The 71,655-nt window shown below is 44.3% G+C and overlaps 2 protein-coding genes across 12 annotated transcripts; one reads left to right on the plus strand and one right to left on the minus strand.

Annotated features, from left to right (window-relative positions):
- The first annotated feature begins 31,769 nt into the window (after positions 1-31,769).
- GTF3A (general transcription factor IIIA) lies at positions 31,770-42,891 on the plus strand. Its single transcript, XM_003818359.6, is given in 10 exon segments — positions 31,770-31,892; positions 31,894-32,160; positions 34,309-34,409; positions 37,073-37,169; positions 37,742-37,830; positions 39,946-40,019; positions 41,360-41,440; positions 42,029-42,258; positions 42,357-42,416; positions 42,636-42,891. Coding segments are annotated over 10 exon segments (1,272 nt in total). The 5' UTR covers positions 31,770-31,784; the 3' UTR covers positions 42,801-42,891.
- Positions 42,846-57,828, minus strand: MTIF3 (mitochondrial translational initiation factor 3). 11 transcript variants are annotated; one of them, XM_014347406.4, is made up of 6 exons: positions 57,741-57,821; positions 52,292-52,360; positions 48,225-48,285; positions 47,199-47,659; positions 44,331-44,488; positions 42,846-43,096 (listed from the first exon to the last, which is right to left on the minus strand). In XM_014347406.4, exons 4-6 carry the CDS (start codon positions 47,656-47,658, stop codon positions 42,878-42,880), a joined length of 837 nt encoding a protein of 278 aa, XP_014202892.3. In that variant the 5' UTR covers position 47,659; positions 48,225-48,285; positions 52,292-52,360; positions 57,741-57,821; the 3' UTR covers positions 42,846-42,877. The 11 variants fall into 11 exon arrangements, with proteins under 11 accessions (XP_014202892.3, XP_054953143.2, XP_063451994.1 ...); XM_055097168.2 differs by lacking the exon at positions 48,225-48,285 and adding an exon at positions 48,806-49,112 and having other exon boundaries at positions 57,741-57,818; XM_063595924.1 differs by lacking the exon at positions 57,741-57,821 and adding an exon at positions 57,358-57,490.
- Between the last annotated feature and the right edge of the window lie 13,827 nt (positions 57,829-71,655).

The following is a 71,655-nucleotide window of genomic DNA, read 5'->3' on the forward strand; positions in this document are numbered from 1 at the left end:
AGGAAGGAAGCATCCCCTTTTCAAAAAGAACCTAACCTGATTCTCACACCTTAATACAAAAATTAACTTTAAATGGGTCACATACTGAAATGTAAAATGTAGAACCATGAAATTTTTAGAATGGCTAAAATTAAAAACAGTGACAAAGTCAGACATGGTAGCTCATACCTGTAATCCCAGAACTGTGGGAGGCTGAGACAGGAGGATAGCTTTAGTCTAGGAGTTTGAGACCAGCCTGGGCAACACAGTGAGACCCTATCTCTAAAAAAAAAAAAAGTACAAAAATTAGCTGGACATAGTGGCAAGTGCCTATAGTCCCAGCTACTCAGGAGGCTGAGGTTGGAGAACTGCTTGAGCCCAGGAGTTCGAGGCTGCAGTAAGCTGTGATTTCACCATTGCACTCCAGCCTGGGCAACAAGTGAGACTCTGTCTCAAAAAATTAACTGACTAACTAAATGAATGAATAAACGTGACAGCACCAAATGCTGGCAAACATGCAGAGGAGCTGGATCACTTACACACTGCTGAGGGCATGTAAAATGACGCCACTAATGTAGAAAACATTTTGGCAGTTTCTTTAAAAACTAAACATGCAATTACTACATGATCCAGCAATTGCACTCCTGGACATTTATCCCGGAACAATGAAGATTTATGTCCACAGAAAAACTGATACACAAATGTTTATAGCAGCTTTATTCATAATAACAAAAATTTGCAACCAACATCGATGCCCTTCAGTGGGTGAATGTGTGAGTTGTGGAACATCTAGACCATGGAATAATACTCAACAACAAGAAGGAATAGACAGTGAACACACACAACAATGTGCACGAGTTTCCTGGGAATTGTGCTGAATGAAAGAAGCCAATCTCAGAAGGTTACATACTGTAGTATTCCACTCACATTACGTTCTTGAAATGGCCGAATTATAGAAATGGAGAACAGATAGATTAGTGGTTGCCAGAACTTAAGGAGTGGTGGAGACTGGTGGGAAGTGGTATTAATAAAAAGGGCCGTTTTTGGTAAATGACTTAGCTTGCCTATTTGTCATTTTCCCGACTTCACCGGATTTCTACAGTTTATTCTTTGAACATCGTGTGTCTTTGATCAAAGGTTAATTTAAGGCTTTGGTCTTAGAAGTCCTGATGAGCAGATTGAGGAAAACCCCTATCGTCGTCCAAAGGTTCAGGTCAGCCATAGTCTTCACAGTTAAGGTCTAGAGCAATGAGCAATATCTACATGTGAACATTTTCATGTGTTTCTTTGTCTTTAATTAATTAATTAATTTTTTTTTTTAGAAATGAGGTCTTGGTATGTTTCTCAGGCTGATGTCTTTCTAATGCAGGAGTTCTGATTTTTTTGGTCTTTGGGCCTCTTTACACGGCCAAAGAGCTTTTATTTGCATGGGTTATACATCTACCCCTATTTACCATGAACAGAGAAATGTAAAAATACTGATTTGAGGCTGGCAGGGTGGCTCACACCTGTAATCCCAGCACTTTTGGAGGCCGAGGTGGGTGGATCACTTGAGGTCAGGAGTTCGAGACCAGCCTGGGCAACATAGCGAAACCCCATCTCTATTAAAAATACAAAAATTAGCTGGGCATGGTGGCACACGTCTGTAATCCCAGCTACTCGGGAGGCTAAGGCACAAAAATTGCTTGAACCCTGGAGGCGGAGGCTGCAGTGAGCCAAGATTGTGCTACTCCACTCCAGCCTGGATGACAGTGAGAAAAAAAAAAATACTGATTTGTTAATTCACTTAAAATAACAGTAGTAAATCCTTTACATGTCAACGTACATATTCTTATAAAAAATAATTATAGTTTTCAAAACAAAACATTAAGTGGAAAGAGTAGCATTGCTTTTCATTTTTGCAAATCTCTTTAATGTCTTGCTTTGTAGTTTGCAAATCCCTTTAACAGCTGGTTCTCACATCTGTTTCCATCTGTTGTAATAGGCTGTTGAGTTGCAGGATATTAGGAACACCCAGCATCACTAGATATGCTGTTGGGAAAGGGAGAAGCCTGGGGACCTCTGAAAGTGTCTTGGGTCACCCCAGGGATCCTTGGACCACACTTTGAGAATGGCTGATCTAGGGGATTTCCTCAGGTTTGGTTTGATCTTTCCTCTAGGTTGCAGTAGATATGCAAAGCTGGACTTTTTTATTGGAGTCTTTGGGCAACGTGGTCTTTTTAGAAAATTTGGGGAATAGTCAACTGAAAATAGGATAATGAGGGAAGACAGCGTCTCCAGAAGGCTTTTTTTGGGAGGAGGCGGTGAAGTCTGTTTTTTTCTTATAAACAAGACTCTGAAGACAAGGTCTGCATGTGCTCAGGAGGCTCCAGCATTTGGCGGGACCGAACAATGCTTCGAAACTAGCCCGGCCGCAGAGGACGCCCAGGTGATCCAGTCCTGGGAAAACGGGGCGTTTTAAGCAGCTGTGTAAAAGTAGCGTCTATCATGGCTTTCCTTTTAACGAGATTAGTCTTGCTTTTCCCCTCCTCTTTATTTCACTGTCTGGGGGCCACCTCTTGGCTCTCATGGTAATGTGATTAGCTGGCCTGTGGCCCACACCGAGACCACTGTCACAAAGATCTCTGCTTACTTGAGTGCACCTCTCCCCTGAATGCAACATCTTGTGTTTATAGTCACAGGGGGTATTGTTAACTCTGGGATTCAAATAGAATGGGATATTTATGACACCCTCCTACCTCCCCCACCACCATAAAAGTTGATTCAGGGAGACATTTAGGGAAGAAATAGACAGAAGACAGATGTGTTGCCTTCCCCAGATGCTGAGGAGCCTCAATTGTTCTGCTTATGTAATGACTTTTTATGGCTGCTTGCAAATGCCTCTTTTGACTTTTAAAAAGGTGCCAAAGTCAAATATAGGTAGTTACTGAGAACGTTTTAGAAATCTCACCGGACACTCCAGCTGGCTCAAAACTCTCCATCAGAGGATATATAATAAGCATACATCCCTTTCCCACTTCATGGATATAACTGTGGTTTCCTCCTGTTTGTATTTAAGACTGCATGTGTAGCTACAAAAAAGCAATAGTGTCTTACTTGGACAATGAACATTTTCCAATAAATCCTTAATGGTTCAATAATTGTTTTAAAGGCAATTTATATAATTACAGCAAGAAGAAAATGAAGTTAATGGAGATTGCGGACCTCCACTTCTTTTCTTTTAATGCAAATCAATACATCCAGTTATCTCTGAAGGACAAATTTGATTTCAGTGATTTTGATAATTTAGGTTAAATCGAATAGGAAAATGTCCAGGACAGTGAGAGTTTTCCTGTCCACAATGCTGTATTTTCATCAGCTTTTGGCCTCTCACTTTAGAGACGTTCTGCTTAAACACTCTCACGCTAGATGTGATCCCAGCACACGGGTCAGCATTGTGCACCTCAGCCTTGACTTGGGAGGGATGTGTAGGAGGGTACTGGGTGCTCCACAGACCTGCGTCCACTGTTACTTCTCTCCTTCAGAGCCTGCAGCTGAGAAGCAAATCCGCAACTGATAGACAAATGGCAAGACAGGGCAGAGTGCTGGAGTACATGCTTCCCAAGAACAGAACTCACTCTTTGCCTATGAGCCTAGTGCAAATGTCTTCTCACCTTTGAACAGTAATGGTAAATGTTTAACAACTAGCTCTTTGGGGAGAAAAAGAATAAGGCCTGCTTTGTTGTGTTTGCCATTCCTGTGGTGTAAACACTCCCCCGTGGCTGATTCCAAGCCACCACGGTGACGTTGCTGAACCTGGGGTTGGGAAGAGAGGTGGGCACTGGCTTCAGCACGCCTCTGCATGCACTTCCGCTTTTTTCTGCTTAAATTATTGGTTAGATGCCCATACGCTCATCCTTTCAGGGAGACTGTAAGCATGGTGAAGGCAAAGGGAGTGTGCTATAGTCCCTGCATCATTCACAGTGCCAGGCACAGTGCCCCACAATACAAAGTCCTCCATAAATTGTCACTCAATTGCATCACTACACTACTTGTATTGTTGCAATTGTTGGTATTGTTAGTTAATATTTATTGACTAAAATTTATTCTTGTTTTTTCTTTTTTTTTGAGACAGAGCTTCACTCTGTCACCCAGGCTGGAGTGCAGTGGTGCCATCTTGGCTCACTGCAAGCTCTGCCTCCTGGGTTCACACCATTCTCCTGCCTCAGCCTCCCAAGTAGCTGGGACTACAGGCGCCCGCCACCACGCCTGGCTAATTTTTTGTATTTTTGATAGAGATGGGGTTTCACCGTGTTAGCCAGGATGGTCTCGATCTTCCAACCTCATGATCCGCCCGCCTCGGCCTCCCAAAGTGCTGGGATTACAGGCATGAGCCACCGTGCCCGGCCTTTTTTTTTTTTTTTTTTTTTTTTGAGGCAAGAATCTTACTCTATTGCCCAGACTGGAGTGCAGAGTGCAATCTCTGCTCACTGCAACCTCTGCCGCCTGGGTTCAAGCAATTCTCATGCCTCAGCCACCTGAGTAGCTGGGATTATACGTACACGCCATCATGACAGGCTCATTTTTTTGTATTTTTAATAGAGACGGAGTTTCGCCATGTTGGCCAGGCTGTTGTTGAATTCCTGACCTCAAGCGATCTGCCGGCCTTGACCTACCAAAGTTTTGGGATTACAGGCTTGAGCCACTGCACCCGGGCTAACATTTATTCTTATAAGAGCTTCACTTGCATTATTTCATTTGGTGATGACAAACATAAGCATGTATTGGAGAGAATATGTTGGTTGAAAGAACTGAAGAGTTGCTATCAGAGTTGTCCTCATTCGGTGTCTGGAAACCGGGAAAGAATGTTTATTTATGTTCTCACCTCGTCTCCTCTTGCTCTTCCCTGCTTCCCAGAGCAGTTCTTCCTCCCTGTCCTCTTTCCTCTTCCCACCCATTGCTTGTCTTCTCTCTTTTTAATTTTTGTGTATATATAAATATTTGCAAATAATTCTCAATCATTAGAGTGAAAACATTTTTCTTTATTCCACTTACAATGATCAACGTCATCCTCTTGCAAAAACAAATCTTTTGTGTGTTTCCCTTATCAAGTAGTTAGGGGAATCCAAATATCTTCTCAAATCAAATCTTATAACCCTCCTGGCCTTGAAGCCCCAGAACGCCAGACAAAGGATGAGCCAGAAAGGGCAGATGACAGGACCACGTTTCTTTCAGGCCTTTGCCAACCTGCGAAGGTTCTCTGGACAGTGCTCTGAAGGGGATTTGAAGGTTCAGCGACCCAGGAGCCCAGAGACTTGAGGTATCATTTCAGCTGAACTACAGAATTACTTAACTTTGGGGAAATCATTTCCCCCATATTCATTCAACATTGGAAAAACTTCCATGTTCTAATTTATGTATCAATCACTTGGGAATAACAACACGTTTTCTTATAGGTCTTTTTTCTTATGTCAGTTTCAAATATATGAGTTTGTGCTTTAAAAGCATGAGGTACGGCATATGCCCATGTACACAGAATGTGAGAGCCTCGGATATTGTACACACATTGAAATGAAGTATTATTCTTTGCACTTTAGACAAGAAAGTCTGAAGTATATGGCTGATACAGACATATAGGTATTTTACCATACTGATCCAAACTTGTAAAATACTTCTCATTAGCATCGAGAGTATTTTATTGAATATCCAGTTTTCATTTTTGTTGTGTGCTGGGCCCAGCAGTAAAGGCGACGTTTTGTCTTTGAGTATAGTGGGGAGCCATGTGACCAAAAAGTGGAAACACATTTGGCTGAACCTATGACTCATGTCCTAGGAGATGCTGTCAGTGCCAGCTCCTGTAGGTGACATCTCAGCTACATTGCCCCACATTTCTGGATTGGGCAAATGTGACAGAAATGTCCAGTTTCTGTTAAAGTTTTTTCCTGTGCTTTTATTAATTTAGGCTGGTGTTGCTATAACATATAACTTTATCCTCAGATATTGAAATTTGGCCAAAATATAGATGGGACTATTTAAACAAGATTTTTATTTCAACTATTTTAGTCACTTGCCCATATGTATTTTTGGCATACATTCAGAGAATCATTTTCCACTTTAGGTTAAGCACTACTTAGTCAATAACTTGTTGAATGAATGATATTGTAGATTCACAGGTAGTCTCCTCAAAATGCTGCTACGAGAGCTGTCATTTTATTCAGGAAGGGGGTCCAGGAAGGGGTCACGTCTCATCCTCCTCATCCACTAGTCTCAGGACTTCCAGTTTTTAAGACAAATGTACTCATTGTGGCCCAACAGGAGACACCTGCCTAAGCTTGTAAAAGAGTCTTGTTCAAACAACCAGTTTTATATTCTTAGCTCATTGGAGAACTCTGCCACCACCTGGGCTGGTGCAGGGATGAAGGACTGAAGCATATTCCAGATAAAGTATGTTCACCTGTCTTGTCTTTCTGGGCTCACAGCCTCCCCAGAAACAGGGGAGAAGTGACTGTTCTGTTAGGATACCCATAAAACACACATGGGTAGGGAGGTGCCGAGGAAGCAGACCCCAGAAAGCAGGATTCAGTGAGCCACTGGGAGGTGTAGGCAAATCTCAAAACCCATCAGTCCGTTGCTCCCTGCACCCTGGTCACTACCAAAATGAGTCAAGTTGAGAGCTAGGTTTACTAGAAACAAAGGAACATTTAAAACTCATCAATGAAGCCCAGCCGGCAAGAAATGCAGAAGCATTTCAAAAACCAAAATGCATTTCCTGTTAAAAGACCTTTTCCTTAAAGCAGTTGTGTCAAGGCACCATCTGGGCACAAAGACACGAGTCTATTTGGAAGTACACAAAGGCTATCAGTGTCGACGTTATTCAGACTGTGAGTGACAGTTCCATTCCTGCCAATGCTGTCTTCATTCTTCCTTCTCCAGGTAGGTCCCTCTTGGAAACAAAACTGGTGGATCTCAAAAGGTTGCCATTTCCCCTGACTTAAAGAAAGGAAGTTAGGCCTCTGCCCACTTTGTTCAGGCTTCTTAAGTCGAGAATTGTTTGTTGGTTTGTTGTTGTTCAACTTATTATTAAATATTATTGAATAGATGGTGCTTATTTAAATATATTTTTCTGTAGCATTTTCCAAAGGGCAAATTTTAGCACTCAAAACTTCAAGATGGCTTCCAAATTTATACATGCATTTTTATCCCAAGAGATCCCAGATGAGAGCTCCTCTGAGAAAAGAATATTTTCAAAGTCTTTATTTCCTTACTGAAATAACCTGGGGTAGGAATTGGAACCTGGAACAGGTCAGAAACAGCCCTTAATGGAAGCAGGGCAAGGAAACAGGGCCCGTCCACCTCCAGCACCCTCACTCATTCCAACAAAAAAGTGGAAGCAAAAGATGGAGGGAATGTTTTTGTCTTATTTCTAAATGAATGGATCCTTTTTGAAAGAAATTCAGATCCGCTGTCATTAAAAATCAGGTAACATGGGCCAGGCACAGTGGCTCATGCTTGTAATCCCAGCATTTTGGGAGGCTGAGGCAGGTGGATCACCTGAGGTCAGGAGTTCGGGACCAGCCTGGCCAATATGGTGAAACCCCGACTCTACTAAAAATACAAAACTTACCCAGGTGTTGAGAGGTGAAGATAGCTGGACTTCCTGGGTTGAGTGGGGACTTGGAGAACTTTTCCGTCTTACAAGAGGGTTGTAAAATGCACCAATCAGCATAGGCAGGATTGTAAAACACACTAATCACTGCTCTGTAGCTAGCTAGAGGTTTGTAAAATGCACCAATCAGTGCTCTGTAAAAATGCACCAATCAGTGCTCTTTGGCTAGCTAGAGGTTTGTAAAATAAACCAATCAACACTCTGTAAAATGGACCAATCAGTGCTCTGTAAAATGGACCAATCAGCAGGATGTGGGCAGGGACAAATAAGGGCATAAAAGTTAGCCACTCCCCTCCCCAGCCAGCCGCGGCAATCCACTCGGGTCCCTTTTGATGCTTTGGAAGGTTTGTTCTTTGGCTTTTCACAATAAATCTTGCTGCTGCTCACTCTTTGGGTCCCTGCCACCTTTAAGATCTGTAACACTCGCTGCGTCCGCAGCTTCATTCTTGAAGTCAGCAATACCAGGAACCCACCAAAAGGAAGAAACTCCAACTCTGGACACAATGTGGTGGTGGATACCTGTAATTCCAGCTACCGGGGAGGCAGGAGAATTGCTTGAACCCAGGAGGCGGAGGTTGCAGTGAGCCAAGATCAAGCCACTGCACTCCAGCCTGGACGACAGAGCGAGACCCTGTCTCAAAAAAAAAAAAAAGCATGAAAAAAAAAAACGTTAAAAATCCACATTTGGCCAATAAAAGGACTAATACAGTTACTGGCATGGAGGAAAAAAGCATTTTTAGTCATTGGATCGGTATCATGAAATGTATAAATCATGTATACATGTCCTTGGAAATGTCCTTTGGTATTGGAATTTGAGTTTTATGATCTGCTTATAACTAAAGTTTCTGGTTAAGTTTTCAAGGGAGAGAAAATGAAGCGCTTTCAAAGCCAACACCTTGTTTCTCAGGACATAGCCCAGGGCAGAGTTTTATGACTGCACCAGGCTTTTAGTCACTGGCTGGCACTTTCTTCCTAATTCTCAAAATGCTTCCAGCACTTCCTCTTTATGGTGGGGCTGGGCTTCCGGCACCTCCAGAAGTGCAGACTTGCCCAGCCCATCTTGGCTGTAGACAGACTGCTTAGCCACAGCTCGGCCCAGAGCGGGACACCCTCAGTGACTGTGCCAAGGGGAGTAGGAATGGGAAACAAGGAAAAACCAGGCTTTCCTAAACCACTGCTGCACTCAATGGTGTGCCGAGGCTGGCTGGCATAGGCTGGCAAACATCTTCACGAATCTAAATATTATATTTAGTAACTTCCCAGTTATTAAACATAGCCACTGTTGATAATTAGGTTTTATAAAGGTACACTGAAATAAGGTATATAAAAAACAAAGGTAAAATGCTCAAAGCTCATTACTTCCTAATTTGTTTTTTGCTGCATTGTATTACAATTTCTTGAGGTTACTTAGGCTACTGAAGGTGTATGGTAGGAATACTATAGAAAGGTGTATTACTGTGACTCTTTCCCCAACTCTAAGGTCAGTGATGCCTGTCAGTAGACTGAAATCAGCCATGGTGGGAATGTTTACCAGAACAAAGGCAAACACCGCAAGCCAGGGCTTGATGGTTTAGTTGATTGCCTGGACTTAAGAAAGTGATGGAGAAAATGTTAATGATGCAGATTAAACTTAAAACTGTAATGTGCATAGCCATTACATTGCAGATTGCTTAAACATTGAAAATACTTTCTTCTAGCTATATATATAGCTATATATATATATAGAAAGAAAATTCTTTCTTTCTATACTATCTGATTTGGCAAAACAGTCACATCATTGATAAAGGACTGAAATTTTGACATAGTCTTTGTTATTTCACACTTTTTTTTTTTTGAGACGGAGTTTTGCTCTTGTTGGCCACGCTGTAGTGCAATGGCACGATGTCAGCTCACTGCAACCTCGGCCTCCCAGGTTCAAATAATTCTCCTGCCTTAGCCTCCCAAGTAGCTGGGATTACAGTTGCCCACCACCACACCTGGCTAATTTTTGTATTTTTAGTAGAGTCGGGGTTTCACCATGTTGGCCAGGCTGGTCTCAAACTCCTGACTTCAAGTTATCCACCCTCTTCGGTCTCCCAAAGTGCTGAGATTACAGGCGCGAGCCACCACGCCTGGCATTTTTTTTTTTTTTTTAGACTAGTCAAGTGCAGGAGTGAGAAGGAGGAAAGTGTAGAATAAAGAGTTGGATCTGTAACTATGAACTATCAGTTGAGATAACTCACCACCTTTCGACCACCCACTTTTGTCTTACTCTTAAACAAAATGACAACTAACATTTATGTTGGAACCGCACTTGTTCATCAATTGCAACTACAGTTTGGCTATGGATACAAGATTCAACAAAAATCAACTGAAAGCATTTAGTGAGAGTCGGTTATATGGGATTTGTGATTAAGAGTATTGTATATTTAATTGTTTATTTATTTATAAGTTGCACATCACACATCTATATCAACATTTATAATAAACATATATTAAACACGCACACACACAGACACGCTTTTTACCCCTGAAAGCTGGCTGCAAACATCTCTACTAGCACACCACTGCATACACTGGTGTAATGTAATTCCAGACTTCTAGGACTGGAGCCTGCAAAACTTTTTTGACAGCACCCTACTTTGACAAGCCAGAAATCTCATGGCCTACCTCCCTCATTCACTTTCCATATGGCGTAGGAAAAGGGATGCCCACATACATCTGGCAGAATCACATACATTTTTCATTTAGCAATAGCGGCATGCGTGGTTCATATTTGAACCTAGTGTGTTTATGTGTTCAAGTGTAGTTACCAGAACAGCATAGGCAGATGCTAGAATATACCATCACACACTAACCAGACAACACACAGCGAACTAAGTTGGCAATAAAGACACAAAACCAACTGTAAGTTATAATTCAAAAGCAAGAAAAGCAGCACTTACAAAGCATGACAACCTCAAGACAGCACTAACAGCAAATTGTTCCTCTTCCAAACTGCAGGAATTCCAACTATGCTGCATATGTGGGCCACAGAGCTAAGCCGTGCACAGCAGCCAGATCTCTGGGAAGGAACTGAAGTTAAACCCTTGGTAAATGCTAGTTCTGTGCTAGTTTTAGTGTGTGAATAATAAGCTGTACCGACTCCTAATGACTCACTTCTTAGGTCACAAATACTTAGGCTTATATAAAAATGAAAGTGTCTGGAACTGCCTGTCATTGACACAATAGGCATGCAAAAAGAACCTGAGTGATCTGCTTAGCAGGAGGCAGGCTGGGCATTGGGTTAGCAGTACTGGCTCTAGAGAATTCTACCGCATCACTGATATCTTACACAGAACAGCTCTCTTCCTGGCTTGGGTTTCACTAAGGCCATTTCTAATCACCACCAAGTTTGATTTCAACTTTGGAGTCAATGCAATCCTTGTGCTAAATGAGATCCTTGCTGGTAGTTACTGGCACTGTCTGGCATATTTGTGGAAGCATTAACTCCTTGAGGTAGTCAATTAGTTGCTGCTGGAGCTAAGTCCACGACAGAATTTCTGCAGTCAGCTCTAGGGAGGCCCACCTCCTGCCACACTGCTCTCCAGGCACATGGAAGGGTTTCCCTCACCACCAGTTTACTCCTGGGGCCTAGCTCGGTCTCAGGCAGGAGAGTACTCAGGAAGACAGCCATATATCACTCCACTCGAGGCTGCCTCTGGTCTGGAAATTGTGGGTCTGCTTCACCGTGTGCTGTAAAGAGCTTATCTTTCTGTTTATTTGTTTCTCCAGATCGAAACAGCATTGGCAGAGGGACAGAGCCAGCACCGGGACTGACCAGGAGTTGTTCCTCCTTCGCCTCATTTTAGAGTTGATTTGGGGGTTAAAGGTTACGCTTTTTGAGAGAGGTAGTAAAACATTAATTATGGGTAAAGTTCTTTCTCTCTTGCTCCATAGATTAACTGGCTGATCCTGTTTGCTCTATAAAGTGAACCATATTTGCTAAGGGTAATTTGAAATCGGCAGTGCAAATGGCCCCCTGACTTCCTCCTGCTGTTGGGCACTGTGCTGAGGTGAGTGCTGCAGGGCTCATGGTCATCAAGTCCCCCCAGTGGGACAAATGCTGCATATCTTGTGAGAACCACTGGATTACTAAGATGTTAGCAGCCCCATGGACTTCCCGGAGCCTGTCCCTCATCAGGAAATGTGCCATCTAAGGCATGCACATCAGTTCACAGTGATGCACAGTAAAACCGAAAGCCAAGGGTCTGATTAACTGGCATCACTGAAGGCTCTGGTTTTATTCCCGTCCTGGGTGACCTGGGAGCATCCTTCAGATTGTGCATCTAGGGTATGATGGGTTTATTTGTTCATCACCGTCTTCCTCGGGTGTAGAGCAGGGTCTGGCATGGAGCAGGCGTTCCGTATTTGCTGAGCGAACACACAGATCGTATGACCTGCTCTACACCTGTTGCTTGCTGCCTCCACGTCACTTACGGTCTCACTGGGGAGACGTGAGTGTTACACGTGAGACCATGAGACAGCAGGAAAAGACTAGCAGAGCCAGGAGCTAAAACATGGGCAAGGCCAGCAGGTCCCGGCAGGAAGTCTGCGGGCTCTGAGGCCCTCGTGGGCACAGGGCTGAGGTTGGGCAGGCGCCTCCGCGTCTGCTGGGCAAAGATCAGGTTGGCGCCGGGGTGGGAGGCTGGACAGGTGTGGAGGAGCAGGAAACACATTCCAGGTTTTCCTAAGGAAATGGGAAAAACCAGTTGTTTTAAAAATTGAACTGAATTCTTTTTTTTTTCTTTTTTTTTTTTTTTTGAGATGGAGTCTTGCTCTGTCACCAAGGCTGGAGTGCTGTGGTGTGATCTCGGCTCACTGCAACCTCCACCCGCTGGAAAAATTGAACTGAATTCTGTCTTAACCAACTTCCAGGGCATGGCCAAAGTCATCTGTAGCAGAGTATCCCCATGGACTGGGTTTGGGGCTGTGACTTAGTGCCTGGAAACATTGGCACCAAGCTGAGGCTCTTATGGTTCCATTGTTCGTGGTCTTGAGACTTGGCCTTCATAAACACAGCTCAGCAAAGGCGTCGTTATTGGGCAGGCCACGGCAAACTTGCCCAGATCTGTGGAAGCACCTGGCGAATCCCGAGCGCTCTCTAAGCAGAGTGAGAAGAACCCTGAAGTCACATTTTTGAAGTGTCTCTTATGAGCGTTGAAGATGGGGGCGTCTGCTGAGCTTATGCAGGAGGCTGTTTGCTTACTTGAGGGCTGAAGTTTGTATGAAGACTGGCGGTGCGTGTGTATCACCAGTCGTAGCCGAAGCAACTTGGGGAGGCTTTTCACGGTTGTTCAAGCTGTTTATAACAGCTGTGTATCCACAGGTGACACTAGTGCTTGGAGCAGCAGAGGAGCCATGCTTGGGCAGCAGCTGCTTTGCAATCCATGCACTGAAATTCTGTCCCATGTGCTGGGTGGGGATGCTCTCTGTGGTGTCATTGAACTCAGTGTGTGTTGTTGCTGTTTGCAGTGTGCTCAATGGCTCAGATGCAATGATGGATGCTTCCAGGAGAGGCAACATGAGTCCTTGAATCATACAAATTCATATTCCACAGCCTCATGAAGTCATCTCTGCTGAATCAGCTTTCTCCCTGACGTGGAGGGTGTGGCCGCACAGCATTTGACAGCATGGAGAGAGCAATCAGACTAATTTATTATTATGTTCTAACAATATAAAAATCCAAACTACATAATTGAGGCAAATAATAAATCTTTCTGGACCATGATTACCCAATTTGACTGTTTACTTTAATCAAATCACAAAATAATGATCGAATTTGGATTTGATTATGTGCCTATAAAGATAACCAAGAAGCAAATGTAAGTAACTGTCAGTCAAAGTCTTCTCAGACAATAGCTCGCATTACAACACGCCAATTACATTTTTATCAGGTAGTTAAGTTAATTACCTGTGGTAAATGTGTTAGTGGGACAAGTGTAGATTGCTGTAAACATTTGCTGACCACTTTAAAATGCTGCTGGACCATATGGGAGGATTCAAGGGTACAATAGCATGCAGATGTATTTACACCTGCTAATGCCATATAAAATCCAATAAAGTGTTCATGGTGAAACCTGTGTGTCTTTTTTTTCCACCACAAGATGGCTCTGTGGTGGTTTCTTCTCAGAAACCACATGGGTGGCAGGACAAATTCATGGTTGTGAAGTAGCACACACACTCTGGGCAATGGTGTTGTCGAAACTGGACATTTGGTTTGAACCAGTGACTTCAGCCTCCCTTCCTTGCTGAGAGAAACCTCTCCTTCCCACCCTCTCCCCCAAGCACCCGGTGCCTTTGGCTTCCCTCTGTCGGAGGCTAAAACAGCATCTGGGCTGGCCATGGTGGTTCACACCTGTAATCTCAGCACTTTGGGAGGTGGGCGGATCACCTGAGGTCAGGAGTTCAAGACCAGCCTGGCCAATGTGGCGAAATCCCGTCTCTACTAAAAATACAGAAATTAGCCAGGCGTGGTGGCACGCGTCTGTAATCCCAGCTACTCAAGAGACTGAGGCAGGGGAATCACTTGAATCCAGGAGGCGGAGGTTGCAGTGAGCCGCGATCACACCCCTGCACTCCAGCCGGGTGACAGAGTGAGACCCTGTCTCTCAAACAAAATAAAACAAAACCAACAACAAAAAAACCCCACCAGCATCTGGATCCTTCTGTGTTGGCAGGGACTTTGCCTATTTCGTTCATCACTGTCTTCCCAGTGCTTACAGCAGTGCCTGAAACTGCGCTTAGAAATTTGGGGTGTGCCAGTGGAGGCTGCAGTACCCGTGGGAGTCAGTGTCAATTCCAGGTTGTATCCACCTCCATTTCAGGGTGCACTGCCTGAAATTCATTCCCTGCATGGAAGGGTGGTGAAGCTTTATATAATTTTAATATACAACTTCTTTCATTTGTCTATTTATATTAAGATAATTCCTTTCCAAAGTCCCCAACCCTGTGTAGTTCAAAACTTAGTTTCAGTTGGGAATAAGTCAGCCTTATTCACATTTCTTCACCTACCATTCCCAGGCAGTACTGATTGCTGTCAGTTCTTTTTCTCAGGAAGTCTGTGGACTTAGCCTCTTCAAAATATTTTCTTTTTCTGCCAACCTAAAGCTTTCCACAATAGTTTTACTGCACTTGACTGTTTGCAGTGCCTAGTATGTGTTAACTTATTCAATTCTCCCCATGGCTTCTTGCCTCTGCTCAATCAGTTACCATTCATTTTAGCTTTCCAGCATCCAAAAATGTTGTTGCTACAGTCTCTTGTCTCTGGTTCATTTGTCCTTCTGGGGTAATATGCTTTTTTGAAAAAGGACCTCACCATTACTTATTTGAGGGTTCAGAGGAAGCAGAAGTAAATGCTCATATTCAATCCAACATCTTTTATAAGGAGACCAAAGTGAGCCCTTTGCATGTAGTGTCATTGACTCATCACAATAATCCTGCACTGTTATTATCCTCATTTCCCAGATGAGGAAACTGAGGTACTGAAAAGTTGAATAACTTGCCAAGACCCCACCGTCAGGAAGTGGGACAGAACTAGAATCCAATTCCAGGCAGTCTGACTCCAGCATTTATCATCTTTTCTCTAGAAGAGGGGAGGTGCTAGAAATAGAAAACTGACTGAAGGTCTGTTTAAGAAGTAGTTACACCCCTAAGCACACTGCACACACATGCATGCATGCATACATACACACAGAGACACACACTCTGTACGGATTCTCTTCTATTTACCATGTTAGTGAGGGGGGATCTTCTGCCCTAAGCAGTATAAGATGGCTGAACACATGACACCCAGCACTGGGCTGATGAGATGACAACAGTTCATCAGTCACACATACTCACAGCCGGGGAGGAGGACGCCACACACTGTGCAGGGCCACACAGCGGCGGCACTGGATGAACCAGTAGGGGCTGTGGGAGGAGGCTTTGTAGTAACAGGAGGGTGAGGTGCTCCCTAGTTTCCAGGGGAGGATGTGATTGGTTTGTTTGAATAATTCCACAGACTGGCAAGGAGGTGAAGCCTGTTAGGTGGAGGATCAGGTGGAGTGCTGTTGGTCTGGCTGAGAGGGGAACTGGCCAGGTGGAGGAGATTTGTTGCTTGGGGGAGCATATCTGGCCAGAGCAGGGAAACTCATAGTCAGGCCTTTGGGGCCCTGTGAGGCTCTAAGACATCATGCAGCACATGACATTTTAGGTCTTACAACATGCAACAACACACACACACAAATGCCCTCACTCCTCACTGTGGGTAATTTCACCTTTCTATTTCCAGAAGAAGCCTGGAGATAGTTATACCCAATGAAGACGTAAAAGCACCGGGTCTCTGGATTGATGGGAATGGTACAGTTGAGGGTACAGAAACTAAGGAAAAGTTTATACAATGAACAGGGCAACCCCCACTCTCTTTCCGCACAACTAGCAGCCAGCAGAACGCAATGTGCAGGGACTTGAGGGCGTGACCACCCCAAGAGGAAAGCCCTACAGACACCGGGGCTGCCAATGAAACAGCCCAGCTCTTGGTCATCACTCATGAGTCCAGGGCTTCAATTAGTTTTTAATTAAATATGAGAAAGCAGCCAGGGATCTGTAGGGGAGGGAAAAAGGGCTTCCCTCCACCCTTTGGCTGGGCTACAAATAATTAAATGGACATAAGACAGATTATCAGGAGAAAAACCATGTTTAATTATGTACATATGCACAGCAGTCCCACAATATATGAGACTTGAAGAAGGGCCAGATGACCGAAGCTTATATCCCATCCTGAGCTACAGAAAGAAATAGGGCCTCAGGGCTTCTAGCAGGAGATGGCAACAAGGTATGGGAGGAAGAGGGGTGGAAATGCATGGTGAACAAAGGTTGTCTTGTGCAGATAAAAGGTCTTTCAGGTAATAAAAGTTGTCTGGAGCATCCCTCTACCTGATACAGGTACTTTTTTGTTTTCACTTTTTAAAGGAAGTTATGACATTATAAGAGACAGAAGTTTTTTTGTTTCTTTGTTTTTCTGAGACAGGTTCTTGCTGTGTCACCCAGGCTGGAGTGCTGTGGCGTGATCATAGCTTACTGCAGCCTCAACCTCTTGGGCTCAAATGATCCTCCCAACTCAGGCTCCTGAGTAGCTGGGACTATAGGTGTGTACCACCATGCCAGGCCTGATACAGATACTTTTACTAGATTTTCTTTCTAGATGCTACCTCCATTTACAAAAGGACAGCTTTTCAGAACTACTCCTGTATCTGCAGTTTCTCAGAATAATCAGCTCAAAACATGCCAAAGAAGTACATTTTTGCGGTGTTATCTTCTAATCTCCTATGTATTTTGGGGTGGTATGTTCTGAGTCCCAGAAGATCACCAAATAGCTAAAGAATTCTCTGATGTAAGACAGGGACACATACGAAGAGAACAATGCAAAGTGGAGGAAAGAGATCATGTAGGGAGTTTCAAATTTCAAAATCACTACTATTAATATCCTCAAATAGATGAGAAGATAGCACATGCATAAAACAAGAACAGGATGCTATGAAAAAGTAACAAGCAGAGATTAAATTTAAAAATTTTAAATTTAAAACATAGCAGAAATTTTAAAACATAAAAATATGATAGAATATTTTAGAATATTTTAAAAACTTAATAAAAGGGTTAGCAAATAAAGCTGGAGGAATCTCCCAGAAAATAGAGCAAAAAAAGGAAAAAAGAAAAAGAAATGAAACATTCTCTAATGAAAAGATGAGAACACTAGAGGATTAGAGGGCATCAACCAAGAAGTAATTCAAAAATATCTCCTAAAACTACAGATATAGATTTCTAAATCATGAGAACCCACTTTGTACCCAGCTCAATGGATGAAATAGACCAAACCAAGACACATCATTGCACGTCACTGTGAAATTTCAGAACACTAAGTAGGAGAAGATCCTAAACATTTCCAGAGTGCTCGAGGAAAAACAAAGCCAGTAGAGGCACATATAAAGGATCAGGAGTCAAAATGTTTTCAGACTTTCCAGCAGAATGCTGGAAGCTAGGTGGCAATGAAGCAATGTCTTCAAAATCCTGAGGAAACAATATTTCAAACTTAGAATTCTATAGTCAGTCAAGCAATCAATGAATTATGGTGGTAGGCAGACAAAACACATTTTTATTTTATTTATTTTTTTTTATTTATTTTTGAGACAAGGTCTCCATCACCAGGCTGGAGTGCAGTGGTGTGATCACGGCTCACTACAGCCTTGACCTCCCAGGCTCAGGCGATCCTCCCTCCTCAGCCTCCCAAGTAGCTGGGACTACAGATGGGTGCCATCGCACCCAGGTAATTTTTCTTTTTTTTTTTTTTTTTTTTTTGGTAGAGAGGGGTTTTGCCATGTTGCCCAGGCTGGTCCCAAACTCCTAGGCTCAAGCGAACTGCCCACCTTGGCCTCCCAAAGCACGGGGATTATAGGCATGAGCCACTGCACCTTACCAAAAGTCATTTTTAGATATACAAGGTTTCCCAAATTTTCCTTCCTGTGTTGACTCCTCCCATCCCCAGGAAGCTACAGAGCATTCCATCAAGACAAAATGGTAAACCAGGAAAGACAAAGACTTGGGATCCAGGAAATAGGAGAGGGGCAAAGGGAAGCCCATGGAAAATGAGGAAAGGGGATCCCAGGATAAGGGCTCTGTAGCAGGTTCTGGGAGCTCCCAGTCCACATGGGAACAGGTCAGAAGTGCTCCAGGAAAGGCCAGGTGTGGTGGCTCATGCCTGTAATCCAAGCACTTTGGGAGGCTGAGACAGGCAGATCACTTGAAGTCAGGAGTTCAAGAAGTGCTCCAAGAGAAATTTCTCCCAAAGGTAAAATTGGTCAAATACCTGATGCGATATTGAGTTGCGATTCAGATAAGTTGAATTTGTGATAAATGTATAAGACACAAAAGAACAGATAAACGAACAAAAAAAATAATTTTAAACTCTGGGTAAAATAAAATGTTTTTCAAGAAGGAAAGAGAAATCACAGTTTACCAGCTACATAGCACTGATGTAATCATATTAGTACATATAAATACTGAAGACTGGTCTAACTAAAATTATGGCATAATCCCAGCAATATGATGTGGCAATTGAGAGCATAGACTCTGAAACCATACTGTTTATATTCAAATCTGTATCCACCACCTACTAGCTGTGTGACTGGGCCATTCGCTTAACCACTCGGTGACCCAGTTTCCTTATCTGTAACACGGGGATGATCACAGAACTTATTGTCTAGGGCTTGGGGCAGTATTGAGTGAATTAACACATGTAAAATGCCTAGAACAATGCCTGGAATGTAGTAAGTTCTATCTAAGAGTAACCTAGTATTGTTTTGTTTTGTTTTTTGTCTTTTTGAGACAGAGTCTCGCTCTGTTGGCCAGGCTGGAGTCCAATGGCACCATCTCCGCTCACTGCAACCTCCACCTCCTGGGTTCAAGTGATTCTCCTGCTTCAGCCTCTCGAGTAGCTGGGATTACAAGCATGTGCCACCACACCCGGCTAATTTTTGTATTTTTAGTAGAGACGGGGTTTCACCACGTTGGCCAGGATGGTATTGATCTCCTGACCTCATGATCTGCCCGCCACAGCCTCCCAAAGTGCTGGGATTACACGCGTGAGCCACCGAGCCTGGCCCCTAGTATTGTTTTATAATCATATTAGGAAAATGGAGAGAAAGAGGTGAGCTAAGGGTGGGGGTGAGGATGGAGGGTGGGAACTTAATTGTTTGTCATATTCCATAGAGGAAAATAAATAGAAATGCCTAAAACTGAAAAATCAGGAAGCAGCACTATAGGAATATTATTTAGAGATCTGAAGGAACATAGGAGGAAAAAAAGCTAAAACGAATGTAGAATGCATGGTTGCTTCTGGAGAACAAGAAACTGAAGGGAATCCAGGGGATGATGGCACATTGTTTTTCACAATAAGCTTTACAAAATGATTTGACTCTGAGTTCCCCAGAAGCAGACCCTGAGATGGAGATTGATGCGCAAGTGATTTACTAAGAAAGTGCTCCCAGGGGAAACTGGTAAGGGCAGGAGAAGCACATCCCAGACTGCACCAGACCCTGCTCCAGCTCCAGGCAAGGCTGCCAGGCTTTGTCACTCCCTCCAGCACCTCTGGAGGGCCAGGCACTGAGATGGAGAGGGCCAAGGGCACCAAGGGCCACAGGTGGAAAGTCTCCTGCACCCCAGGGCACCCAGAAGGCTGGTGACATACCTCTGAGATGTAAGAGGATCTGAGAGGGTTTGGGTGGTGACCTCGAAATACCTACGAGTCCTAAAATATAGTTCAATATGCTGCAATTTGCATCTCCCAGCCAGACTTTTCCAGATTTGTACATCACATGGGATTAGCAATAAACCCAACTTGTTCAACCACAGGGGGTCCCGGAGATCTGTGCTGGTGGGTGCTAATGTGCAGCTTCCCAGGAAGATATACTTTGCTTTTCCAGGTACCCAACACTTTGTGTGCCTTCAAGCTTGAAGGAGAGGAATGATTGTGGGGTAGGGTTCTTTCTTGAACCCCCAAATTCATTCCATGGAGACAGCCACTCACTACTTCTAGGTGGGCATTAATGTTATGAGTGGGCTACACTCTGGAGATTAATTCTTGTTGTTTATTGCCACTGCTATATAATTTATTCAAGTAAAAACAGTAGTGTTTCAGTAAAGTCAATTTTAGAACAATTATAATATTCAGAAAGTTTTTTTTTTTTTTGCAAATACAGACAGCAACAAAAATAACTTTGAAAGAGAAAAACTGGCCCTTTAATTTTCTCCAGAGGACTATAACCTAAATTTCTCCCAGATTTACATGCTTTCATTTATTAAGCAAAATAAACTAAACAGAAGCTTAATTAAAAGTTTGTATGTGATATGAACAAAGTTCACATGAAGTCTGTCTTTACCAATCCTGCTATAAATGAGTGACCTCACACTCTAATGTTTTAAATACTTTTTACCACTAATATGGCACTGGCCCCAGTTGTCTCAATGCCTTTAATAGACAGCGAGGAGCTGGAAGGTTCTGTGGCACATGCCCTGAGCATCGCCTTGGGGCTGGCACAGCATGCCACACGGAGATGCCCAAAAAACATCTGAAAGATGGCCGGGCACAGTGGCTCACGCCCATAATCCCACCACTTTAGGAGGCCGAGGTGGGCAAATCACCTGAGGTCAGGAATTTGAGACCAGCCTGGCCAACATGGCAAAACCCCATCTCTACTAAAAATACAAAAAATTAGCTGGGTGTGGTGGTGCGTGCCTGTAATCCCAGCTACTTGGGAGGCTGAGGCAGGAGAATCATTTGAACCTGGGAGGCAGAAGTTGCAGTGAGCCAAGATAGTGTCATTGCACTCCAGCCTGAGCCACAGAGCGAGACTCCATCTCAAAAAAACAAAACAAAACAAAACGAAAAAAACGGAAAGAACCAACCTGAAGCCCTTACATGCGGGTTTACTCCATTGTCACCGCTACCATAAGCAAATGTCTTTCTGTGGCAGTCGCTGAGGGAGGCGAAGTCACGGGTAAGACAACCACCTGCTTACGCACAGGATTCCTTGTCACAAACGATCCCATGGGAGGACAGGCTCCCTTCCAGAGGATCCTGGGTCACCCACCTTTGGGATGCTGAAGGAAGGTACTGAGCTGGAAACAGTCACCAGCTCTAGGACTTAAACTGTGACAATGAAGACCAACTGAAAGATCTAAATTTTTTTTTTTTTTTTGAGTCTCACTCTGTCGCCCAGGCTGGAGTGCAGTGGCACGATCTCGGCTCACTGCAACCTCTGCCTTCCAGGTTCAAGCAATTCTCCAGCCTCAGCCTCCCAAGTAGCTGGGACTACAGGTGTGTGCCACCATGCCTGGCTAATTTTCTTTCTTTCTTTCCTTCTTTCTTTCCTTCTTTCTTTCTTTCTCTCTCTCTCTCCCCCACCCTCTCTCTCTCTCTCTCTTTCTTTCTTTCTTATTTTTAGGAGAGACGGGGTTTCACCATGCTGATCAGGCTGGTCTCAAACTCCTGACCTCGTGATCCACCTGCCTTGGCCTCCCGAAGTGCTGGGATTATACGTGTGAGCCACCGCCCCCGGCAAGATAAAAAATTTCACATCATGTTGTTGTCCCCATTCTATCTCAGCTGCCCTAAGTTACTTTTGAAAAATTTTTTTTTTCTGCGTGCCATGGCTCATGCCTGTAGTCCCAGCACTATGGGAGGCCAAGCTGGGAGGATCACTTGAACCCAGGAGTTTGAGATCAGCCTGAGGAACACAGTGTGACCCCATCTCCACAGAAAAATTTAAAAGACAACCATGCAGCTGTAGTCCCTGCTACTGAGGAGGCTGAGGCAGGAGGATTGCTTGAACCTAGGAGTTCAAGTCTGCAGTGAGCCATGAGCACTACTGTACTAGAGTCTGTCTTGAAAGAGGGGAGAAGGGAGAGGAGAAAGGAGAGGAAAGGAAAGGAAGGGTGAAAGAAAGATCCTTTTCTACTCACTTCCGGAGCAGGAATTCTGAACCTGGGGTCTGAAGTCCATGAAACTGCATGACATATGCTTTGCTTCTGTGTGTATATTCTGGGGAGACGGCCCTGGGATGGTCCTCCAGCTGTAGTGATACAGTGATGCAGTGGAAGGGTGACAAAGGAAGAGCTTTTGGTGTGCTGTATTTTTTTTCTACATTTGCTAAAGGAAACACCCACATAATTCAGTGTCTTTAACCCTATCTCCATTGGGGAAAAGAATGACAAAAGGACTGCAAAGGAGAAAAGCTGAATAGAAACACTTCATCCCATCCCACTCCAGCTGCAAGTAGATGAGGGCATGTTCCCTTTTTCAATTCTTTTCTCCCTCTGGATGGGGAGGGGCAGCGCACAGTCAGGAGAAGTAGCAACTGTGCCTACATCTGCTCTAATCCCTATTTTTAGAAGAAGGAACATTTGAAACCAGCTGTTTTCTCTTCTCCATGGGTAAGAGAGTATTTATAGAAGTCCTGTTGAGATTCTGGGGCAAGTTTGTATCATCGCGTAAAGTAGAATAGTGGTTTTCCAGGATACATCCTGAAAGTTCTCAGACATGACCCCAGATGTCCCAAGAAGAACAGAAACCCTTCCTCTTCTATCTCTTCTCCATCCAGCCCTCCACTGCAAGAGAGATGGTTCCTATCTCTGAAGCTGGCCCCAGCGACAAGCAAGGAAGGACTGGACCAGCCTGTACTTTCCTCATCTATTTTGTCTTACGTTGCTGTTGAGGTCAACATAGAGGCTGGAATCTCCTCAAAATGAACTGTTTTGAGCAAATATGAACAAACCCATTAGTTTGAAAGTTCCAAGAGGGAGAGAACTTGCATCAAGTTTTAAGTCTCCCCCTGCAGGGGCTGGAGGCCACCAGGCACCTGGTAGTCTGTGCTGAGAGCCTGGGCTTCCCCATCCTCTTCAGGAGGAGAGGAGAGATGGATGGATTCTACCCCTAAAGTAAGCCAAGGAGCCATCCAGAAATGGGGTGAGGGCTCCCTAAAGGTGACTGCTCACCTCTGCCAGGGGCATCTCTGGTGGCTCAGAGTAAAAAGCTGTCAGAGGAAATTAGCGAACACAAGGATCTTGCATGCGCTGTGGATGGAACCGTGCACATTCAAGCACCTGATCCTGTGGGTAATCAGAGAGCAATTAGGCCTCACTTACTAGATGGAGTCTGGCCACCACAGACTGAAATGGATTTGAAGTGGATGGCAGTGATTAAGCCCAGGCCTGTGGCGGTACCCCACAGGGTCAATTACAGCTGCAGGAAAACGTGATGCTCCAACCAAGTGAGAGGAGGGCTAATTAGAGAAGCCGGGCCAGAATCGCAGATGAGCCCATCATCAAGAAGGCAAGATGGTACTGTGTCTAAACACCACCCGCTAGATGATTCCAGATAAGCAAACATCCAAGGGAAGTGGTGGGGAGCATTCAAAGAGCAGACCCTGAGAGAGGGTGAGAAATCTGCTGATGAGTTCAGCTGGGAGCCAGGACAAAGGCACAGGTGACAGCCTGGGGGACCTGTCCTAACTGGGCGATTAGACAATCAGTGACTCCTTGAGGCTTCCTGAGAGACTGAGATATAGCAGGAAAGTGGCCTAGAAGTGAGAATCTTTCTTGTTGAATCCAGAGGCAAAGTGGAGAGCACTTTTTTAACCCCTTGTCTTCCAGCTCACCTTGCCAACATAATGGTGCTCATCCACTCATTCACTTTCTGTCTGGGCCAATATTTGAGAACCTATTGTCAGAAACCATTTACGGATGGTTGGCACTTTGTCACTGACAAAGGTGTTCAGGCAGATCATAATGATAACAATGCCAAGAGCTAACATTTCCTGAGCAATTCCTCTCTGCTGTGCATTCTGCTATGTGCTTCACATGTATTTTCTTGTTGAATCCTTACAAACTGGGAGGTAGGTACCATTATCATTGATTGATGAGGCAGAGAGAGGTTAACTTGCCAAGAACTCATGGGATGCTTGTAACACCTCAGTGAGTGAGGCAGGCAGGGTCTCCTCCATTCTGCACAAGAGGTTGTGCAGGCTGGATAGAGTTGCCTAAGGTCAGACTCAAGTCACAAATGGCAATTAGGGTCCAATCTGAAGGTCTTTCTACCATGCCATGTGGCCTATAAGAGGAGAAACAGAGCATGTGGTCTGCTTCTTTAGTTAAAGGTGTGTTTCTGTGGTGACGTCCTGGTTCCTTGCCTGACCTGCAAGGACAATGGCTCTCACTAACCACCTTGGCTGTGCCTTATCCATCTGGGAGGAGATAATGTTGGAGATAACAGGAAAACTGGCATATAAGGGACAACCCATTGGAGAATTTTCCAGGACAGTCCATATTTGAGACAGTTTGTGCAGTTATCATCATAACTACACTCATTCTTGTCACACTGTGTACAGTAAGTCTTCACTTAATGTTGTCAATAGGTTTTTGAAAACCACGACTTACAGTGAAATGACATACGTTTGGTCCTTGGAGAAGGTCATTTCTATAATGTTGATGGCAAAAAGAAAATGTTTTCTTTCAAAGTCATTTACCTTAGAGTTGCAGTTTCCAAGAACCTACTGACATTATTTTATTTATTTATTTAGAGACGGAATTTCGCTCAGTCACCCACGCTGCAGTGCAGTGGCGTGATCCCGGCTCACTGCAACCTCTACCTCCCGGGTTCAAGCGATTCTCTTGCCTCTGCCTCCTGAGTAGCTGGGATTACATGCACCCGCCAGCATGCCCAGCTAATTTTTGTATTTTTAGTAGAGACGGGGTTTCGCCATGTTGGCCAGGCTGGTCTTGAACTCCTGACCTCAAGTGATCTGCCCGCCTCGGCCTCCCAAAGTGCTGGGATTATAGGCTTGAGCCACTGTGCCCGGCCCCTACTGACATTATTAAGTGAGGACTTATTGTATCTGATTTATGGTTAGGAAGACATTTTGTAAAATGGCTGGACTTTGTGTCAGAGCCCCACCCCCTTCCAGAAGCCCCTTTGTTCAAATGCTCTCTCCTCCAGGTGAGTGAGTTCAGAACCACCAGGCCTACAGTCATTTTGTGGGATGAAAAGCCTGGACTCTGTGTATTAGTTATGCGGCATAACAAGTTACTCTAAAACGCAGTGGCTTAAACCAAACACATTTATCATCTCACAGTTTCTGTGGGCCCAGAATCAGGGCATGGCTTAAATGAATTCTCTTTCAGGGCCTCTCCCAGGCTGCAATGAAGAAATCAGCCAGGTAAGGGTCTCACCTGAAGGTCTGGCTGCAGCAGAAGCCAATTCTAAGCTTGCATGATCGCTGGCAGAATTCAGTTCCTCCCGGGCTCCCGACTGAGGGCCTCTGTTCCTAGTTGGTTGTTGCTCAGAGGCCACCATCAATTATTTGCCTTGTAGACTTCTCCAACAGGGTAGCTGGTTAAAGCAAAGTGTGGAAGCCAAAGCCAAGAAGGTCAAGGAGGCAAGGAGGAGAGTCTGCTAGCGAGATGGAAGTCTCAACCTTCTGTAATCTAATTGCAACAAAATAGACTACTATTTTTTGATTGCTTACTATGTGCTGGGCTCTGTGTTAAACACCTCGCATGAATTATCTCATATAATTCTCACGACCACCATGTGGCATAAATATTATCTCCATTGTGCAGAAAACCTGAACTCCAGAGGGATTAAATATCTGGCTCAAGGTCAAATAGTAAATGCCAGAGCCAGGATCCAGTCAGGTCTACCAACCTCCAAAGCCCATGCCTTCAGCCACCACCATTACTGAACTGCCATTTAACCGAAACACTCAAATTTCTTCTACCTGCCTCCTTCTTTGTGGTTCCATAGTCACCCCCTGGAGTCCAGACCTCCTACTCTGGTGATGATAATGATGATACTGTCAGAAGAGCAGTGTGCCTTCCTACTCTACGACTCTCTCCTAATCCTATTCTATATCCTCATTTGCTTTAGCACCATATTTATCCTGTCAAGCCCTGACTCAAAAAGTTATCACTACCTCCCTCTTTCTTATCATAGAATCATAGAACGTTAGAGCTGGAAGTGTCAGATTTATCTTGCCAACTTCCAGCTCAAAAAAGTCTCACCATCTCCCTATTTCCTATCAAAGTATCAGAATGTCAGAGCTGGAAGGGATCTTGGCTTTCTATTTGATGCAACTTCGTTCATAAGTTGGATAGTGGCAAGGGAGGAGGCTAACGTGGATTTCCACATGCTATGCCCATGATAAAATCACACCCACTCAGATGGTATAGAAAGAAGGCCCAGGCTTGGCAGAATAATGGGAGAACTGGGGAGATGTGGAGCCATTTGGGAGAGAATGGCCTCTGAGCACGACTCTTTCCACATGGCTGGGGGGTGGCTGGTTTGCTCTCTTGACACTCCTTTTCTGATGGAATCACAGCTGACTATGGGAACTAGAGGACCAGAGCCTCCCTTGGGTGTAACTGAAGATCGGGACATAAAATCAACAGAGACAGATCATTTAATAAATGCAAGGGTGAGAGAAGGGAAGGAGCCATGGGTTTATTCAGCTGGGTGGATGGTGGCACTGCTCATGGAGACAGGGAAACCCTGAGGTCAGTGGGGAGAGCAGTTTTGAATATGCTGACATTGAGGTCTGTGAGTCATAGATTGGGCCTGGAGGCAGTTAGATGAAACAAGAATGGCAAAAAATTGGCTGTTGAAACTGGTTAATGGGTCCAAAGGGGTTCTTTGTACTACTATGTTTTTGTATATGCTTAAAATTTCTGTGATGATGATGAAAGTGTGAACAGGCAAACAAGAAGAAGAGCATGGACTAATCTTTTCAGTGAACCTGGCCATGAAGGGAAGGAGTGAGATCCAGCAATGACTACGAGAGGCATAAAAGGGAGTTGTCTGATTAAGAGAAGAGAGAGTAATATAGTTTGAATATTTCTCCCCTCCAAATCTCAGGTTGAAATTTGATCCCCAAATTCAAATTCAAAGGGATCAAATTGTTAAAGGTGGGGCCTCACGGGAGGTGTTTGGGTAGTGGGGACAGATTCCTCATGAATGGCTTGGTGCCATTGCGAGGTAGGCCGTGAGTTCAGAAGCAAGTTCAGAGTTCTTGCTCTGTTAGTTCAAGCGAGAGCTGGTTTAAGAGAGCCTGGCATCTCCTCTTCTCTGTCTTGCTCCCTTCCTCTCACCATGTGATGTCGGCTCCCCTTCCCTCCTCCTGTGAGTGGAGGCTTCCTGAGGCCATCACTAGAAGCAGATGATGGCACCATGCTTCTTGTACAGCCTGCAGAACCATCAGCCAAATAAACCTCTTTTTTTTTTTTTTTTTATAAACTACGCAGCCTCAGGTATTCCTTTATATCAATGTAAAATAGGCTAAGACAAAGAGATCTGAGCATATATATTGGCTGAGGGGAAGCACCAGCAAAGAGGGTGTAGAAGTTAGCTATTGCCACAAAATTGCTGCATAACAAAACTACCCTAGAGCTATTGGCTTATAGTCATTTATAGTCACAGATCTGTGGATTGGCTGATGGTCAGCTGATGAGAGGCAAGGCTCAGCTGAGATGGCTCGGCTTTGCCCCTCACATCTGTCTTTTTCCTGAGACAGACTGATGCAGAAATGTGGTCCTTGTGGCAATGGCAGAGCACAGGGAGCAATACATGAGGTTTCTTGAGGCCTAGGCTTGGAACCTGCACACCGTCAGTTCCAGCTTACAGAATGGAAGCACGTCATGTGGATGGACTCATAGACAATGGGTGAGAAAATATCTCCAGCCCCCTTTATGGGCAAAACAAAGCCACATGGCAAAAGGCAGCTAATACATGACATTTACTCACTTGAGCAGGCACACCATAGTTCTGTTTAAGTTCACCTTCGAGGTTGACCTTCATGACTCCCAGTTTTATCCCCTCCAGACCAAAGCTGTTTGGGCCTGGGGAAGAGCTTGAACCCCTATTGGGCCAAAGGTTCTCTTTCAGGGGTCATTAGCCATGGGGAGTTAAGGGAACAGATTACATAAGGTCTGGGCTGCTTGGGTGGAGCCAAAGCCCTCAGAAAACTACAATCACAGAGGCAGAAACTCATCCTTATGGATGAAGCTGATCTGCAGAGAAAAGAGTGGAGAGACAGGCAGAGGTAAGGAGAGGCCTGGGCCTGAGAGGACATGAAACCTGGGAGGGTAGGTGGGCAGGAGGGAGGAAAGGGAAGGTCATGGGAGGGAGAGCTGAGCAACACACGCACATGTGCACACAGGACATGAATGCAGCAGTCTAAGAGATGACTGGAGAGCAAAGGGGGAGTGAGACTAAGGAGGACAGCAGATCCCAACAGTGACAGACTGAGACCAAAAGCGTTTGCAAACAACTCTCCCACCCTGAGGCCTTTCTGTAGTTGGTCCCGTGAGATCCCCTTGTATCCTTACAATAACTCCCTTTTCATTAGATTAGTTTGAATGGAATTATGTTCTGTGCACACAAAAGATTCCTTGCTGAAGACATTCATGTAAAATCTTTAAGGCTTCACACAATGAGTTCATAGTTGTTCATTCAACTAATAAATAATAAGGTTAGCCCTTCATGTATGCATGTCGTCTTGCTACTGAGGACTCGAAAAGAGTATCTTCCAGTCTCTAGCCTTATAGAGGTTAAATCAAGATCAGAGAAATTAGAAATTATGTGCCTAAATAGTTAAAAATAGCCCAACACATTTGAGCATTACTATAGAAAGAAAGGGCCACAAAAGTTCAAAGGAAGAGAGGGCGGGTGCGGGTTGCAGTCACCAGGAGAGGCTTATCTAGAGGAGGCAGAACTTGATCTGGGCCTGGACTTGAGCCTCAGGTAGGAAGGGGCCTGGAGGAGGCCTGCACCCTGGGCTTCCATGTCCCACCTGAGCATTGTTACCTGATTTGTAGGAATAATAGCTAGCAGGAATACAAATGCTTTGCAAATACTAGTGTTGTAAATTTAAACCTATAAAGTCTCGGGTGTTTTAGGGAGATGACACGGGCAGCTATAGGCAAGAGAGACTAAAGGCGGGAGAGTGTAAAGGCAGGAAAATCTGTTGACAGGCTGTTACAGGTGTCAAGGCCTAGGGCAAAGAAAAGCCTAGCAGAGGTGGGGAAGGAGGAAAATGGATAGGACAGGTGCAGAAGCCAGCTAGGGAAGTGCAGAGGAGAGAGCAGGTGATACTGTCAATGGTTTCCAACCCTGAATAAGAGACTCATTTCACTGGTATGGTGGCAACAGCATTTTCAAAAGCTTCCAGGTGACTAACGTGCAGCCAGGGTTGAGAACCACTGTTATAAGTTTTCGTGGCTGGAGACAGAATTATGCCACCATTGACAGAGAGAAAAAGGGCAAAAAGAGGTGTGGCCAGACAAAGGCAGTAAGATTGACTTACAAAGAATGTTGAGTTTAAGGTGACTGCCTGACATTCAAGTAAAACACACACACACAGACAGACAGACACACACACACACACACAAACCAAACCCCAGTTGTCATCTAGAAATGTGGGATATTAGAAAAATTAGAAAAACACATTGGGGGCCAGGCGCGGTGGCTCAAGTCTGTAATTCCAGCCCTTTGGGAGGCCGAGGCGGATGGATCCCTTGAGGTCAGGGGTTCGAGACCAGCTTGGCCAACATGATAAAACCCCATCTCTACTAAAAATACAAAAATTAGCCACGTGTGGTGGTGCGCACCTGTACTTCCAGCTACTCAGGAGGCCGAGGCAGGAGAATCATTTGAGCCCGGGAAGCGGAGGTTGCAGTGAACCGAGATTGCCGAGATTGCACCACTGCACTCCAACCTGGACAACAGAGCAAGACTTTGTCAAAAAAAAAAAAAAAGAAAGAAAGAAAGAAAGAAAAACACATTGGGAAGTAAACTGCAGAGAGAAAGGAGGTGGAGCTGTGGATCACAGGGTGAGAAAGAACAAAGAAAAAAGACCAAAAGTTTTTGAGTATACAGAGTGACCTGGATCCTATTAGCTGCTTTACGTGGAGAGTTGTTGGAAGAGCTGTAGATTGGTGGTAAATGTGTCTAGCATAGGGGATGGCACATAATAAATACAACTATTGGTTAATAGAATTTCATTTAATTTTAAAAATGACCCTTACTGGTGGGTATTGACAGTCTCAGTTTAAAGATAAGAAACTCAAAGAGCCCTTATCCAAAATCCTAGTTAGTAAATTTAGAGTTGGAATTCAACGTCAGGGGATTGAGGCTGAAAGCCAGCGCTCGCCTGCTATAATACATCAGCGCACAGGGCTAAGCACCAACCTAAAAAGGTGGAAGAACGATTGTCCAAGGAGACAGGACAAGTCAGGAAGGCAGGGGGAAGCCATGAGTATGGCTATGCTGCATGGGGTCAGTGGCCAAGAAAGGCCAAAAGAAAGGAGGATCTCAGAGATTTACCGTGCACCCTGGCCCTGGGCATGAGGCATGGGGAGGAGAAAACCAGAACTGGCGCAAGAGAAACCATTTTAGAATTCCGGAGTTGTGGGAGGGATGAGTGTAGAATTCTCCCATCCACGGACAGGGGCTAGAGTGGCAAATGAAGAAAGCAACAGGTGGACCCAAGGCATAGACACTCTCACAGCCCCGTTATCTTGAGACGGAGGATGACACAGGTGTTATCAACTTTCCCACTTTCAAGATGAGCAGACTGAGGCAAAGGAGTGTTTATGAACTGGAATACTCAGTTCATAAGCACTGATGTTAAGCCCTGGCTTGTTTCCAGAACTGCACTGCTGTGCAGGGACCTGTTCATCACATTCCGACAAGGGCTTAATGATTCGGAATAACGCAGGATGTGAAAAATATGGATCTGGCGAACATCCCACAAGTCATCCTGCCAGTTATCTGTATCCAAGGACATTTTTTAGGCATGTGGTCCTCATAAACTAAGATACTCATATTCATTCAGGCCTCTCAAAAGTGCTTCTCAGGTTTTAATATGCACTGAATCACCTGGAGATTTGTTTCAAGTAGGTCATCAAGGCTCTAGGGCAGTGTTCCCAAACTTTTCCTTTTTTTTTTTTTTTTTCCAACCACCTGGTCAGTTTGCCGGGGTGGGGAAGGGTAGGATGGGGAGACATCTGTATTTATTCTTTTAGAGCCGGGGTCTCACTCTGGGCTCAAGCGATTCGCCCGCGTACCTGGGACTACAGGTGCGCACTACTGTGCCAGGAGAGTGGTTCCCAAACTTTTCTGCGCATTGAAATCACCTAGGAAGTTTCCAAAAATACTGATGCCTGTTTCCTACCCCCAGAAATTGTGATTTAAGTGGTCCAAGTATCCTCTAGGCTTCGGGATTTTGTAAAGCTCTCCACGTGAATCTGAGCTTAGGAACCTCTGAACTGGGGCTTGCAGCAGAAGCACGTAAAGCACGCAAAGAAACGAAACCACACAGGTCACACTAGTAGTGTGGCAACAGGCTAACTTAAATTATGTAAGGCTAGTGCTTTCCAGAGTGTACTGGAGGGCGGGAAACAAGCCCCATTTAAGCAGTGCCTCGGGATTTGAGCTGCCTGTGAAACGCAGCAGCCTTTTGCCGAGGACGCAGAAACCCCCGCCTCTCATCCAGGGCTGGCAGGGCACGGGCCGCGAGCCGCGGCGGGGCCTCCTGGCGCATGCGCGATCTCCCGGAGCATGCGCAGCAGCGGCGCCGACGCGGGGCGGTGCCTGGTGACCGCGCGCGCTCCCGGAAGTGTGCCGGCGTCGCGCGAAGGTTCAGCAGGGAGCCGTGGGCCGGGCGCGCCGGTTCCCGGCACGTGTCTCGGCACGTGGCAGCGCGCCTGGCCCTGGGCTTGGAGGCGCCGGCGCCCTGGATCCGCCGGCCGTGGTCGCCGAGTCGGTGTCGTCCTTGACCATCGCCGACGCGTTCATTGCAGCCGGCGAGAGCTCAGCTCCGACCCCGCCGCGCCCCGCGCTTCCCAGGAGGTTCATCTGCTCCTTCCCTGACTGCAGCGCCAATTACAGCAAAGCCTGGAAGCTTGACGCGCACCTGTGCAAGCACACGGGGGAGGTGAGGGGGGCGAGGCTGCCAACCCTGGGCCTAGGGATGGCGCGTGGCCCCGGGGTAGCCACTGCAGTCGTGGCCAGGGCCGCAGGCCCCGCTGTGCGGCGCGTTCAGCTTTGACATCCAGGACTTGGGGAAGGAGCTGAGGAAGTAGACAGGAAGTTGTAGGACCTTCGTTCTGCGACCTTGATATCCATGGCAGGGGCTCGGGATTTACTAAGCAGTCATTGATCGTGAGTCTCGGCCAGCCAAGTGCCTCCCGTAATCTGCAAATAAGTGCGAGGTTTGAGGGGGCCCACCGCTACTAGACACCTGCCAAACACTGGCCCCTGGAGCTGGTACAGAAGATGGGTTACATGTACCAGGGGTCGTGAAAGCAGCATGTGCTCATTTTTTCGTAACTCCACACTGGAGAGAGCAGTGAGCAAAACAGGCAAACCCAAGGTTTCTGCTGCCATGGACCTTTGTTCCTGGGTCGAGCCGACCACAGGATAGGTGGGAATGACGTGCAGTGTTGTGGTCAGGAAAGGTCTCTCTGTGTGAGCCGTGTAAGAAGGAAGGATCTAGCCATGCAGACATTTGTGCTGGGTAGAGAGAACACAAAGGGAGCCTGTGACCCTTGGGGTGGGAGGCAGGTGGGTGTGTGTTTGGGTGCGGAGATCACCATATGAGGTCTGAGAAGTAGGCCCATTAGGAGTTTGGATTTTATTTTGAGGGCAGGAGAATGTCAGATACCATGATATGACGTGGCAGCCCATGTCACACACAAGTGAGGAAAACGAAGGTCATGGAGGTCAAGGAATCTGCCCAGCTTCCCAGTTTTTGGCAGAGCTAGGCTTCACACTGCCTCAGCTTAAAGCCCTTAATTTCTTAAACCACTGGGCTGCAGTCAATACCTTTGCCCCTTGCACCTCCTCTAATTTATGGGCCACCTTCTCCAGGTGTCCTCCGGGGCCTCATTCCTTAACCTCTCCAGCACTGGAAGGCCGACCGCTTCTTCCTTGAGACCTTCTCTGGTTCTTTTCCTCTTCCTCGTCTGCCCTTTTCGTTGGATCCTCTTCTGCCCTCTGCATGTTCCACCCCGCCCAGCTCCCTCTTGCGGTCTTACATAGCCACTGGCATGACTCATAACATCCTTTATGCTTTGCCCCTCTGCCCTTCCTCTTGCCCGTTCTAGCCTCTGGGCTCTGTATTACCAGTAGATCCATGTAAGAGCTTGCCTTTCCTTTTAGACCGGTGTGCTGTATTTTGGATACTGGCGCTACCAGTTTCCTTAATACAGGTTGAAAAACTTGGAGGCATGTTTGTTGTCCCAGATCTCTCATGCAGATTAATTTGACAAATGTTTATTGAGCCTACTCCACGCCTGCCGCTGTGCAAGGTTCTGTGGCTCCGCCCCTGGTGGTATATAGCTCACTGTGTTCCTGTTTGCTTGTTTTGCTCCTAGTACTCTCATGGAGGCCTCGGTGCCTCCCTCCTGGACGCTTTGGTAGTATGCTTTTCATAGTTCGATGCACCAAACTGGTTATTTGGTTATTTGGGGTGTGTGTTTGGCTTTTACTGTAGGTTCAAAATGAGCCACCCCCTCCCAACTCCTGGGTTACAAAAGGTGGTTGCATTTAGGGTGTTGAGCTGTTTTCTTTGCTTCGCCCTGGCACCTGTGAGCTTTTTCAGGTGTGACACACTTTCCTATAGCTGTTCTTGGCATTATCTTAGCACGGACCCTGGGCTTGTCTGGGATGAGACAGGCCTCCCTCGTTCCTCTGCCCTAGGCTTGCTTTTTTACATGTTAAATCATGCGGTGGTGGGGATCCATGCAGACAAGCCATGCTAACAGCCAGGGCGTCTTTAAGAGGGGGTTGCTGTGAAAGCCTGCTGCCAGGTTGGGAGCAGGTTAAAAATGCTATGCCTGCTTATTTTAAATGCTGTTCATGGAAAAAAAATCTGTGTAGTGACTTTGTGAGAAGTTGTGATGTTTATGTTGTGTAACTTTGTGCAGGAACACTGCGTCTTGCAGTGGGTGCACAGCTCTGAGTAGAAACCACCTCTTCATAGGAAGCCTGTGGCCTTAACACTAGGCAGTTTAAGCTTTTAAATAATACCAGAGTTACTAACTAGTGCAGGAGTGACATGCTTTTTCTTTTTTCCTGCTAGAGACCATTTGTTTGTGACTATGAAGGGTGTGGCAAGGCCTTCATCAGGGACTACCATCTGAGCCGCCACATTCTGACTCACACTGGAGAAAAGCCATTTGTGTAAGTAGAGACCTGTTTTTAGGCTTTTGAAGTGGGTTGTGTTGGGCATATAGACCCAGTAAGAAGACTGATGTTAACTCACGAGATCAGGAATGTGAAGCCTGGCAGGGCTCGGTGGCTCATGCCTGTAATCCCAGCACTTTGGGAGGCAGAGATGAGCAGATCACTTGAACCCAGGAGTTTGAGACAAACCTGGGCAACATGGTGAAACCCCGTATGTACAAAAATACAAAAATTAGTCAGGGATGGTGGTTTGTGCCTGTAATCCTAGCTACCCAGGAGGCTGAGCTAACATAAAATGCTCATGGGTGGGGACAAGCTAAAGTATATCAACACAATGGGATACCCTACAGCCAGGAAAATGAATGCAGATGCTCTCTGCAAAGCCATGAGAAAATCACCAGGGCACTTTAATTGAAAAACCAAGGTGCAGAAGAGTCCTCTTTAGGCTACTTTTATGTGTGTAAAAAAGCTAGGGGGTAGGGGGAGGGGTGAGTAGTGGGTGTTGGGTAGGCAGGAAGCAACTATATTTGTATTTGTTCCTATTTGTAAAGAAGTCTTAAAAGTTACATAACAAAACTAAAAATGTCATCTGTTTTGGGAGCAGTAGGGGATCCTGGCCAAGTAGGGGGTGGGGATGGTAGGAAATGCCATGCAACCAGGAACTACTGGACATGACTCTTCCAGCTCATGATCTAACCCAGACCCTGCCCCTCTTTAGCTGTAGATCCCCGTTTCCCACTGCTCACTGGACAGTGCTACTTGGCTATCTCTGTGTCTTCTTAAATTCCATGTGGTAGGCTGGGTGTGGTGGCTCATGCCTGTAATCCCAGCACTTTGAGAGGCTGAGGTGGGAGGATTGCTTTGAGGCCAGGAGTTCAGGCTGGGCAAGATGGTCAGGTCCATCTCTATTAAAGAAAGAAATAAATAAAAAATTCCACATGGCCCAAATTTGTCACAGTCAAACTGAGCTCACTTTTCTGTTTGATCTTCTCTCATGTTCTTGTCTGGAGAGGTGGCCTCGCTGTCTGTCCAGTGACCCATAGCAAAGATAAGGCAGCTCCCTGGACTCTCCATTCTTTCTCCCATCCCTTGCAACAGGTGGGTTGCCAGATCCTGTAACTGACCCATCAGATCCAGCAGCCACTGTCTTATCTCGGTCCCTTCCTCTGGCTGGAATGACAGTTTGCAGGCCAGCCCTCTCCCCCAGTGCCCTCCCGTGTGCTTCCCTTAAAGCTGTGCAGTGCTTTCAAGCACGGCCTACATGTGAAATCCAGGTTTCAAGTGTGTCCTACAATGACCTGCGTGATTTAGCCCTTTTCTGCTTATCTTGCCCCATTTGCTTGACTTGCAGGCATGAAGCTGTGGTCCAGCTGTGCTAACTAACCAGCCCCCTCTCCAAGTGTGCCGGGGTCTCTCACGCCCACTTGGGTCTTGTCAGGACTCTTCCTGGCCTGTCCTGCCCCATACCCGGTTGGGTTAGATGCCTGTGTCAGGTTTAGAGTGAAGAATGGCAGGAACCCCAGCACAAGAGATGGTTAAACAAGATGGGCTCTTTGTCTTGTGCGACTGAAATACAGAAATACAGAGGCAGGAGCTCTGGAGCCTCTTCTGACTGGTCTCTGCCATCCTCATCTTGGGCTTTAACCTCACTGTGATGCCTGTTGGGGCCCAGCTGTCACATAAGCATGCCACTGGCAGGAAGGAGGAAAGGGCATAAGAGGCATGCCCCCTTATTTAGAGACTTTGTGGGGGTTGAGCAGGATGGGCTGGACTCAGCCATGAGCCGCCCTAATTGCAGGGGAGGCCGGAGAGTGCGCTGTCGGCCACCTGCCCAGCTAACACTCAGCATTCTGTCCCTGCAGTTGGGGGGCTTCTAGGGTCTCTGCCACAGCGCCCCTCCCATTTGTGGGCCTCTGCGCTGTGCCTCCCATGGTCACTGCTGGCTTGTTTGTCTCTGCTTGGCCCTAGGAATGGGACAGTGCCTGCCTCAGGGTTATCAGTGAGTGATGGCTAAGATTGAGGCTGGGAAAGGAAGTCCTGCTTCATCCCTCAAGCTTACGAAGGCTCATCACAAGAGGCACAAATTTTCTTTTGGGGGAAAAAAAAAAAAAAAAGGCTTTGCAGAGGATTTAGATCATTCAAAGCCAAGATGCCAAGATAAGGGGAACCAGAATGGCTTGATAAGCCAGAGAACATAATGGTTATGGTTCTGCTCTAAGTATCTGTTTTACCTCTAATGATAAGCCAAGACAAGTTTTATGGAGGCCTTTCTGGAAATCCAGTTCATAATGACATCTCAAGCAGCATTAAGGTTGTCAGATTCTAAGCTGAGAATAATTTGTCTTAAGCATGATTTAGGCCTAGTGTAGGCTTTTGGGACTAGTGTATTTCACCTTCCCATCTGCCCAGTGTGTATAAAAGATGACTGATGTAGTGTGTATAATTTCAGAAGCCTAATATGAAAAAGCATTTTGTTACATGATAGTCATCAGGTTGAGAGTCTATGTGGTATGGCTTAACACTCTGGAATTCGCTAAGACTATTTTATAGTATTACTATTCTTTGGAAGAATTAGCTTCTATAAAGTAGGAAGATATATGTGTCTTAAAACTTCTTCTCCCTTGGTTTATTAATATTTTGGTTTATATAACTTCTTACAGTTGTGCAGCCAATGGCTGTGATCAAAAATTCAACACAAAATCAAACTTGAAGAAACATTTTGAACGCAAACATGAAAATCAACAAAAACAGTATATAGTAAGTATGATTTTATATGCTTAAATTTTTTGAGTATTTTTACACTTACTGCCTATGTTTCTGACATTTTCAGCCAGGTGCGGTGGCTCAAGCCTATAATCGTAGCTTGAGGCCAGGAATTTGAGACCAGCCTGGGAAACATAATGAAATGCTGTCTCTGAAAAAAAAAAAAAAAAAAAAAAACAGAAAACAAAACTAAAAATTTTGGGGTAACAGAGACCCTGTCTCTAAAAAATAAAAGTGAAAAATAAAGTTTTCGTCAACCAAATTTTGTCTGCCAAATGTCTGAATTTACTTAATGCCATCATAATGATAAAGGTTTTAATTTGGAAGCAGACATTGTGCAAATTAGTGTATTGGGAGACTATTCCAACTGAAACAGTTTTGCTTTTTCAAATGTTATATGATTCTTCAAACCTTTTTGAGATAAAGCAGAATTTTACAGTAACAAAATAGGTGAAAGCAGAAATTTTATACAGTCTCCAAAATTGTTTTATCTTGAGGATTCTGTTACAAACCGTTGATTTTGTTTTGACTTTCCATAAGACTAACGAGCCTTTACAATTTAACAGTGCAGTTTTGAAGACTGTAAGAAGACCTTTAAGAAACATCAGCAGCTGAAAATCCATCAGTGCCAGCATACCAATGAACCTCTATTCAAGTAGGTACTTCATGTGGCTGAAAATGCCTGGATTCTAGGTGTGAATAAGATTGGAAATGCAAGGGTGGTGTTGAGCATTGTTTCATGTTTTTTGGCCATTTGTATATCTTCTGAGAAATGTCTGTTCATATCCTTTGCCCACTTTTCGATGGATTATTTGTTTTTTTCTTGCTGATTTGAGTTCCCTGTAGATCCTGGATATACATTCTTTATTGGATGAATAATGTGCCAGTATTTTCTCCCACTCTGTGGGTTGTCTTTTTACTCTGCTGATTATTTCTTTTGCTGTGCAGAAGCTTTTTAGTTTAATTAGGTCCCATTTATTTATTTCTATTTTTGTTGCATTTGCTTTCAGGGTCTTAGTAAGAATTCTTTGCCTAGGCTGATGTCCAGAAGTTTTTCCAATGTTTTCGTTTTGAATTTTTAGTTTCAGATCATAAACTTAATTTGAGTTGATTTTTGTATAAGGTGAGAGATAGGGATCCAGTTTTTCCAGCACCATTTATTGAACAGGGAGTCCTTTCCCCAGTTCATGTTTTTATATGCTTTGTTGAAGATCAGTTGGCTGTAAGTATTTGGCTTTATTTCTGTTTTGTTCCATTGGTCTAAGTGCCTATTTTTAAACCAGTGCCACCCTGTTTTGGTAACTGTAGCCTCGTAGTATAATCTGAAGTCTGGTCAAAGGAAAAGAAGTCACTATATGAAAAAGACACATGCACACACGTTTACAGCAGCACAGTTCACAATTGCAAATACATGGAGCCAATTTAAGTGCCCATCCACCAATGAGTAGATAAAGAAAACGTGATGTATATACACCATGGAATACTACACAGCCATAAAAGGGAACAAAATGATGTCTTTTGCAGCAGCTTGGATGGAGCTGGAGGCCATTATTCTCAGTGAAGTAACTCAGGAATGGAAAACCAAATACCATAGTTTTCACTAAGTGGGCACTAAACTATGAGGACAAAAAGACACAGTGATTTAATGCACTTTGGGGACTTGGGGTGGGGAGTTTGGGGAGGGGGGTGAGGGATGAAAGACTACATATTGGGTACAGTGTATGCTGCTTGAGTGATGGTGCGCTAAAATCTCAGCACCACTATAGGATTCATCCACGTAACGAAAAAACACTTGCAACCCCAAAAGCCATTGAAATTTAAAGCAACAGTGGGACAAATCTTCTGAAAGCTTCCTAATCAACATTTTTCTGTTAAAATGTACTGCATATGCACATTTATATATTGGGAGCATTTTAAAGGTTTACTTTGCTCTGAAAGAAATATTTAATGTGTTTCAAAATAATTTTTGAGATTATTCTAGTTGTGGTTAAGCTTAAAGGCTGAGAAATTACTTAACTATTCAAATAGAGCCTGTGCAACTATATGAAATGTCATTATGGAGACACTCATTATGCTTTTCCTGTAGACCAAAACAAGTAGTTGGGTTTATCTGCAATTAGGGTTTTCTGAGGAACGTGAGGGTGGCTGGACAAGTTGGGTAGACCTGCAAAAGGGCCAGCGGCTCTCTCTGCATGGCTCTGGCCATCCGGCACTTTCCCTTGGCTTGCACAGGCTGCCCTGTGCCTTGGAGTTGCTGCAGTGACCCTGTCTGTCCTTGCTTGTGGGTCTGCTGCTGCTGCTTTGCTGCTGATGGCTTTAGCACAGAGGGGGCCCGTGCTTTTTATTGCTCACCAGAGGCAGATGCATCTACTGCTGTGCTGTCTCGCACACCCCCTGTGCAGCATCATTAGGAAAGCTAGACACAAGTGATTCAGAATGGCTTAGGGGTTTATCTAAGCCAAGTCAGATAACCTCTTGAACTATCTTTTTGTAGCCATGAAAGCAGAGTATATTTCCAGAGGTATAAAGATGAAAACTGTTTAAATGGGTCAAAAAAAGTAACGTGACTTTTTTCTCCAACGGTTTGTTTTGCCCTAAAGCTGGTCAAGTAACTTGAATCTCACCTGTGATGAGATCTACATTTTAACATGGGTTTGGTTATGGGAAGAGGCAAGACTTTGGTGGGAGAAACAGGACAAAGTGCCATTGACCTTGAGCGGAGTTCTCTGTGAAAATGGATTGGCTAATACCTCATGTGTTGCCAATGCAGGTGTACCCAGGAAGGATGTGGGAAACACTTTGCATCACCCAGCAAGCTGAAACGACATGCCAAGGCCCACGAGGGTGTGTACGGATAGCCTGGGTGTGCTCCTCAGAGGGGGATGCCAAATCCTGGGCGCCTTTGAATCTGTTCTGTGATCACGCTGAAAAGATGGGAACCCTGTGAACAGGGGACACCATCCTGCTTATTTGGGTCTTACACTCTTGTCCAAAGAGGCACTGTATATGTCTGTTTTTCCACTACCTTATCATTGCTGTTCACATGTAATGTGTTGCTTGTTCACAACAAGCGCCTGGTTACACATTACACTGACGAATGTGCTGATGCTCCAGCCATGGCTTTGATGCTTCTGTCATTTTTAACATCTTCTATTAATATTTACTGCCTGTGCCATTCTTTTCCTTGTTGGCCATTCACAAGGCTTGGATAATAGTGTGACATTTTGAGAGCCATCAGATGTTACGTTTCTCAAAAAAAAAAAAAAAAAAAAAAGACTTGATTATATTAACTATTTGAATCTATGATCTGTTTCCTTGAGGGATTTTTGCTAATCCGTATTTCAATTTCCCAGGTCCTAGAATTTATGATTTTTTTTTTAAGAGGTTAGTAGCTATCAGTGAGAGGCACCCTCATTGTTTTTAGTTTCTAGTTGGGTGGAACTCAGCCCTGGTGTTGTATACTTATTAATCCCATTTTAGTACTTTGCACATATCCACTGTTATTCAGTGTTTTTCTCTGGGTCCTTCCAGTTTATTTTCTTCCTTAGCTGTACTCTTTTAAAAAAAAAAAAAACAAAAAAAACCTTTTTCGTTTTTTTGTGATAAAGTTAAAATATAATGTACCCTACTTTTTTTGTGCAGTATGACACTTACAAGATGGCCAGACTAGAGGAAGCCAGAGGTGGGCATGGTAACACTACTGAAAAGTTGGTGGTGTGCCATGGACAAGGGACCGACCGCAGAGTATGTTTGCTGAGGAAAATAGAGGCGAGGATAGAGCAGGCAGGGGAAGGGAAATGAGACATGGAGATAGGAGGTTAAAGCAGTTGGGAGTCCATACACAGCCTACCCAACTTCCTGAGAACGCTTAGAGAGGAAAAGGCATCCTTAGGCATCCTTCCTGTGAAGTTTGCCTATTCCGTGATCACGCTGAGAAGATGGGAACTCTGAAGTTTGCTTCACAGGAAGGTAAAATCCTTAAAGGGAGGCACCTTGCTGTGCCACTGTTCAGTTTTACTATAACGTCAATCTTTTTTTAGTTTTTATTCCCACCTCAAGAGGCTGAGTTGAATACTATTAGGCGGGGAATGGAAAATTATATAGGCACCTAAGTTTCCTTTCTAGTTATGGTCAGTGTTTACACTGAGTATTCATGACAGACAATGCACCAATTTTTTTAATAGGCTATGTATGTCAAAAAGGATGTTCCTTTGTGGCAAAAACATGGACGGAACTTCTGAAACATGTGAGAGAAACCCATAAAGGTAAGGCAGGCATGAATGGCAGGCATGGTGTAAATGTTTGTCCCCACAGAACTGATTTAGTGCTTTTCAAGAGTGAAATGCTGTGTGCTTTAAAGTAAAAGGGTTTCTCTATGATATTTTGTGAAGTGCTGGGTATGATGTTGTTGGAAAGGTGAGCAGAGCTGTGCCAGGTCTCTGAGCCACCCTACCATGCACAATTAGCATGCTGAAGGCGGTGGCAGGTCTGTAGTGAAGAATTTCGGAGGCACTGCTGTTCTGTGGGACCGCCTGGGAAACAGTACCCTGCATACTGGGGGACAAGGAAGGACACTGTTTGCTCTGCTTTATTTTCTGTACCTCCCCACAGTCACCTTCCTGAGAGCCCTGCCTCTTGGCAAGTGAACAATGACTGTGTGGCATTTAAGAACTTCAGAGAATTGAGACAGACTTCCTAGGTGATAAAAACTGGGGTTGTTTCCTTGGGAATTTCTGATTTGTATATAGTGATCAGGTTTCAGGCACTGAATGTTACTTATATATTAGGTATTAATTTTTTCTAAATGGTAATATCTGGGGAAATTTGTGAAATTTGTCTGTCTGTCCCACCAGAGGAAATACTATGTGAAGTATGCCGGAAAACATTTAAACGCAAAGATTACCTTAAGCAACACATGAAAACTCATGCCCCAGAAAGGGATGTATGTCGCTGTCCAAGAGAAGGCTGTGGAAGAACCTATACAACTGTGTTTAATCTCCAAAGCCATATCCTCTCCTTCCATGAGGAAAGCCGCCCTTTTGTGTGTGAACATGCTGGCTGTGGCAAAACATTTGCAATGAAAGTAAGCACTCACCCTCATACTCATGGTCCTATAGTCTATGCTTTCACAACACGGTTTTCATATTAATATTTCATTAATAACTTTCTCTTTCATTGTAGCAAAGTCTCACTAGGCATGCTGTTGTACATGATCCTGACAAGAAGAAAATGAAGCTCAAAGTAAGTTGAAACTACTTAGGCAAGCTTAGTTTTCAAGTGGAAATTGTTTTGAATTCTTTTCAGCTGCTTTACTGTTTGAGTCTGCACTACTGTTGAAGACTTTACTTCCTCATAAAGCAATGTTGTACACTATATCTGCTGGTACATGTGACTATCGTAAAATTAACTCAGACAATTTTGATTTTGAATTCTAATCGTGTGTCTTCCTTGTTCCCAAAGGTCAAAAAATCTCGTGAAAAACGGAGTTTGGCCTCTCATCTCAGTGGATATATCCCTCCCAAAAGGAAACAAGGGCAAGGCTTATCTTTGTGTCAAAACGGAGAGTCACCCAACTGTGTGGAAGACAAGATGCTCTCGACAGTTGCAGTACTTACCCTCGGCTAAGAACTGCACTGCTTTGTTTAAAGGACTGCAGACCAAGGAGCGAGCTTTCTCTCAGAGCATGCTTTTCTTTATTAAAATTACTGATGCAGAACATTTGATTCCTTATCATTTCCATGGTCTTTGTTCAAAGTGTCTCTTTCCTGGGTCTCCTGAGTTTCTTTATATGCCTTCTCCTCATTTTTGCTCAAAGCACGAAGAACACACATTAAAGCTTTTCCTCCTTGAACAGCTTGTGGCCTAGATGAGAATGTAGCTATTCCAGGCATAGTCTGGAGTATTTGATGAAATATCTCCTCCTAAAAAAGGGAAACAGCCAAAGATTAATTTAAAATCAGAGGCTTTGGTGCTTTCTAATGTTCTGCTTGAACATTCACAAAAACTGGCACCCTTGAATTGCTGCTGTCGGTTAAGTGATTAGCTAATCAGTTCATACGTATCTGGTTAAGTTGACTGAAATCTGTACAATAACACCATGTAACTAAACTGACATGCTGAATGCTTCCTAATTTTAAATCTCCACTTCATCATGGCACTAAGAGGCTACGTTTGGCTCAGCATTACCCTCTCCCACAAACAGAAAGCACTGGGTTTGGGCATTGGCAAAATACCTCCTCATCCCCAAGGTGTCAGCTGAGCAGTTCTCAGCACTCTCTACTGCCCCTAACAGAGTCTCTCTCAGTGACTGAAACAAATGGATACCTGGGCTCAAGAAATTCTGCATCAGCTGGGTTGCGACCTATGCTTAAGTGACTCTACTGTGGAGTTGGGTTACTAAGGATACCCTTAGTGGATGATAAAGTTATCTAACTTTAAAAAAAAAAAAAGCAAAATAGGTATTCCATAAACTTATGGGATTGGAAACTACACACTTTCTAGAAGACAGTCTACGTAATTAATGCCCCTATAAGTACAAAGAAGAAACAAAAGATCAATCTATAAAGTTTCTAATTTTCCTGTTTAAGGGTTATTCTACAATTTCTAAAACAATAGTATATTGCTTTTAAAGAATAAAACAATGTTTTCATATGGCAAAATACGCTGTAATGGAAACTATATCTACAGTATGCTTAGTTTTGAAAAGCAAACTAGAAAGCTGTTAACATCACTGGGTGGAAGAATTACCAGTCACTTTGTCTTTATATTTCAGATTTTCTACAATTTTTTTTTTTTTTTTTTTTTTTTTTGAGACGGAGTCTTGCTCTGTCACCCAGGCTGGAGTGCAGTGGTGCGATCTCGGCTCACTGCAAGCTCCGCCTCCCAGGTTCACGCCATTCTCCTGCCTCAGCTTCCCCAGTAGCTGGGACTACAGGTGCCCGCCACCACGCCTGGCTAATTTTTTGTATTTTTAGTAGAGACGGGGTTTCACCATGTTAGCTAGGTTGGTCTCAATCTCCTGATCTCGTGATCCGCCCACCTTGGCCTCCCAAAATGCTGGGATTACAGGCGTGAGCCACCGCGCCTGGCCTACAATTGTATTTTTAGATCAGAAGACCAAAAGCACAAGCAGTGGCTTGTACCTGCTTTACTTACCATTTCATTTTCTGACACGTCTATATTTTTTCCTTTCTTTATGGTAATCTGGACTAGGTGTTTTTTCTTAATCCACTGCTGAATCTGTTTAGTCTTTGTGTCCAAATCATGTTGTCCAATATTTGAAGACAAAATCAGTTCCTTTCTCAGGGTTGGTCCTGGTTTGAAACAGACAGGGTGCAAGGACTACTGACTAGTCCACTGTGAAACCTGAACTTCCCAACATGCCCATCATAAAATCCTAGGTTGCCACCTGACAATCTTCTCATCTGGCTTTCAGTTTCACAGACCAGTAAATGTCTTTTCAAATGGGGAAGATACACATAAAGGTACCAATTTTTTACCTGCCCTGGAAGGGTACTTAAAATCTGAAATGCTTCCATTTATTGTTAACCATCGTTTGTTGAAAGAAACCAAAAGATAGTCGTTTAAAGGATCAAGTTTGGCTTCATGGTGCACTTAACATCCTTATCTATCAGCTGTGGGTTGGCATCTGGGAGTGTGCTACCCACTCCTTTTGAGATGCTCTCCTTGCTATAAGGGGTCAGCCAGACTGTTGGACAGGTAAGGGTCCCTACATCCTGTGTTCATGCCCTCTGTCTCCAGAAATCCTGCCTACTGGAAAATTATAGAGAAGGAACCGGCTACTCAATAAAGGTGTTGGGACAATTGAGAAGTTTATAGATGACAAAAAGGTCTTCCCAGATATACTAATGTTCTTCAGGTGAAAAATAACAACTTTAAAACAAATAGAAGAAAAGACAGAATGGTTTGTGATCTCAGGATAGGGGATGGAATTCATTAAGAAAAAAAGGCAAAAAAAGTGAAAAATCTAACTGGGATACGGTTTTTTGCATCATACACAAGAGAGAACCCTATAAATCAGGGAGAAAAACCATCTACGTAGAAAAATAATATAAACACGCAATTCACAGAAGAAAAAAGATAGTGAAATACACATTAATTTCTCACCATTAAAATGACAAATGAGGGAGGAGGTAGAGAAACTGCATACACTGCTGCTGAGCAGTTTGATCCATTTACGTTCATAGACCCTAGAGTATGCACCAGGGTTCATCATAAAGATTGGGGGCCAGGTGTGCTGGCTCACGCCTATAATCCCAGCACTTTGGGAGGCTGAAGCAGGCAGATCGTTGGAGCTCAGGAGTTCAAGACCTGAGCAACATAGCGAGACCCCGTCTCTACAAAAAAAAAAAAAAAAAAAAAAAAAAGCCAGGCATGGTGGTGTGCACCTGTGGTCCCAGCTGTGTGGGAGGCGGAGGTGGGAGGATTGCTGGATCCCAGGAGATGGAGGCTGCAGTGAGCTGAAATCACACCACTGCACTCCAGCCTGGGCAACAGAGCAAGACTGTTTTTTTGTTTTTTTTTGTTTTTAAACACAGGGTCTTGCTCTGTCACCCAGGCTGAAGTGCAGTGGCATGATCATGGTTCTTCACTGCAGCCTTTGCCTCCTAGGCTCAAGTGATCCTCCCACCTCAGCCTCCCAAGTAGCTGGGATCACAGGTTTGCACCACTACACCTTGCTAATTTTAAAATTTTTTGTAGAGATGGGGTTTTGCTATATTGCCCACGCTGGTATTGAATTCCTGAGCTCAAGCCATCCACCTGCCGTGGCCTCCCAAAGTGCTGGGATTACAGACGTGAGCCACCACGCCCAGTGACCTTTTTTTTTTTTTAAGTGACATAGTTTGATGTCATTATCCTCCCTGGTTGGTCTCTTCTGAATATTGTTTTCCAGTCAACATCCTTGTTAAATGTGGCATTACAAAACTGAGCCGCAGATAACGTGGTTTTCTGAAGGCACACAACCTCACGATGCAGTGCTGGGAGCAGTCATCTGATGCCTGTCCCCGTGCGCCATCCATTGAACTTTCATGATTAGCACTTTTTAGGAACTATGAAAAACAAACATCTTTGCTTAATATCCAATTCCTGAGGCTTAAATGACAAGTACCTCGTCAAGTGACTGGTTGTATATCTAAGAGTGTTGCTACTGATATTGCAACAAAATGCTTTGGCATGGGAGATGCTCTGTGAATCACTCCAGAGTTGAAAAGGTGCTTCCAGGCTGGGCGCAGTGGCTCACGCCTGTAATCCCAGCACTTTGGGAGGCCGAGGAGGGCAGATCACTTAAGGCCAGGAGTTCAAGACCAGCCTGGCCAACATGGTGAAACCCCCTCTCTATTAAAAATACAAAAATTAGCCGGGCGTGGTGGCGGGCGCCTGTAATCCCAGCCACTGGGGAGGCTAAGGCAGGAGAATCGCTTGAGCCTGGGAGGCGAAGGTTGCAGTGAGCACACATCGCACCACTGCACTCCAGCCTGGGCGGCAGGCAGAGACTCATTTCAAAAAAATAAAAAGGTGCTTCCAGATAATTAACCAAACACCTCCACTTTAGAGTTGAAGAAGGGGAAGAAAAACAAAAGGAGGGAGGTTAAATGAGTGGCCCGGCAGAGGGCAGAGGGCAGGGAACTTGAATGTACCCCTCCCAATCTCACTCCGTTTCACCCATCAGCTACTCAGCTTGCTGCGGCATTGGGAGAAGGCCACAGGACAGGTGAAAGAGTTCTCTTCACTTTGGTTTGTTTGCCTGGTTTCTCCCACATTTTACACAGGTTTAAAGGGAAGAGATAATGGGCAGGGTATTGTGGAAAAACAGTGAAAAAAAGGGAACAGAAGTAAGTGCAGGATAAAGGAGGAAAGACAGACACTGGGAATGGTGGTTGAATCATGAATTTTCTAGTTTCTCATTTCCCTGTTGTCACAGGCACCTTGACAAATGCTAGAATTTAAACTGCTGATTTGTAGCTCTTAAAGGATTCAGGGAGCCAACAGCAAAATACCTACCAGTTTTGGGGTTCGCCTTCTCCATCTCCCTCAGCCTCTGCCGCTCCTGGAGGATCTGCAATCCTGTCATGAGCTGATACTCTGCAGGTTCTGTGCTGGTGTTCCTTTGAACCAGTCGCAGGTCTCGCTCATCCATAAGTCTAATCACATTTGCTCGGTGCATGTTTCCCAAATCATTGCCCTTCTCATCAAATAAGTGAATAATTCGCTGACTAATTTTTCTTCCAACATTACTAAAAGCTGTTTTATTCTTTTTTGTCTTTTTTCCTTCATTCTGGGTGTCTTCAGCGGTACTAAAGGCTTTTGCATGAATTAGGAAGGAGAGTCTTGGGGCAGAAGCAATAGGGGACGACTGTGCTGGTGCTGTCTTTTGCAGGATGTGTTTACCAAAACATCTAATGCAACTATTTTCAGACTTTACAGTTTGTAGTGTTAACCTCTTTAGAAAAAGAGCAGCCATCCTAAGAAAGCAGTAAGAAGAGTTCATTAAAATTCAATCACTTATTCCCTTGGTCTGACATTGTGGTACATGGTAGGGTGTGTGTGAGGTTGTGGAGGCTGTAACTGCAAGTGTGAGGGAAATGCTGTTCTCTAGACTTTCAGATCCACACACAGGAAGTCTACACTGATAAAGCGGACTAGCAGGTGACTCTGCCCAGACTAACTCATGGTGATACTGTCCCCAAGACAAGTGGCTATTAGAATAAACCGGATTTACATAGCATTTTGGTCTCACTTTTTTTTTTTCTGTACACATGATCTCATTTGACTACTTAGTTGACCCCTGAACAACTTGGGAGTTAGGGAAACAGACCCCCTGTGCAGTTGAAAATCTGTGTATAACTTTGACTCCTCAAAAACTTACTAATAGCTTACTGTTGACTGAAAGCCTTATGAATAACATAAGCAGTTGATTAACACATATTTTGTATGCCGTATGTATTATATACTGTATTCTTACAATACAGCAAGCTAGAGAAAAGAAATGTCATTAAGAAAATCATAAAGAAGAGAAAATATATTTACTATTAAGTGGAAGTGGATCACCATAAAGGTCTTCATCCTCATTGTCTTCACATCAAGTAGGCTGAGGAGGAGGAGCAAGAGGAGGGGTTGGTCTTCTCTCAGGGGTGGCAAAGGTGGAGGAAAATCCACATATATGTGGACCCCATGCAGTTCAAACCTATGTTGTTCTAGGATCAACTGTATTTCTCATGCATCTTGTAGTGCCAACTCCAAAAGCGAGTATCATCTTAGGGGTTTATTTATGAGGATGCAGTACATAAAATGCTTGGTGATTCATAAACACCAATTGATAAACTTCTAATATAATTAACTGTTAACAATTTTTCAATACATCTGATGGTATATAGCAGATAGGAACACACTATGGGAAAGGGACCTCTCCAGGAAGGAAGCCAGCCCACTGCAAGAATAACTGAGCCTGTCAGAAAACACTGTGACATAAATCAAACTGCTGACCTCATAAACTATAAAGATCATTCTCAAGTTAAGGCAGGTGTTAATTACTACCAAATGTTAACAGAGGCATGTATGGTGACAGTGGTTTTACTTCATGGTTATGAGACTGAATTTGAAGCACTTACAAATGGCACATTGATTTTTTCATTGCTTTTCTGTCCTTCCATTCATGTATTTGGTAAATCTTAGAAGTACAGGCTGAAAGAGTGCTGAGAGGACCCACTCATCTCATCTGGGGCATGCTAGGAATCATTAGAGAATCACAAACTTGGAGAGGTGTGACTTGTCAAAGATGAAAGAGGAAAACAGAAGGTGTCTTCAGGGTGCTTCTCAAAGAATGGTCCCAGAATCTCCTGGGGTGTTTAAAACTGGAAGTTCCCTCTGGTCCCTGGCTTTGAGCCCACTGGGCTGTACAACCCACTTATCTCTCACCTGTCATGTTCAAGAGTGATATGCAAAAAAATATGGTAAATTCAACAGAAAGTGATGGACATGCATATTCTCAACACCCTCCTTACCTAGTTTGGTAACACCCAACACTCTAATTTATAGCTCTGGTGCCAGTCTCTTCTCTTGAGTTCCGCACCTGTAGGGTTAACCGCCTACCCAACCTCTCCACTTAGATATGTAATAGTCATTGAGGATTAACATGTTCAAAGTTCAGTGCTTTGCCTTCCATGCAAAACTTGCTCCTCCCTCAGTCTTCCCTGTCTCATGTAATCGCAACACATTCTTCTGGTTGCTCAGGCCAAAAATACCAACGTTATCCTTGACTCTTTATTTTCTCTCAGCAACCCATCCGCAAAACCGGTAGGTTTTCAACCAGTATAACCACTTCTCACCTTCTCCACTGCTATCATCCCATTCCCAAACCGCTGCGCCGCTCAACTGCATCACAGTAAAACCGCATCACAATAACAGCTTCCCGACTGCTCTTCCTGCCTCTGCCCTCACAGCCTGGAGTTTATCACTGCTAGGGCACACAGAGCAATCCTTAAAAATGCGTAAGTCAGATCACGTTCCTCCTCTGCCCACACCCTCCCCTGGCTAGTATCTCACTCCAAGTAAAAGCTAAGCTCTCTACCATGCCCACTGGCCTGTGCCGACCGTACTTCTTCTGGCTCACTCTGTTCCAGCCTCCTTGCTGTTCCTTGTGAACGGTGAACACACCCCTCCTCTGGGTCCTGGCACCCAGAAGTTCTCTCTCCCTGCAACACTCTTCCCTCAGATAGCCTCATGGTTCATTTACCTTGTCTCTGCTCAAATGCTACCTACTCAGCGAGCCCTTCCCTGACCCTTCCATAAAAGAGCACACCCCAACACTCTCAAACCCATTACCTTGCCTTTTAAAAACTTTACTGCATTCATCACTGCTGGACACATTCTATATTTATTTGCATATATGTTCATAATCTTTCCTCACTGGAATGAAAGCTTCATGAGAACATGGACTTTGTCCATTTTGTTCACTGCTGCGTTCCCCGGCACTACAGCTCAGAGCCTGGCTCAGCATGCACATGTCGAATGAATGCACAGGCCGAAGGCAACAGCCAAGGAGCTATGGCAGGGCTGCTGGCATTTAACCTCTACACCTTCGGATGTGTCACGAATGCCTACAAGCTACACCCTTCACATTTCTAGCTGGCATTTCAGATGCCCGTCAGTAATGGTGAGGATCTGTGGCCAGATGCTCCATCCACAGTGTATGACATGCATTGATTTATGGTTATTACCCAGCTGGTGGCTCCAGCTGTAGATGCTGTAAAGGCTCTAAGGTGGGAGCAAAGTGATTTTAAATCACTGACATACTGTTTAATAAAAAGTCAGATCTTTTGTGAATGGAGGAAGCCCCCAAACCAAAAAAGAAGAAAAATCTGAAAAGATCAGAGAAGATTTTTTTTTCACTTATCAGAAAACTAGCAGCAGCATCCAGTCCCAAATGTCACTAGGTATTCTGCTAAGGGACTCTAAGTTCCTGCTCACAAGCCTGCTCTATAAACTTTATGTCTAAAATCAGTGTTGTTTCTTTCCAAAGTCTGTATTAGCGACAATGATGTAGAAGTTATCACATGTAAAATCATGTTACTAAATAGATATAAATTCTAATATTCTTGATATATACAGTAGACAAAACAGTTCACTGCAATTAAGCTTTAATACTAACTCAGTATTGGCTTTTTCCCTTAGTAGTTATGAATAAAAGCTAAAGTGCCTTGTTTAATAAATTATCAACATATTAAAATATAAAAAATTTCAAAATTTGATTTTTCAAACAAGCAAACAAAATAACTAGATATAGGAAAAGATGAAAAAAATTTATAAAAATGTTGAAGACAAAAGCAATTCTTTCCCCTATTTTTCCTAATTGCCAGTATTTCTCAAGTTTTTTTATAAGTATTATTTTTATACTTGAAAATAAATTTTATTTACAAAATAAAGACTATTTCAGAAAAATGATGTAGGTTTTTTAAAAAAGCTTTAAAAACACTTTCCAAGAAGGAAACAAAGGAAAGGGAAAGAATAGAAAAACACTGGAAGTAGGGCCGGGTGCGGTGGCTCACGCCTGTAATCCCAGCACTTTGGGAGGCTGAGGTGGGCGGATCACAAGGTCAGGAGATCGAGACCATCCTGGCTAACACAGTGAAACCCTGTCTCTACTAAAAAATAAAATAAAAATTAGCTGGGCGTGGTGGCGGGCACCTGTAGTCCCGGCTACTCGGGAGGCTGAGGCAGGAGAATGGCGTGAACCCGGGAGGCAGAGCTAGCAGTGAGCGAGATTGCGCCACTGCACTCCAGCCTGGGCGACAGAGCGAGACTCCGTCTCAAAAAAAACGAAAAAAAAAAAAAAGAAAAACACTGGAAGTATATAACTTTTAAAGTTCTTTGCCACTAGTTTAAATTTTTAAGAAACTTCAATTTTTATTGATGTATACAGCAAACAATGCAATTCATTGCAATTAAGCTTTAATACTAACTCAATACTGGCTTTAAATCAGCAAAACTGAAAATATACGTTTCTTCAAAACAGGCCCTTATAGATAAAAATATAAATACAAAGTTAAAACAACCTGTAATATTACATTTAAATTGCAGCTATCAACATAAATTCATAATTTAAAAACTTTTTATTAGGGAACTTTTTAACCTTGTACAGAAAGAACTGGATAATAAACAGCAGCTGGGTTTCATCTTTACCCCTCAACTATCTCCCCCCAACCATCCAGGAATGCTTTCAAAGTAAATCCTACTTATTCAGGAAATAGTATGTATCTCTAAGAGGTACTCCTTAATCTTTTTAGTATTCACAATATTATCCCAATTAAAAAATGTTCCTTTATTTCATCAAATATTTAGCTTTCAGATTTCCATGATGGTATTATGATTTTGTTTGTTTACATGTCATTTACAGTTTGGCAGCATGAAGAGACTCCCACTGGTCAATTTTGGTGTAATTTAAACAGTAAGGCATAATTACTGTCATTCATTTCAATATACTGAATATACAAAAATCTATGAAAATGATAATTTGCCACAACTGCATGGGACTATTATCTTGATTCTTTACTTTGAAAATTGCTAATTAAATAAAAAGAATTGAGCATTTATCCTACCTTTTTTAGGAAGAACTGTAATCATCCCCAGTTGATGAGGAGAAGCTCTTCTGTAGAGAAGAATGACAGCTAATAAACACAAAAGAAAAGTAAAAGTAATTAGAAAATCATGCCACGCACAATGTCTCACACCTGTAATCCCAGCACTTTGGGAGGCCAAGGCGAGAGGATCACTTAAGGCCAGGAGTTTGAGACCAGCCCGGGACACATAGCAAGACCCAGTCTCTACAAAAAATAAATTAGCCAGGTGTGTTGACACGCAACTGTACTCCCAGCTACTGGGGAGGCTGAGGAAGGAGGTTCACTTGAGCCCAGGAGGTTGAGGCTGCAGTGAGCTCTGATCACACCACTGCACTCCAGTCTGGACAACAGAGCAAGACCCTGTTTCAAAAAAAAAAAAAAAGAAAGAAAATCACCATTTTTCCAACCCCAACGAAACTACTGATTCAGGCAGGATGCAAGAGAGCTGATGCCAAAGGGTCACAAACAGATTAGTTTCAGACTGAGAGGGAAAAGCACACTCTGCTGAGGGTAGACAGCTGTCTGTCATCCTAAGCCAACGTCAGACTCAGCATCTCCAACAGTGGAACAACCTGCCATCCTTGCCACATCTCTGGATGGGAAGCTACCCAAAGTGCATGGCACCTTCTATTAAGCAGCTTTGCCAAAAAGGTTTGACCTGAACCTGATGCAGGGTCTAGCTTCCAGTTTCCAGGGGATACAAGGGCCAGACTCAGAGAAACAATAGAAGATGCCACAAGGAAACAATCTGACAAATCCAGATGGAACAAGACACCTGGTTAGTGTCTAAAAAAGCCAATGCCATTGGGAATGAAAAGGGAAGAGGGAAGCTATTCTTGAGTGAAAAAAAAAATCAAGGAGACATAATTTTGCTGAAAAGAAATGTTGGGAATGAGGGGAAAATCTGAATAGGGACTAGGTATTAGATACTATTAGAGACGTATTGTTAATTTTCTTTTTTCTTTTTTTTTGAGACAGGTTCTCACTCTGTCACCCAGACTGGAGTGCAGTGGGGCAATCTCGGCTCACTGCAACCTCCGCCTCCCAGGTTCAAGCGATTCTCCTGCTTCAGCCTCCCAAGTAGCCGGGATTACAGGTGTGCACCACTACCGCCTGGCTAATTTTTGTATTTTTAGTAGAGATGGGTTTTTACCATGTTGGCCAGGCTGGTCTCGATCTCCTGACCTCAAATGATCCACCTGCCTTGGCCTCCTGAAGTGTTGGGATTACGGGCGTGAGCCACGGCACCCGCCTGTTAATTTTCTTAGGTGTGAAAATGGAATTCTTAAGAAACAAATGCTGAAGTATTTAGGATAGTGTCATGACATCTATCACTTGCTTTGAAACCATACAGCAGAAAATATAAACAATGCACTTACGGCAGCATTTGCTGAATCTAGGTTATGGTTATACGGGTGTTCAATAATTAATACATTTTTAAAGAACAAATCAATAGCCTAGAGGGAGGAATGGTTCACTAGTAATGCCAATGTAACTATTCTAGTCTGTGTAAGTTCTAAATTTCACTGTAATTTAATACATTGGCATTCTGGCTTTGTACATAATTTTAAAAAATATTCCCTTTATTCGTTTCAAGCCTATATCTAAGTGACCCATAAATAAAGAACTTTATAAACTTAAAATTCTGATTTTTTTGTAATGCATAGTGCCTTTATTTCTTCATTTAGTTTTCCTTAAACTCAGGTCTAAAAGTCTCATCATAAATGGTGATGGGGGCGGATGGGAAGGAGGCTGGCATAAAAAAAGTACACATTAGGTACAATGTATACGATTCGGGTGATGGTGCACTAAAATCTCAGAATTCACCACTATATAATTCGTCCATGTAATGAAAAACCACTTGCAGTCCAAAAGCTACTGAAATAAAAATTTTAGAAGAATAAAACAAATGGTGATGGTTTCAGTTTGAGGCAGAACTTGTACAATTTTTTGCTAGTGAACAGTTAAAAGTTAACTGGTCTACAATGGGGTGGTGTTTCTCAGAAACCAGGGCCTGTCGGCATCACCTGGGGATGCTTTTCAAAACACAGATGTTTCCTCTTCCCTATCCTGTTCAGAACCACTTACTAGGCCAAAAAAAAAAAAAAAAAAAAAAGATGAACTTTAAGAAAAAGAGTAAGAAAACACTATAAGTGGGGTCAAGGGTAGTTTGAGCTAGGATGCCTGAGACTACCCCTAACCTTTCAAAGTTGAATAAAAATAGGAAGCCATGTTCTCTGATGAAAATCTCTGATGCCTCTGTGAGGTAAACAACACTAGGCTGAAGAGGCCAGGAGACTAACTCAAAATAGAAACAAACACTTACGTTCTTATGATAATCCTGTTGCATTTGCTGCACTCACTCCCACAACTATACTCTCCGAGACAGCCACAATATTCTAAAAGCCAATTATCTTAATGTCAATTACTTATAATGCATAACTTTATAGTATGATATCCATTTTTAATTCGACGATTACTCAGACTTTATCTGAGTTTTGACAAGTGCATATACCTTTGTAACCAAAACTCCTATCGACAGAACATCACCATTATCCCAGAAAGTTCCCTCTTGCCATTTCCAAGTCAATCTCCATCCCCAAGAGGCAACTATTGTTCTGATTTTTTCCCATCATAGTCTGTCCTAAGACTTCATATAAATGGAACCAAACAGTATCTACTCTTTGTTGTAAGACATCTCAGCATGTTTCGAGATTCATTCACGTTGTACGGATCATTACCTTGTTCCTTTTTATTTCTAAGAAGTGTCCTCCAAGTATATGAATATATCGCAGTTTTTAAATCTAGTTTTCTGTCAATGAACACCTAGGCTGTTCCCTTTATTTATTTATTTATTTTTGGCTCTTATGAATAGCTGCTGTGAACATTCTTGTACCAAAAAAAGGCAATTATTACTGCTCCAAATGACAGCTGTATTCTCTGTATAATTCATTATTTTGCATTCTACCGGAAGTACTGATAAAATATTTGCAGGGAAACTTCCTGGAACATGATTTAAATATGTGGTTTAGTAGATATGAGGGGTGGGTGGGTGGGCATTCTTGTCCTGTAAAAAATCGCTTGCATGCATTTGAAATCATGTGGACTGAAGAGACGAAAATAACTTCTATTATTTGTTCACTCACTGCTTTTCTCATACAGCTGATATTCACAAGCTCATACTGTTATCTGTTCTTTCCTGGGAGATTGGATCAAAGTTGCATAGATTCTAGCGGACTAAATATTTGTGAAATTAATTTTGCCAATTCTCATGACTCTAAGAACTCTTTTACACCTTCCAAAGAAGTTTCATAAAGTCCTTGCTTCTGCCTGCAAACTGTCCCAGTTGCCCCATTCTGGCCTGAGCAGTGCAGCCTTAATCCCAGAGGGCCTGCGCTACCGTTACTGGGCCTTCATGCTCCCCTCCCTTGGCTCTGGTTTTGCTCTTCCATAGGGAGCACAAAGTGTACTCTCCATAATGAGGCTGAGCTGTTTACGTGCTAGAACTCCCATTTAGAACACTGGAAAAAGCCAACATATATCTTTGGCCAACTATTTAACCTTATTTCTTTAGCTATTAAATTGAAATAATAACCATATGTTTTAAAAAGCTTTTAAACCCAGAGCTAAAGACTCTGTATTAAAAACTGGACTTACGGCTGGGCGCGGTGGCTCACGCCTGTAATCCCAGCACTTTGGGGAGGCTGAGGAAGGCAGATCACTTGAGGTCAGAAGTTCAAGACCAGCCTGGCCAACATGGTGAAACCCCATCTCTACTAAAAATACAAAAAAACTAGCCGGGCCTGGTGGCGTGAGCCTGTATTCCCAGCTACTTGGGAGGCTGAGGCAGGAGAATCACTTGAACCCGGGAAGCAGAGGTTGCAATGAGCTGAGATCGTGCCACCGCACTCCAGCCTAAGCATCCAGCCTAGGCAACAGGGTGAGACTCTCAAAAAAAATTTTTTTTAACTTATTCTCCTATGTTAATCCTATGTTAGTCTTCTTCCAGAACTCTAGTGATGGGATCACTACCCATCCACAACCTCCAGTCACCTCCAAGACACCTTTGACGCCTCCACTTTCCCAGTCAACCCAACACCAAGCCTCATCGACTTCATTTCCTAAACCCCACTCGAATCCATCCAGTCCTCTCCGTATCCACAGTCACCACCGTCAGTTTAAAAGATCGACCACCTCGTTTGGATTCCTGCCAGTCTCCTAACTCGGCTTGAGCCCTGGCAACCAGTTCCAGGGCTGCACTGCGGTCACTACACCCAGGACCTTCCTCACCTTAAATAAAACTGCCCCGAGATTAAAGATCTACACCTTCGCCAGGCCAAAAGGCCCTTCCCACCTCTCCAGTTTCTTCTTTATGCCTAGGCCACACTGGCCATTCGGTTTTTGAAATACAGTACTCTCGTCCTTTGTTTAGGAAACGCCAGATCCTTAGCGCATTCTTCTGATTACCTTCCAAACTAAGCCAATTCTCCCATCCCTCCCCCAATTTACTGAGCTTAACACTGAATGCTTCTACAGTCCAGTTTACCTTTCCTTTAAAACATTCATTATAATTACAGTTTTGTGATGATCTTAGCACTGCTGCTCTCCATCACTAGACCGTAAACTCTACGAAGCAGGAACAAAATGGACTTATTCGTTACTGTGTTGTGCCTGGCAGAATGAATAGTAGTCGATTTTCAGATTCTTCTCTCCACCCTCTACTTTTCTAAGACTTAGGCCTTTCACAACACGTACTTGAAACTGAGACTTCTCAGTAAGAGAACTTCGTTTACTTGGTTCAAGTCTTAAGCCACGGAGCCCACTAAATGACAAATGAGAAAAAAAATCCCAGTCACTTCGCGACCTTCCCCCATAAGGCCTCCTCCCGCAGCAGCAGGCAGCAAGAACAACGCATTTGTCCAGCATGTCCTGCGCAGGCGCCCTTCGCCTGGCTCGCTCTGCCCCACCTGTGCCAGGCAGTAAGCCGCAAGAGCACTTCCGGGAGCCCCCGACCCGGTTGTTGGTAAGTCGGCGGCGACGCCCACCTGCAGAACGGGACCGGCGGAGCGTCAGGGCTAGAGACGGGACGTAGCGACGTACTGCGTACGTGCGTGCGTGCGCACAAAAGTGGGCGCGCATGTCGGGACGGAACTAGAAAAGCTCAGTGGGGCTGGCGCCAACTCTAGGTCTAACATCCCTCGGAAGTTCGTGCAGCGGCCTCGCTGAAAATGGCTTTACAGCCCGGCAGAACCCTCCGACTCCGCAGCAGGACCTGCGGAGCCTCTCCGCCCTCGGTACCGGCGGGACTGGGTAGCCCTGACCTTCCAGGTGCCTCCTCCACAGGGGCGCCCCCTAAGGCCACGCCCTCCCGATGCCGGTCCGCGCGCCGGTCCGCGCACCGCTCCGCACGCCTCATATTTAGCATTACCTGTGCTGGGGCAAGCGATTGATATACTCTAGCGGACGCAAGTATAGCGGATCCGCGGGGAGTCCCCTTCGCTCTCCGTAGTGGGCGGGGCTTCACCCCGCGTCCTTTAAAGGAAAGGTGATGGGCGGAGCCACGTTTTTCTACTGTTGGGATTCAGTTCCGCCGACAGAAAATGCGGAGAGCGCGGAGAAGTCCCTGAGGGGAAATTGCTGCTCACCTGGCTCCCGCTGCTCCGCAGGTGCGGGAAAGCTAATGTCGAATTTCTGCAGCAATCGGAGCAGCCCTTACTCCAGTTACATTAACACCAATCTCGGTCTCCCACTAGGGCTTTATAAATTGCTTTCATAAACGTCTTTTTAATGTAACACTGAATAAAATGTTTTAGGATCGTGAGTGAAAGGGCGCTGTCTCCGATTTGCAGGTGAGCAGACAGCTTCGGAGTGCGAACGGCTCCCCGCGGGTCCCCGGTGGCGCGCGGCTCCCGGAGGCAAAACAAAGCTGGGGCCGGGGCGTCGGAGCCTCCGCGTTGTAGTTGGGAGAGGTTCGAACGGGGCCCCAGCTGGCGAAAGGGAAAACGGACCCGGACCCGGACCCGTGGAGCCTGCTCGAAAGCCGGGTGCTGGGGGTCTGGGCCCCCTGTCCCCCCTCTTTTTCTTCTTCAATAAGAAATTCCTCAAGGGCAGACTGCGAGTCCACAGTCGTGAAGCCACCTAATCTGGCTTCATACCTGGAATGTTTGGATTCCTGGTACGAAGAAAAACTAACATTTATTGGCTACTTGTCCACTGGAAGGCGTTGTCTTATTTCTCATTAACTCCTTGAGTCAGCATTACGTCTTTTATTACAGATGACAAAACTACTAAAGCTTTAAATAGTTCTTTGAGAGCAAAGACGAAATCTCCATTTCCTTTTTAGCTGCTGGTAGCTCGACGCTCACTGTTAAAATAGGGAGGTAATGAAACAACTCTTGTGTGAGACCGAAAGTCCAGGTGTGCATCTTGGCCATTTCCAAGCTAATCAAGAAGAATTAAGGATTCATTTTATTCTATCAAAATTATTTCTCAATGCCAAGATATTTTGTGTGACGTAGATTCGGGGACAGACTGAGTAGCACAATACCTGGGAAAAGTTAGGTGCTCAGCAATTATAATTGCCCACATTTGTGATTGCTTTTGCCTATGTGCCAGACACTGTTCTACGCACTGAACATATCTCAAGTTATTCAATCTTCAGGACAACCTTATGAGCCAATTATTATTATTACCCATTTTACAGATGAGGGAACTGAAACAAATTTGCCCAAGGTCGCACAACTAGTAGCAGAATCAAGAATAATAATTTTAAAAAGCCAAAAAACCCCAAACCCAGGCAAACTTTAAATGTTCCTTGCATTGCTAGACTGAAGTAGTGAGAGAAACAGTAAACAGCACGAGTCCATGAAAACATTAAAGGATGTGAAGTATGTACAAGTAACTGAAACATTTAATGCCCAAACTAAAGACTTAAAATTTGCTAAGGTAATAGCACAGGTAGATTCACACCAAGTAATCACTGGTAACTGAAGCTACCGGCCAGCATCCATTTGCAGTCCGTCTTTGAAGGCAGCTGTGTCCAGAGCAGGTGGTTTAGGAAGCTTTCTAGACTTCAATTGTCAGATGTCTCCACGCCTAGAAGATGGTGCTTTAGTGTTCCTGGGAGGAGACATGCAGAGATGGGGTGGCAATTACAGACATGCCCACAGATGGAGAGAAGCCATTTTTTTCATCTTTTCCCTTGAACTCTTCTTTGACCTCCAGCCGAAATGGAGCTTGGCAGCTTTTGTGGGTTTTTTTGTTTTTTTGTTTTGTTTTGTTTTTGGAGATGGAGTCTCTCTGTGTCGCCCAGGCTGGAGTGCAGTGGCGCGATCTCGGCTCACTGCAACCTCCACCTCCCGGGTTCAAGCAATTCTCCTGCCTCAGCCTCCCGAGTAGCTGGGATTATAGGCGCGTGCCACTGGGTCGGGCTAATTTTTGTATTTTTAGTAGAGACGGGGTTTCACCATGTTGGCCAGTCTGATCTCGAACTCCTGACCTCAGGTGATCCACCCCACTCGGCCTCCCAAAGTGGTAGGATTACGGGTGTGAGCCACCACGCCCGGCCACTTGGCAGCTTTTAAAGAGTCATTGAGAGCCTTGAGCTGTGCTTGGTGGGGGCAGACTTTGAAGATCCTTGAATAAAGATGAAGAGGTTTGGGGAAATGCTATTACTATGCCACAGATCTTTAATAAACTACTCCGTTATGTACATAGAAGAGGACTCTGAGACGTGTAGAGCTTTCCCAATTGTTATCGTTTCTACACATAATTTAACCCCCTCAAAAAATGTAACTCAATAAGACTCAAATCATGGTGACTCTACAAATGCCTATGTTTTCTATTACATAGTAATTTCTACGTTAATTTCCATAGCATGCCCATGAACTTTCTCTTTCAATGAATATATTGGTGATTTGCTCTGATGAAGGAATAATGGAAATATCCCGTCCCTCTCTTTGCCTGTTAGCTATCCAAGGCCTCCCACTTTTCCCCAACGCCGAGGGGACCTTCCAAAACAGGATTGTATGTGAGATTTACTTGCTTAGCCCAAGGTTATTGAGGGTACAACATATCTGATCCACAAAAGAATCAGTCTGTGGGTGATTTCTTTAAAAAGTTATGAACACTGGGCTGCGTCTTTATAATGCCACAATGACTAACAATTCATTTAAAAATCTAATACTAATAAAAATCCTGGTGGTGGTTGTTTTTTTGTTTTGTTTGTTTTTTGAGACGGAGTCTCACTCTGCTGCCGAGGCTGGAGTGCAGTGGCACCGTGTTGGCTCTGCAACCTCCGCCTCCTGGATTCAAGCAGTTCTCCTGCCTCAGCCTCCCAAGTAGCTGGGATTACAGGCACCCACCACCACGCCTGGCTAGTTTTTATATTTTTAGTACAGACGGGATTTCACCATGTTGGCCAGGCTGGTCTCGAACTCCTGACCTCAGGTAATCCACCTGCCTCGGCCCCAAAAAGTGCTGGGATTACAGGCATGAGCCACCATGCCCAGTCAAAATCCTGGGTTTATTTTGAAGATACGAAGCATCTTCAAACTTTAAAGCCCATGTGGGTTCAGATATTCAGCATATTCTTCAACAAATAATTGTTCATAGATTAGATACTCCTCCCTCTCCAGATTATAAACTCTTACCTGGGCAGTTTTGCTAAAATTGGGGGAATTTAAGTCTATTATGTGTGAGATCCTATGTAGTGCCAACTAAATGTAGCTGAGAGCAGTTATCTTAAACAGCAGCAACTCTGTCATTACAAGGCCAGTTTAATAGCCAAAAGGGTCCATGCTCTCCTTAGTTGATGTTTACAGACTTGTCAAGAGTCATAGAAACAAGGCATGCAAGAGGCTTTGGCTGAGTGTTAGGTAACTCGTTCAAAGCTTCCTGAAGATACTGTCAGCCCAATATTGTGTGTCTATTATTGTCTGTTAGAAACTATTAAAGCCGAAAGCCTTCTTATGAAATCTCTACCATTTTCCTCAGGCAGGACTATAATTAATCCATTCCAAACATGTAAAACATCTCTATATTTAAAACAAGACAAAACAAAACTCGAGGCCAGGAGATTTAGCTTCTCATTTCAATGTTTTATAAGATGGGAGTCTTTTCCTTTACATAACCTAAATCCATCATGTTGCTACTTAGTCTGGTTCTGCAGTAGAGCTGGAGAACATCTGGTGACCACATCTGTGTTATAACCCTTTGTGTGCTCTCAAACTATTTGCTAGATTCAAAATAAATTTCCTTACCATGAGTGAGATTTCCCATAACATTAGACTCCAGATTAATCATTTCTCTTGTCAGAATATGATGGCCTCAGTTATTAAAACGTGGTGGTTGTGAATCAGCAAAATGTTTGTCTAAAATGAATGACATATTGTAATAAAGTTTTAAAAACTTTCATATCTGCCAAATAAAAATATTTGTATATGGAAGATCCACTTCTGTGAAAAGTCTCTTGTGCAACTGCAGAAGCAGAAAATAGGTTCAGAAGTTTCATTTGGAACACAACAGAGACATGTCTTTCCATTTCAGAGGTGTTGAGTTTTGGGGTGATTCAGTTAACTTTGATCGTTTTGAAACAATGAAAATAATTTCTATTACCATCATAGGACATCATGCAGAACAACAAAGAGCTAGTACAAAGTGTACCATGCTGACTGTTGTGTAGATAAAGCAAAACAGTACCAAATGATTAGTTAGCATTTTACATTTAGAATGCAACCCAGCCGGGCACAGTGTCTCATGCCTGTAACCCCAGGACTTTGGGAGACCGAGGCAAGCAGATCATGAGGTCAGGAGTTCAAGACCAGCGTGGCCAACATGACGAAACCCCATCTCTACTAAAAATACAAAAAAAAAAAAAAGAAAGAAAAAAGATTAGCTGGGCATGGTGGTGTGTGCCTGTAGTCCCAGCTACTTGAGAGGCGGAGGCAGGAGAATCCCTTGAACCAGGGAGGCGGAGGTTGCAGTGAGCCAAGATTGCGCCACCGCGCTCCAGCCTGGATGACAGAGGGAGACTCCATCTCAAAAAAAAAAAAAAAAAAGAATGCAACCCTATACTATTTTTAAACACCTATGTGAGACGTAGTTACAAGGCTGTTTAAGGAGGGGAGGACTGACAGCAAATAGAATGTTTGTGATAAAATAAATTAGTGCTCTCACAGTTTCCCATCTTTGAGGCAAATGGAATTAAAGGCAAATTATTCCATTTTTGAAAGTTCCTCAAATGTGGAATTTCAGATGTTTACTGTATAGGGAAGTAGACTTTCGACTGTACATTGGAGTCATTGTTTTGCTGCTTTTTCACCTTGCAAGTTGCTAGGTTCTGCTGCAAAGATTTTTAAAGCCTGCTTTGTTAGCAGCCTAGGACACATCCATGACCTTACCAAAGTGAAAGTGAAAGCTCTTAGTTTTTCTTTTTTTTTTTTTTTTGCAACAGTAAATCTACTAATTTTACAGTCAGTTGAACAGCAATAGATTAATTTGTGTAAAGTCTGCATTCACAAAGAAAATCTAAACTTCAGTGGCTTGAATGCCTGAAACTGCAGTGTGATATTTGAAGGGTAGACACTCTTACAAACTTGCCCAAGAAGGATGCAGGCAGTTCACTGTCACCTGCTTCTCGGCACAGGTGCTGACCCCTCGGTCGACTCGGGGCCTCCTGATGGGGTAGCAGGAAGGCTGGGCCTTTGTGTGCTACAGAGAACGCTTTTCCAATAACTGGGCTAGTTCTCTCCAGCAGCCACAGGAAACAGAAGAAAGAAGAGGTTAAGGGCCGCCACGAGGGTCAGAATGGGTTAAATTTAGTTAACATCAGAGGTTATAGCTTTTAACAAGAGCTTCAAGAAAACTTATTCGAAGATGCAATTTGTTTCTTCTTTGTCCACTGTTATTTTTTTCCCCCTATTGATAGTGACAGCTTAACAAAGTTTGTATATGCTAAAGGTTTTCATCCCTTAGAGAATAAAGAACTGTGTTCCTAAAAAGAGATGCAGGTGGAAAACTTCATAAAGCTTCCATGATTTCCAAATTGGGAGCTTTGAAATAGGCTCCCTGCTTGGCTAAGTCAAAAATAATCTGTGAAAAAAAAACCTCTATTGGAAATGGAGGAACGCTCCAGCAGTCAGATGCAGAGCTCCAACTTCTAGAAGATTCTTTGTGTGAATTTTTCTCTCGGCCTTCCTAGTAAACTTTTCCCAGTTATTCAAAATTATCAAAGCGGCCTTCTCTGTAGGTGCATTTCTTCAAATTTAGAACATAATACTGGGCAGGACTAGTTGTTTATTGCATTTCTATGTAAGCAAAGAAAGATAGCCATAGATTTCTGCGTATGTCCTTTATGCCCGCTCTTAAAATTCTGTTACTCTGCATTTTCTGTTCAAGAACTGAACTGTTATGGAAATTGGGCTTTCAAAAGAGAGTCATGTAAATTCTAGCTCTTCAACTGGAAATGTATGATTACCTAGGACTGATACTCAGTGTCCCGCATCATACTAAGGCCTTATGTGTTTTTCAGCTGCATTTCTCTGATAAATACGAGGCTTAGCTTTTGAATGAGTTTAATCATTTATTTAGCTGAGATTTTCAAATGCTGAACTTGGGTTTTCAGAGCCATGTTTCTACCTGACGGTCAGCAAGGAAAATGTAATCTACACATCTAAGTGCTGAACTATAATCTGCATTTGAAAATGTGTTTGTTTCAGGTATGGTGAGGACTCATTTAAGTATTATTTGGGAAATAAGATGTTTTATATAAGGCAATCTTCCAGATACCCTAAGGTTACCTCTCAAATCAATACAAACTTCTATATTTTTACCATTATGAATGAAAGTATTTTATATAATGTATTACAAACATTCTTGCTTTCTGAAGTATGATATGATATTTTTTAAGAACTAGGAGTATCAGTCCAGGCATGATGGCTCATGCCTGTAATCCCAGCAATTTGAGAGGCCGAGGCAGGCAGATCATTTGAGGTCAGAAGTTCAAGACCAGCCTGACCAACATGGTGAAACCCCATCTCTACTAAAAATACCAAAAAATTAGCCAGACCTGGTGGCGCATGCCTGTAGCCCCAGCTACTCAGGAGGCTGAGGCAGGAGAATGGCGTGAACCTGGGAGGCGGAGGTTGCAGTGAGCCGAGATTGTGCCACTGCACTCCAGCCTGGGCAACAGAGCGAAACTCCATCTCAAAAAAAAAAAAAAGAACTGGGAGTATCATGATTGTACATTATGATATGGTGACATACAACACTTCATACGTGTATTAAGTGCCACTAACTACATGGCCAAACCATCATGGTTTCTGAATTTGAAATTCTGCTTTTTATAGATTTTCCTACCCCTCCCTTGCCATTAGGCTGTCATCTGGCCCTTCTTGTTGCTATAACTGCCTACCCAGTTTTAATAGTTCTCCTCCCCTTCTAACGTTCTACTCAAAGTCAAATTCAGTCTCCCCTGGCCTGATACAGGTATTGCCCAAAGAGTCTTCCAGCTTTCCATCTTGCCTTGATCCAACTCAGCCCCCACGCCACTGCCAGGATAACTTTGTCTTAGTAAAGCTTCATGCATACTATTTCCTTGAAAAAAAAAAAAACAAAAAACAAAACTTTGGTGGTTTTCCACGGCCTGCCTGCCCTATTGGATTGTGATTTTCCACTCTAGTATTGATTGCTGTCTGCAACAGATCTTTAGCTGTTGTAGTGAAACAAGTCAATTTCACTACAACACTCAGGCCTTTTTCTAAGAGTCTCTGTTCCTGCACACAGCCTCTGAAAGGGGCACCTTGCACCTAAATGTCCTGTGTCCCACCTCCTCCTCTTGTACATTGTGATGAGACTGGGATAGAAGCCTGGCCTATAGGAAACTAGTTCACAGACTATGACAGCTTGCGAATTTGCTCTGGGAAATTAGTGTTGTCAGAGGGCTTGGGTGGGTGTCAAAGGGTACTTGCGGCAGAGATACTAGTTCAGTAGCTGTCTTCCTCTTTCCCAGGTTTTATGCACACATGGCTGCCCAGAATAAAAACAGTATGTCCAGCCTTTCTTACAGAAAGGTGTGGTCATGGGACCAAGCTCTGGCCAGCAATTTATATGAGGCAGATAATGGTAAATCCTACTTTATGCCTGTTATCCACACAAGGATTTCAGTTTAGATGTCATATTATATGGTCACCTTAAATAAACAGGCATGGTATGTGCAGCTTCCAGGGAGTCCTCTTCCCCTCTTCCTCCTTTCTGCTGGCTGGAAAGCAGACACAACAGCTGAGCTTCGAAGTCATCCTGGAGCATCCCATCATGGTCTTTGAATTTGCTTTTTATAAGGGATCATGGAATGGAAATCCTGCACAGGAGTGCAGAGAGATGGAAGGCGCCTGGGGGCTCACACCATGGCACATCACACCAGCCAGAGGCTCATTACCTCTGAATTTCTTGAATGTGCGAGAGAAACATGCTCTTATACTGCAGTTGAACTTACTCCTAACCAACATAGTACTTGAACTAAAAAGTCTTATAAAGTTGTTTCTTTCACGATACAAGCCAATGCCTTGTGCGTGCTGGAGTTCTTCAAGCAGATGAGTTGGTCTGCAGAGAGGACAATGAAATAGACATGGACAAAGAACCATGCAGAAAGAGGGGCCTCGTGAGAAATCGGGGAAGGAGACTTCCTTTCTACCTTTCTAATTCCAGTTTCAGTGGGGTCTACTGGTCTTTGTTTTCTGTCTGTAGATAACTCCTAGGTGGATTTGTTTTTTTTTTACAACAACTTTCTGTTCATGGCAACCACACCTCTCCAGCTTTAACTCTCTCTTCACCCAACCCTGTTGACCACCCAAATGACTGCTTGCTGTTCCCTAACGGTGTTTGGTACTTTTCTGTCTTTGTGGCTGTGTGTGCCCTCCCTTCTGCCTGGAATGCAGTCTTCCTGCCCTCACCCAATACCACCTCTCCATGAAGCCTTCCCTTAGCCCAGCGGGATGCATCTCTCCTTTTTTTGGACCTCCGCCATTTTGTTTGCCCATCCTGTGGCATTTCTTTTTCTCTGTCTCTCAACATAGTTACTTGTATACTTGACATAGCCCACCCTTGACATCGTCAGCTCCTTGAAGGCAGGGCGACACCTTTACTAATTTGTGTGTTGTCTGCAGCAGCTGGCCTGCTCGTCTGTATATCCTTAGTGTACACTAAGCATTTGTTGAACAGTTGTGGGCTATAAAATACACAACAAAGACTTTCGAATGGTCTCTGGATAAGAGAGAACAGGCTGGCCAGGCACCGTGGCTCACGCCTGTAATCCCAGCACTTTGGGAGGCTGAGGCGGGCGGATCACAAGGTCAGGAGATCAAGACCATCCTGGCTAACACGGTGAAACTCCGTCTCTACTAAAAATACAAAAATTAGCTGGGCATGGTGGCCGGCGCCTGTAGTCCCAGCTACTTGGGAGGCTGATTTTTCTACTCCATACGTCTACGGTCCTGTGATAGACAGACCAGGGGACTCCTCAGCTCAGAGTCCATGAGGCCAGAAGCTGACATCCTAAATTTCTATTTAGAATTAATTTAAGCAAGCCAGCCAGCCAGTCTGCCGTGAAACTGTCGGGAAGACAAGTGGTGGGTTGGGGGGGAAGCCGGGTGCGGTAGGCTCACGCCTGTCATTCCTGCACTTTGGTAGGCCAAGGGCAGGTGGATCCCTCGATCCTTCACCAAGCATGGTGAAACCTCGTCTCTAAAAAAATACAAAAACTAACTGGTTCCATATCCTGGACTCAAAGTTAATAAATAGATAAATAGGCCGGGTGCGGTGGCTCACGCCTGTAATCCCAACACTTTGGGAGGCTGAGGCGGGCGGATCATGAGGTCAGGAGATCGAGACCATCCTGGCTAACACAGTGAAACCCTGTCTGTATTAAAAATACAAAAAATTAGCCAGGCACGGTGGCGGGCGCCTGTAGTCCCAGCTACTCCGGAGGCTGAGGCGGGAGAATGGCTTGAACGCGGGAGGCGAAGCTTGCAGTGAGCCGAGATCGCGCCACAGCACTCCAGCTTGGGCGACACAAAGAGAACAGGCTGTCTCTGAGTAGCGTATACAAGCTTTGGCGTAGGTCTTTGTGTCTTTTAGAGGCTTCCTTTTGTTTTTCTGGCTGAGTTGAGAGTACTGCATAGATGCCACTAGGTGTTTTACTGCAGTGTTAAAAGAGGAAACTTTCTAAATCATCATGGGAAGCTCTGCTGAGATAATAGGGGTTTTTGTTGAAATAAACTTCTGTGTTAAGTATCATGTTTATGACTGTAGTAACATATAATAACTGAATTAGAAGCACAGAAAGTCTAAATAATTTATGAAAAAGTCAGAGAAAGTCTGTCTCATAAAGGAGAAACAGTGAGGTCTTTGGATTTGCTTGCATTAGTTACTATATTATAGACTCAATAATCTGCAACCTACATTCAATATAATCATAATAATTGTCAAAAGGGTTATTAAATGATCACCTATGTGTAACTCTGGTTGAGCTTTCTACATCCAAATCAGGAAGATCAGATCTGGCTCACAGTGTGTTAGAAAATCCAGTCTAGACAGGGCGTGGTGGCTCACTCCTGTAATCCCAGCATTTTGGAAGGCTGAAGTGGGCAGATCACTTGAGGGCAAGAGTTCAAGACCAGCCTGGCCAATATGGTAAAACCCCGTCTCTACTAAAAATACAAAAATTAGCCGGGTGTGCTGGCGTGTGCCTGTGGTCCCAGTTACTCCAGAGGCTGAGGCAGTAGAATCGCTTGAAGCTGGGAGGCGGAGGTTGCAGTGAGTGAGATCGTGCCACTGCACTCCAGCCTGGGTGACACAGCGAGACTGTCTCAAAAAAGAAAATCCAGGCTGGGCGCAGTGGCTCACGCCTGTAATCCCAGCACTTTGGGAGGCCGAGATGGGTGGATCACGAGGTAAGGAGATCGAGACCATCCTGGCTAACACGGTGAAACCCCATCTCTACTAAAAATCCACAAAAATTAGCTGGGCGTGGTGGCGGGCGCCTGTAGTCCCAGCTACTTGGGAGGCTGAGGCAGGAGAATGGCGTGAACCCGGGAGGAGGAGCTTGCAGTGAGCCGAGATTGCGCCCCTGCACTCCAGCCTGGGCAACAGAGCAAGACTCTATCTCAAAAAAAAAAAAAAAAAAAAAAAAGAAAAGAAAATCCAGTCTAACCACGTCTTTCATTTTCTGTATATAATAGGCAGATTTTATGACCGACTTGGACAAATGTTTTGGTATTAACACTCACAGTAAAAAACAGACACCATAAAATGGATTTACTTTAGTAATTATAACTGCAACTTCAAATTATTACTAGGAGAGCATGTAACTGAATAATGTGGGCTAATGAAAAAAATGTGTGCCTCACGATGATGCATCACTTAAAGGTTATAATCTATAATCACTGGCAATTCATCATGCCTCCTTTCACATTCAACCATCATGTCATGACACACTGGTGTGTGTGTGTCATTTGTGTTAATAATAGTTTCAGTCATAGAAGTTGCCACTGATTTTACCTGATTTTGCAAATTAGAATGGATTTAAAGTTATTCTGTCTGTAGTTGGCCTCTCGTTTACTTCTTTTTTTCTTTTTTTATATTTTTAGAGACAGGGTTTTGCTCTGTTGCCCAGGCTGGAGTGCAGTGGTGCAATCATAGCTCACTGCAGCTTTGACCTCCTGGGCTCAAGCAATCTTCCTGCCTCAGCCTCCCGATAGCTGGAACTACAGGTGCATACCACTACGTCCTGCTAATTTTTTATTTTTTAATTTTTTTTGTAGAGAAGAGGTCTCACTATGTTGCCCAGGCTGGTCTCAAACTCCTGGGCTGAAGCCACCCTTCCACCTCCCAAAGCACTGGAATTATAGAAGTGCACCACGGTGCCTGGCCCACTTGCTTCTTTAATAGGTGAGAGAACTGCTGAGTGACAGTTCGCATCACAGGAGCTGCATCTTACCCCAAACCTGGTTAGGCGAGACCTTCGATTGCTTCCTGGACACCTGGAGCGTGGCAGGAGGGCCCACACATGAGCTTTGCCATGGGCGTGTGCATGCGTGTGCGTGTGTGTGTGTGTGTCTGCTCCTACAGGGTGAGAACCACTTTCCCAGGCAAAGGCAGTAAGTGTGGACAGAAGGACAAAACTGGGGCTGAGAAACATTAGCACTGTTATGTAACAAACTCAAAGACAAAACACAGGGCAGTAGAGAATTCTAAGCATGTGGAGAGGTCTGCGGAGCCACATGGCAGCCTGCTGGATTCGGAGTCAGGCTTTGGCTGGCTCATCTGCTGTGTGTTTTCCCCAGCGAGTCCATATCCCACAGGATTGAGGGTGCTCAGATTTTATACTTTGGCCTTAGCAATTAGAAAAACAGTCAATTCTCACGACATTTATTTTCAAAAGATGTCATAACTTTATTTTGCTTACTGCTGATATAATATTACAGAAAATGAAAATGAAAACATAGCTAATATTGCATTAGATTGTATATCCGTTTTGGTGAGAGAGATTTTATAAATTCAGTCAGTGTGCAAATGGAATTTGTTTTATTTGTTAACACACACAATAAAGCTTACTATTTCACAAGAATACAGATTTCTGTTTTTTACTGACAATTGTCTAAAATATTCTCATGAGAGGGGCTGGACTAGAGCTAGCACTTTCTTTTTTTTTTTTTTTTTTTTTTTTTGAGACGGAGTCTGCTCTGTCGCCCAGGCTGGAAGTGCAGTGGTGCTATCTCGGCTCATTGCAAGCTCTGCCTCCCAGGTTCACGCCATTCTCCTGCCTCAGCCTCCCGAGTAGCTGGGACTACAGGCGCCCGCCACCACGCCCAGCTAATTTTTTGTATTTTTAGTAGAGACGGGGCTTCACCATCTTAGCCAGGATGGTCTGGATCTTCTGACCACGTGATCCGCCCGCCTCGGCCTCCCAAAGTGTTGGGATTACAGGCATGTGCCACTGCGCCCGGCCGAGCTAGCACTTTCTATACAAATTACTCCTAGGTAAAGTGTTGGAGTGTCTGAGGTGCTCTGTAGAAACTGGGTCTGGAAGTTTGTCCTAGAATCCTCTAGAATTTCTTTTCTTCCATTCGACTCTTTAGTGAATGTCCTGTCTCTCTAGTTTAGGGTGTGGGGGTGCATGTGCTGCTACTGAATAATTCTTACTTGCCTGTAAGATACTGTACTAAATGGGAATTAGGCTTCTGAGGAAAGAAGCAAAATGATTTGGTGACTTTTGTCCCTAATTCCATGACAAATGACCCATGGCTTTCCTGAGGAGGCAGCACACACAGCCGTAGGAAAGCTACAAATGAGAAATCTGTGCAGGAGAGGAGCTGCCAACAGAAAGGACTCGTCAGCTGGAACCAACAGTTAGCAAAAGGCCCTGGGACAGGGGACAGCAGGGTTCCATCAACCCGGGGAAGCAGCCCTCTGAGCCCAGCAGCCTGTGGTTGGAGCCACAGGCGGCCCAGAACCACGTGGTGCTCTGGGTGGTAGCATTGTATACTCTGTGCTACATTTGCTGGCCAGCTAATTTTCAGCTTCAGCATCTTCTTGGAAATGATACCGTCACTTAGCCCCACACCTCCTGTGACCCAGCAACGTGTACACATTGGAGGGAAGTGAGCTGCAGCAGATTAGGGTGCTCAGCCAGCAGGAACTGCCTGGCCTTTCCCCACCTGCAGGGCTCCCCCATGTCCACTCCTCCCCCTTTGGCCTTGTCCTGCCTCTAAGACAAGGGCTAGGTCAGGCCATTCCTGACATGCCTTTTCAGGGGCACTATCTCTCTGGTCTTTCTGATGGAGGAATTCTGTCTTGTTTGTGGGAAAGAGAATTCTGGATCAGAAAACGGCCTCAACACCCAGGAGTCCTGCTCTAAATTAAGACCTCCTACAGATCCCACTTGGCCCCAGCCTAAAAGCAGAATGGCTTCAGGGCATATATTAATAAATAACATGGGCCGGGCGCGGTGGCTCACGCCTGTAATCCCAGCACTTTGGGAGGCTGAAGCAGGCGGATCACGAGGTCAGGAGATCGAGACCATCCTGGCTAACACGGTGAAACTCCGTCTCTACTAAAAAAAATACAAAAAATTAGCCGGGCATGTTGGCGGGCACCTATAGTCCCAGCTACTTAGGAGGCTGAGGCAGGAGAATGGCGTGAACCGGGAGGCGGAGCGTGCAGTGAGCCGAGATCGCGCCACTGCACTCCAGCCTGGGCGACAGAGCGAGACTCCGTCTCAAAAATAAATAAAAATAAATAAATAAATAAATAACATTACACATCCATGCACACACAATGCATACAGG

Source organism: Pan paniscus, chromosome 14, assembly GCF_029289425.2.
Source record: "Pan paniscus chromosome 14, NHGRI_mPanPan1-v2.0_pri, whole genome shotgun sequence".
NCBI classification, from domain to species: domain Eukaryota; kingdom Metazoa; phylum Chordata; class Mammalia; order Primates; family Hominidae; genus Pan; species Pan paniscus.

Coding starts and splice junctions, on each gene's coding strand:
- MTIF3 (XM_055097168.2), bottom strand. CDS start 48,828: ATGAAAAAATCAATGTGCCATTT. Junction 44,489..47,198: donor GAAGGCGAACCCCAAAACTG/GTAGGTATTTTG, acceptor GTTTCAAACCAG/GACCAACCCTGAGAAAGGAA. Junction 43,097..44,330: donor ACGTGTCAGAAAATGAAATG/GTAAGTAAAGCA, acceptor TCCCTTTTTTAG/GAGGAGATATTTCATCAAAT.